This window comes from Syngnathus typhle, linkage group LG7 (genome assembly GCF_033458585.1).
Source record: "Syngnathus typhle isolate RoL2023-S1 ecotype Sweden linkage group LG7, RoL_Styp_1.0, whole genome shotgun sequence".
NCBI classification, from domain to species: domain Eukaryota; kingdom Metazoa; phylum Chordata; class Actinopteri; order Syngnathiformes; family Syngnathidae; genus Syngnathus; species Syngnathus typhle.
Genome location: NC_083744.1, coordinates 1,507,050 through 1,567,997, shown reverse-complemented (window position 1 = coordinate 1,567,997; position 60,948 = coordinate 1,507,050). Strand labels below are relative to the sequence as shown.

General features: G+C 44.5%; 2 protein-coding genes and 1 long non-coding RNA gene across 18 annotated transcripts in view; all 3 read right to left on the bottom strand.

The window, feature by feature from the left end:
* Positions 1-1,049: 1,049 nt before the first annotated feature.
* LOC133157345 (uncharacterized) lies at positions 1,050-13,648 on the bottom strand. 2 transcript variants are annotated; one of them, XR_009714999.1, is made up of 4 exons: positions 10,355-13,648; positions 9,997-10,283; positions 2,544-3,603; positions 1,050-2,075 (listed from the first exon to the last, which is right to left on the bottom strand). It is a non-coding gene; the product is annotated as an uncharacterized LOC133157345 (long non-coding RNA). The 2 variants fall into 2 exon arrangements; XR_009714998.1 differs by having other exon boundaries at positions 9,997-13,648.
* A 59-nt stretch (positions 13,649-13,707) lies between these two features.
* On the bottom strand, positions 13,708-29,892 carry slc10a3 (solute carrier family 10 member 3). Of its 6 annotated transcripts, XM_061283795.1 has the most exons (5): positions 29,542-29,601; positions 29,298-29,375; positions 25,802-25,925; positions 22,190-25,398; positions 13,708-16,281 (listed from the first exon to the last, which is right to left on the bottom strand). In XM_061283795.1, the coding sequence occupies exon 5, from the start codon at positions 16,029-16,031 to the stop codon at positions 14,490-14,492; it is 1,542 nt and encodes a 513-aa protein (XP_061139779.1). In that variant the 5' UTR covers positions 16,032-16,281; positions 22,190-25,398; positions 25,802-25,925; positions 29,298-29,375; positions 29,542-29,601; the 3' UTR covers positions 13,708-14,489. The 6 variants fall into 6 exon arrangements, with proteins under 6 accessions (XP_061139779.1, XP_061139778.1, XP_061139784.1 ...); XM_061283794.1 differs by having other exon boundaries at positions 29,298-29,620; XM_061283800.1 differs by lacking the exons at positions 13,708-16,281; positions 22,190-25,398; positions 25,802-25,925 and adding an exon at positions 27,554-29,207 and having other exon boundaries at positions 29,542-29,579.
* A 21,469-nt stretch (positions 29,893-51,361) lies between these two features.
* znf276 (zinc finger protein 276) overlaps positions 51,362-60,948 on the bottom strand; it is a 130,216-nt gene continuing 120,629 nt past the window's right edge. For 9 of the 10 annotated variants that reach the window (XM_061283788.1, XM_061283786.1, XM_061283787.1 and 6 more), the window contains 2 exons: positions 54,728-54,827; positions 51,362-53,452 (listed from right to left, as the gene is read on the bottom strand). In XM_061283788.1, coding sequence (XP_061139772.1) covers positions 53,224-53,452; positions 54,728-54,827 — 329 coding nt within the window. In that variant the 3' untranslated portion in view covers positions 51,362-53,223. The remainder of the gene's footprint in view (positions 53,453-54,727; positions 54,828-60,948) is intronic. The other variant, XM_061283792.1, reaches the window with a different exon arrangement.

Below are 60,948 nucleotides of genomic sequence, written 5' to 3'. Positions count from 1 at the left end.
GAAACTGTGCCCGCACTTCAGATCCGTGAGGAGGAGGTGTGTCAGATGTTCCGGAGACAGAAGGTCAGGTAGGCACCAGGCCCAGACGCAGGGATGAGAATCTTCCGCCGATTTCCGTGTTTTTTCCGTCGGGAGTATCATTTTCGTGAATCGTGTAGATCCGTTGAGAACATTTTTTATATGGGGGGAGCGGCTGCCAGCAGTATTGCGACAACAGCCGCCTCATTTTCTGCAGCATTTTGGTGCTACTTTCGTCACATCATTTGCCTACTCATTTGCCTAATTAGCAAAAGTTTTAGCCAGCATGGCGAATGTTTTAGAGAAAAAAAGACGAGGATCGTGTCAGGAAAATAGACAAGTCGAACGGGATCAGGAACTGCTTCAGATGGGCATGGCTCGAGAGCAGCGTCATCTTACAACTCGGAACACAGTCCGTAACCACCTGCCTGACGGAACATATCCGTAAATTAGATGTCCCGGGGAAGGTTTTGTGCATTCTTTGTCAAGATGTGATAAGCTATGGAGGTCGCGGCGCTTCGAACATTAAGGGGCACATCAAAACAAAAAAACACAAAGGTACGTTTTTACGTGGGAGGTAGGAGAACCTGGGGACGACCCAGGACGCGCTGGAGAGACTGTCTCTCAGCTGGCCTGGGAACGCCTTGGGATCCCCCGGGATGAGCTGGATGAAGTGGCTGGGGAGAGGTAAGTCTGGGAGTCCCTCCTAAAGCTGCTGCCCCCGCGACCCGACCCCGGATAAGCGGAAGAAGATGGATGGATCGATGGATCGATGGTACGTTTTTACTTTTACAAGCATGTGGGTAACATGATGTTACATAAAGCTAATGTTATGCTAATGTCATGATATCGTTAAAGAATAAATCTTCAAAGACGGACGGACAGCAAAAAAAGGACTTAAACTGTCATCACACTGTCGTGCTTTGTCTTTTAGAATCATCCGAATTGAATGTGGTCGTAGCTTATTGATCAACTCGAAATTTAACGTTTTTTTGAGGACAGACAGACAGACAGACAGACAGGCGTTCTACTACTTTGTTAAGACAGGACACGTTTAGTTAATTATTACAGATTACATTCCAACATAAGCATAGGATGAAACTAATCTGTCAACTCTAACATATCCCTCCTGTTTATCATATGATTGTCACCCCGATTAACAAACATAAGCAAGAAAATATAATGAAGATAGAAAAATAAAAATAAAAACACAGAAACATCATTGTATTCATCACTTGTGAGGCGTTTGACGGTCAAATTGTCAAGTTTCTGTGAAAAACGTTCAGCTAATCAGCATTATTGCAATCTTTTGTCCGCAGCGCATTAAAATCATCACATTCAACATACCTGAGATGTTGTATTCACACTTCAGCTATGGTAGAAGACACAGATCTTGATACAGCTGAATCCAAACATGAGATAACACAGGTCGTAAATGAGCACAACAATCATAGGAGTCACAAGTTTCAACAGCAGTTGCCACCAAGCGCCAGAGAACAGCCATGAAAAGAAATCCCATTGATGTGGGATTTTATCCTCCAACATGGCCTGCTGTAAATTCTTCAGCGAGTTCACGGCATCGTTGATGTGTCATTAACTCCTGGAATGTATGTGCAACAGGAAGTCCCAATGATGTGGCACACGCCAACTTGCTCTCCAGTCATCAAGTCCAGAACCATCCTGTTTTGCAAGACTATTAGTCCAATAGCCTGAATCTCTCTGTTTTGTTCATCATTGACTTGCAGCAAGAGATTCACAAAGGATTGAAAACGATAGTTCAGTGTCTCGATGAAGAGTGATTGTTTCCCAACTCCGATTCAAGGAAAAAGCGCATGAACGACTTTGTCTCCGACGGACCACACTTTGTGGCTGTCAGGGACATTCGTACCCCAGACGGGGTAATGTGGTTCAAAGGCTGCAACAGCCCTACGTTGACGTCCAGAAGAGTTGTGTGTTGTCGTCAGCTGAGGATGTTGCATCCTGTAGGTGTGGTCGGTCACCCACACTGGTGCACAGTCTTGTCCAGTTCGCAGGAAGCATCGGACACAGGGCCGGTTCTAGGAATGCACATAAGAGGGGGCAGTCACAAATGTGAAGGGGGCATGGTCTTCTTTTTTATTTTTTTACACATTTTTAACACTGTTAGTGTTTTCTTCATGGCAGTTGTTAGCTGTGTGTCCAGATCTCAACCTGGAGAAGTGGATTGAACTCTGTCAGGCCTCTGCACTAAGACCTCTCCAGCTTGGGTGTCCCACCTGAAGATTAAAGCTTCTGCTGGTATTGCTCTTAGGGTCACTGAGGCACGCAAACCCCCTGACCACAATAAGGTGGCCATCTCTCAGGGGGGAGGGGGGGGGACATATAATATGAATGTTATTAACTATTATTTGAGTTGTCGTTAATCATTAGTTATATCACGGGTCATTACGACGAGTTTGGTGGAGTTTTTACTGCTTCTTCCAACTCCTACCGCGCTGACTGTAACTTGACACTCTGGCTGTGTCTTGCCTCATTTGCATACTCACAGTGATTGGATGTTTACGGAGGGGCGCAGAGTCCTGACAGCAGGCTGTGTGAGGACACACACTGCACCGACATGAGAGAAGAGAGGGGGCTGATTAACGTGTGTTTCTATCAGCGGATTTTTCACTTCTAAAAGTTTGATTCGAGGGGGCAGGACATCTGTTTGAGGGGGCTCCAGTTTCCTCCTGGAGAGCAGTCGTTAATGCATTTGTGGGTTTAATTTTCTTGGATGAAACACGTGTAGTCCATTTCAGATAGCCTTTTTGTTTAGGCCACTTGTGGCATCTATTGTCCTTCAACAGTCACATTGGGATTAATTCAAAAGAGTTCGATCACAGGTTCCTTTCTGTGAGTCCAGGGCGGTAGGGGTAGCATCACTGACTGTGACAGCACGGTGTTTAAATCCAACTCCTCCCACAGAGGTCATGCATTTCGTTTCAGTGACAGTCATTGTTCTTGGCTCCAGGTGAACTTGCGTGGAGGAAGTGGGGGGTGTTTGGAACACACATAGCATCCCTCCTGTGTGTGGGATCTCACAGTGAACGTCACACCCCGGTACCAAGTGTTGGTTTCGTGTGGGTTTCTGGGGTCCCATCACCAGTCCTCAAAGTTCTCATCATGTGACCATCTTTTTCCTTGGTCGACATTGTCAATTGGTCTCTTCAGATGAGCCATAGACCATAGCACGCTTCAACCACAATGCAGCAGAGGATCCACCTGGCATGTGGAGCCCACTTGCTACTAGGATAGCAGAGACACTGATATTTCCCATTGCCTAGTCGGAGTGGGGATCTTATGGATTCTTCACCAACATTGAGACGCCCCACCCTAAACGATGAGGCCCCTTTGTAGTCAGACTTCGCCCAATCCGAAAATGGGGTCAAGCAATCTCTGTAACGTCCAGTGGCTGAGGTGAATCCAGCTGGGCCTACCAGCAATGTTCAGCGCAGTGGGGGTAGTCAGCAAGACTTGGAATGGTCCCTCCCACCATTGCTGGCCCAGTTTGTCCTTTTTGACAACCTTTATGTCGTCCCAGTCTCCTGGCTTGGAGCGGTTGTTGACCTGTGGGGAAGAAAGATCAGGCGGGAGTAAGTTTGCATTTGACACATCTTTCAGTTTGGGTGCTCTGATCATGCTATATGCCAATGACTGTTCATCTACTTTTTGCAAATGTTGTATATTTGTATATTAGTGTTAGTTGGTTGGTTGGTTGGTTGGTTGGTTGGTTGGTTGGTTGGTTGGTTGGTTGGTTGGTTGGTTGGTTAGTTAGTTAGGCCTTTTCATTCCTTTCGGAACATAGGCCATCGATGAAGAATTTCCACGCTCGTCTGTCTTGTGCCATTTTCTCCAGCTGTTTCCACGACTGTCCCATCTTCTTGACATCCAGCTCTGTGCTCCTTCTCCAGTTGTTTTTGGGTCTCCCTCTGCTTCTTTTGCCTGGTGCGTTCCATGTTAACGCCTGTTTGGTTATAACCGTGTTGTTTTTTCTCAGGGTATGTCCTATCCAGCTACACTTCCTCCTCAAAACCTGTATCTCTGTTGTTTCTTGTTTGGTGCGGTCCCATAGGCTGGTGTTGCTGGTGCGGTTGGGCCAGAAGATCCTGAGGATGCGTCTTAGGCAGTGGTTTGTGAAGGTTTGCAGTTTAGCGGTGATGTGTTTGGTGGTCCTTCATGTTTCTGATCCATATAGCAGCGTTGTTTTGACGTTGGAGTTGAAGATTTTGAGTTTAGTTTGGTTTTCCAGATCTTTTCTAATATGTTGAATGCTGTTCTTGCTTTCCCTATTCTTGATTTCACATCTTCCTCCGTTCCACCGTCCACTGTAATTACACTTCCTAGGTATGTGAATTTGTCTACTTTTCCAGTGGGCAGCCCCTGAGGTTAATGGGGTTTGTGTTTTTGTTGTTTACTCACGTTACTTTGGTTTTTGCTCCGTTTATTTTTAGTCCTAGTCCTGCAAGAGTTTTTTCGAGTAGTTGAGTTTTCTCCTGTATCTGTTGGTGGCTGTGTGAGAGTAGAGCAATATCGTCAGCAAAGTCCAGGTCTTCTAGTTGTTCTGTCAAAGTCTATTGGATGCCTGTCTTTTTATTGTGGGTAGTTTGTTTCATGATGCAGTCAATGCATAGGAGGAATAGAAAAGGGGAAAGTAGACATCCCTGTCCCCTGTTGAATGTTTTCTGTGTTGGTCCCTGGTGCAGCACTTGGCACTGCATGTCCTGATATGAGGTCTTGATGATGTTGATGAACTTATGGGGTATTCCGTAATGTGCCATTAAGCTCCATAATAGCTTCCGGTCTACGCTGACAAACGCCTTTTCGAAGTCTATTAAATTTACGTAAGCCGGGGTGTTCCATTCTCTCGATTGTTCTATAATGATCTTAAGGGTAGCAATTTGGTCGTTACATGACCTTCCACCTCTGAAACCAGCTTGATTTTCTCTGAGCTCCTCGTCAACCCCTTTCCGTACTGTTTCTAAGATGATGCGGCTTAGCACTTTGCTTGGTGATAATAGCATCATGATGCCTCTAGTTTTTTTTTTTTTTAAAGTCCCAATGATCGTCACACACACATCTTCACACATTGTGAAATTTGCGGATGACACAACCGTGGTGGGGCTCATCTCAAAGGGGGATGAGTCTGCCTACAGGGACGAAGTGGTCCAACTATCGGAGTGGTGCGGAGAGAACAATCTGCTCCTAAACACGGCTGAAACCCAAGAACTAGTCATTGATTTTAGGAGGAAAAATAAAACGGACATTCCACCACTTATCATCAACGGGGTCTGTGTGGAATGGGTGTCCTCCTTCCACTACCTGGGTGTCCACATCAAGGAGGACTTCACCTGGGGCGTGAACCTCTGAGCTGCTTAAAAAGGCCCAGCAGAGACTCTACTTCTTAAGGCTGCTGAGGAGGCACAGCATTTCACAAAGACTGCTGGTGTCCTTCTATCCCTGCTCCATAGAAAGCACTTTAACGTACTGTATATGTGTTTGGTACTCCAGCTGCACTGCTGCTCAGAGGAAAAAAATCCAAGGGGTCATCAACACAGCACAGAAGATCATTGGCTGCCCTCTCCCCACACTGGAAGACCTACACAGAACCCGCTGTCTCAAAAAAACACAGAACATTCTGAAGGACACTTCCCACCCTGGCCACTCCCTTTTCAAACTGTTGCCATCAGGCAAACGCTACAGGGCAATTAGGTCAAGGACTAGCAGATTCGCCACCAGTTTTTACCCTACAGCGGTAGTTGCATTGAATGCAGCTAAACGTAAATGATTATGTCTGTTTATGTTCTTCTGTGGGTTTTAGCTTGTATTTATTTTTTTATCTTTTTAGTCTATTTATTCTATTTTTTATCTCATGCGCGGATCGTTTGGCACTTTTTAAATTTCGTTGTACATGTGACAATGATAAATAAAGATCTATTCTATTCTATTCTATTCTATTCTATTCTATTCTTCCCAGCTAGTTTCCTGGTGGTCATGTAGAGTTCCTTGAGGTTGTGCTGCTGCTTCCTGTGCTTCTTTCGCCAGTGCCTCAATGTCGTTTTTCTTGTCCCGTTTGGCACTTTTCCTTACTTCCTTGTTTGCTTCCTCGTAGTCCTTGTGGGCTGCGGCCTTTCTCTTTTTGGGAGGATGTGTTCTTTACTACATATGATTCTATCATCATTTAATTTGACTTTCTTTCCACAACGCTTCTCAATTTCCCGGTTCACACATATTCTGCATGTGTTACTGGTTCTTCAGTTTTTTGTCTCTAGTTAATTATCAATCCAAAAGCAACTTTTTTTTCTTAGCATTTAACTTACTCAAAATCACTCATTCTTCAAAGTTGTTCAACTAATTTTCCATACTAGTCTTCAACAACTTCAACCATTCCATCTGTATTTTTCTTTCATTCAGGCAATCATTCATCAATGCTCATTTGAATCTCACACAGTCTCCAAAAATGAGTCTTTCTATCAGATTGGTCTCAATTTATCCAAGCTCGCCACACAACATACATACCGTATTTTTCGGACTATAAGTCGCATTTTTTTCATAGTTTGGGTGGGGGTGCAACTTTTATGTGAATTTTTTTCATGAATTTTCAAAATTAAAAAAAAAAAAAAAGTGAAACCGCGATAAACGAACCGCAATGTAGCAAGAGATTACTGTAATTTGAATTTCAAGTGACGTCAGCAGCGTGGCGCGGCGGTTGTTTACATAAAGGACAAAGATTCGATCACGGGATGATGAAGATGACGAAGGACTCCACGTACTACCGGCATCATTAGGGGCTTTGTAAGTGACACGGAGGATGAAGACTTTGAAGGATTTAATGATTTGGAGTGACACAGAAGGTTTGAAAAACTATTACGGCTTTTACGCACGCCCGGTCCTACTCTACGTAGGTCTCTTTCACCTCCATGGATGGAAGTCGGGGGCCGGCGCTCGGCCGGGTGGCTGTCCGGGGACGGTGGATGGGGCTCGGACATGGCTTTTACGCACGCCCGGTCCTACTCTACGGAGCTCTCTTTCACCTCCATGGATGGAAGTCGGGGGCCGGTGCTCGGCCGGGTGGCTGTCCGGGGACAGTAGATGGGGCTCGGACATGGCTTTTATGCACGCCCGGTCCTATTCTATGGAGCTCTTGTCCATATCCGTGGCTGGAAGTGCCACCTCCGGGGATTGAAGTCCACGCGGCCACACGCCAGGAAGTCCACCCCGGTGCTTGGGGCTGTGTGGCGGTGAACTATTTGTTATAGTTATTTGATATATTTTATTTCGTGGAGCAACTTGTATATGTTTTTATCGTTACAGTTCAGTAGTTGTCTGCTCGTTGAACCCTTGTTTTGTTAAATAAAGAGCTGTTTAACAAACCCACGTCTTTCCTTGTACTTTGTTAACGCTACAATATAGTTAGTACATACTAGATCTGTGGAATAACGACGAGGCCGACGTCAGGGCGCACACGCGGCGTTGTTGACAAAGGACGAGGAATTTGATCGATGGATTTAATGATTTGGAATGACACAGATGGTTTGATAATATTATTGCTTATATAATAGTTATTTGATATCTAATTTATATATCGTTATATGGGCCTGTGGAATACTTTGAAGTGAAAGCGCCGTCAGCGGTGCGCACCCATTGTTGACATAAAAGACGATTGATGGATTTAATGTATTTGAGTGACATAGATGGTTTCATAAACGTGTTATTTATAGGGGTGTAAATCGCGGGTTTTGTCACGATACGATATATCGATACAAAGAACTACGATACGATATTTGCCGATATCTTAAAGCCTGCTGCGATTCATTCACGATATATCACGATATAGTGCTCTACGATCGATATATTTTTTTTTTAAATAAAAAATATAGAACAATATCCTGATTTATAACAATTCATACGCAAAATCAACAAGGTACTGCAAACTCTTTATTTAGGAAATTACAAGAGTATTGTAGTATACAAAGTGCTTATTTTAACACTAAACTTTGATGTCGTGTTTTTTCTTTAAATGTGCGCCGAGATTTGTGCTCCCTGAATATTTGATCACCGCATGGCAGGATTTACAAACTGCACGTGTCTTGTCCGTTGAGCCATCCTTTCTTTGGAATCCAAAGTGCTTCCAAACGAATGACTTGAAGCCTAAAGGGGAGCCAATTTCCTCGTCTTTTTGGACACTAGCCATAGCACCAGCCCAGGAGCCGCGTACTAGTTGTCGACTCCCCTTTCACGTGCGTGCTCTGCTCACAACACAACACGCGCGCACTGCTCCCGGAAAGAGGAAGCAAGCAACAATGAACTGGATTTCAAAATAAAGTCGCGTCTAATGTCCGAGGTCAAACACGGCGATATAAATCGATGTTTACCTTTAGCATCGATGCCAATAAATCGTCGAGCATTATATCGATTAATCGATGTGTATCGATGAATTGTTACACCCCTAGTTATTTATGTAATAGTTTTTTGAATAACTGAATGTTACGTCAGGCCCGTTCTCAGCTCTTTGTTTGTGGTTATGTCACGTTAGCATACCTATCGTTTAGCCCAGGGGTCCTCAAACTTTTTCCTGTGAGGGCCACATAACCTTTCCCTTCTCTGATGGCGGGCCGGTGTCAGTTTGTAACAGAAAAAGTGTGACGATCGTAGGGGAGCTTAAAATTTTTATTGTTTTACAGAAAGCCACCCATAACCAAATAACGGTTATTTAATAACCCTTTCCAGGTTCTTTACAGAAAAAAAGTCAGGAAACAAATAATAACACTATTAATGAAATAAATAATAACTAAATAACCCTCTCTGAGTTCTTCACAGAAAAAACAGGAAATAAATAATAACTAAATAACTCTCTGGGTTCTTCATAGAAAAAAAAACATGGAACATTAACTTTCTGTTGTGCCATGCACAATCTTAACAGATAAAAGTTCAGCTCAGTTGTCAGAGCAGAACCTCTCTGACACATATGAGCAGTCTCTTAAAGTTCTTGTGTTGATTCCTTATAATCCTTTTGTAGGTTCCAGTAGGCTTGTAGACACCGCTGTCTTTTTTGTTAAAGTTTGATAGTGCGTCATAGTCTGGAGTAAAATTTGTTGTGGCAATTCTTAGGCGAGATCCGAGGTGTTGGTCCGTTTACCTCGATCTTTGAGGGTAGATGTTGACGTTCATGTGGCTGAACGTCACGTCGCGTACGTCGAGCCAAATTGGCCACTCTCTTTTAAACGCTCGGCACTGTGTTCACCTTGCTTTTCCTTGGGCGACATTTTAACGGAAGGATTCCAGGGGAAGGTTTGTGGGTGGCTTTAGCGCAAAACTGCATCTGAAAGCTCAGCGCGCAAATTACAAGAATGCTGTCGTCACAGCCCACGCTCTAAATTCGGGACTGATACAAATAGAGCGCGAGTGCACCATGTCCGTACACGCACTTGTGAGTGTGCACCGAGCTTTCTGACACGGCTTCCGGTAGTAAATGCGCAGGCGAGCGCTTCCCCATCTACTGGGGAAACGCAGTCATTGCAGGCAAAATGAGCAAAAAAAAAAAAAAAAAAGTTTAATAATACAATTTGTTCAGGGTTGGCGGGCCGGATTAAACGGTCCGGTGGGCCGTATCCGGCCCGCGGGCCGTAGTTTGGTGACCCCTGGTTTAGCCAGTTGTTGCTTGTTCATGTCTGTTCTTGGTGTTGGATTTTGTCAAATAAATCTCCCCCAAAATGCGACATTTACTCCGGAGCGACATATATATATGGTTTTTTTTTACGTTATTGTGCATTTTATGGCTAATGCGACCTATATTCCGGAGCGACTTTTAGTCCGAAAAATACGGTACATCATTTTCAACTCAATCTGGAGAGAAGGGACTCGTATGTGAGATTGCTGTTTGTGGACTTCAGTTCTGCATTCAACACCATTGTACCACAGCGACTCATCTGCAAATTCGACAAGTTGGGCCTCAGTACCTACCTCTGCAACTGGCTATTGGACTTCCTCTGTCAGAGGCCTCAGGTGGTACGTGTTGGCGACAAAATCTCCGCCAGCATCACGCTGAGCACGGGGGCCCCCCAAGGCTGCGTGCTCAGTCCGCTGCTCTTCACCCTGCTGACGCATGACTGCACTGCAACTTACAGTAGCAACCGCGTGCTGAAATATGCCGACGACACGACTCTGGTGGGTCTCATCACCGGGGGCGACGAGACTCAATACAGGAGGTCGACCCTCTGGCCACGTGGTGCAGGGACAACAACCTCCCGCTGAACGTCAACAAGACCAAGCAGATTGTTGTTGACTTCCGGAAGGGTCACACCGAACACCTGCTACTGACCATCGACGGTGCTGTGGTGGAGAGAGTGAGCAGCACCAGATTCCTGGGGGTGCACATCAGTGAGGACCTCTCCTGGTCCACCAACACCGCATCACTGGCGAAGAAAGCTCAGCGCCGCCTGTGCTTCCTGCGGGAACTCAGGCGAGAAAGCGCTCCTCCGGCCGTCATGACTACATTTTACCGCGGCACTATTAAGAGCGTCCTCTCCAGCTGTATTGCTGTTTGGGGTGGCGGCTGCACTGACTACAACTTGAAGGCCCTGCAGCGCATAGTGAACACAGCTGGTAAGATTATTGGTACTTCACTCCCCTCCCTGAAGGACATTTACACCTCCCATCTCACCCGCAAGGCGACCACGATTGTGAGTGATGTGAGTCACCCCGCTCACTCTTTATTTATTATTTATTCATTGTTTGTGCCTTCTTGTTTACTTGTATGTATATTGTGTACTGTCTTGTCACCGTGGGATAGTGAGAACGTAATTTCGATCTCTTTGTGTTTCTTCACGTGAAGAAATTGACAATAAAGCAGACTGTGACTTTGACTTTGATTTAACTCGCACATAGAATCTTCTATAATCTTATAACACAACCAATCAATTATTCCTATTAAATTGAGCATTGCAATGTCTCAAATTCACAATTTTGCCTCATCCAATTCCTGAAAGCATGTTCTGTCGTTTTTTTGGTTTTTATTTCTTCGACTTTCCCATGAGGGCTCGACACTAATATGCACTAGTGTGGATCAGTTTCTGCCTGCAAATAGATTTCTCTCTTTTCCTCTCATTTTTATTTTTCAAAATTGTTTCTGTTTCTGCAAATTGGATAGACCAGTGGTCCCCAACCTTTTTTGCGCCACGGACCGGTTACATGTCAGAAATATTTTCGCAGACCGGCCTTTGTATAAATAGTACATTTATATAAATAGTCCCAATGATCGTCACACACGCAGGGAGGCAATGGGTCCCATTTTTATAGTCTTTGGTATGGTCTTAACTAGGATGGATGTATTTTTTTTTTGTTGGCGTTGATTTCTCCAACTGCCCGTAAAGGCACCACCGCGATCAGTGCAGACATGTGAAAAAAGCGGCTCTGTATGGGAGAGAAGTTGAAGAGGAATAAAAACACCCTTGGAAACCAAAACTTGCCCCTCTTCGTGACTCGGAGCCGCAACAAATGTTTCCGATTTGTGTAGGGTACATTGTGACAGCAAACGAGCAGGTGATCGAGCAAGCGTCTGATACGAGAGCATTGCGTTCGTATGGAGCGTGTTTGAAGTGAACAGCAGAGACGAAAGGAACAAGGCAAAGTGTTGTGAAATAAAATATTTCCTGTAATACGCATTTTGTTATTTGCTGATTGAAACTGCTAATTAAACTGTGAATTGAAACTAATAGGAAGAAAACTCAACTCTCGCTCTTTATATAGCTGACGTGTCTTGCGCATCCGTTCTGCGCATACTGTCATGGCGGCCTCCATATGATATCCGGTCTGCGATGGAGATTAAAAAACAAACAATATTTGACAATAACACACCATCAAGCATTGCACCAACGCATCAAACGATGTGTCGTCAATTATAAATTTTACTGACTGTGTTGGGCAGGATGGGTGAATGCAATGCGCGATTGACAACAAACAAGAAGAAAGGTGATTTCAAGTTTTATTTCAAGGGAAATTTGTCATGCCTCGACCCTAGTTTTGCTATGTGTCTAGGTTGCCATAGTTTCTGTTCGCGTCGCCCCTCCCTTCCTGTGTCACCTCAATCAATGTAACGTGTTTCGTATTTAAGTCCTGTCTGCCCCTCGCTCACCGTTGGATCATTGCATGTGTTACTGTCATGATGTCTGTTTGGTTTCTGTTTCTGTCTTTGGTAATGTCACCCTGTCTTTTTGTTCCACGACTTTGTCGGTCAGTCCTGTTGTTGGTTTTGTTGTACCATGATTTTCTTAAAAAGAAAAAAAAAATGTGTACCCATGTATAATGCGCACCCCAGATTTTAGGACAATAAATTAGTTAAATTTTGCGCATTATAAACGAAAAAAAACAGTAATACATTTCTAATAAATATATAAATACGATGAAATAAAAAGTATAAACCACATAAAAGTAAAACTCACCATTATGTTGAATTAGTGGGAGCACTGAGCTTGTTTCTCAGAAACGAGCCGGTCCCATCGAGGCGTAATCGGAGACAATCACACCGGAAGTGGTTAAGATTTATCTTTTAATGCAGGATGCTTGGTCTCCATGTGCCGAAGCAGTTATAAAGGCTTTATTGCCTCGCTAGCTAGCATGTCGCCGCCACATAAGCAGAGTGGGCTTGGCTCGTCAGAGTCACCTGTGGCGATGAATCCATATTTTAAGTAGGACTCCAGAAATTTTCTTTTAAATGTAGCTTTCCTTTTCTTAGAAGTTGTAGCTTCTTCTTCATCAGTCTCTTCATTGGGCTTTTTTCTCTTTCCAAAGAAGCTTTCCAAACATTTCTGTTTCTTGCTTATTTTTGCTAGCTTCGCGGGCTTGACTGGCGGGACATCACGTGTCCGGGATAAGCGTCTTGACTCGAATTAACACAGATGCACCGACGGATGTAATTGGGAGACAAACGCCAATTTTTTAAAATATTTTTCAAAATAAATGTGTACTCATTTTTGCTAGCTTTGCGGGCTCGACTGGGGGAACATCTCTCGTGACCGGGACGAGCGCCTGAATGAAATGATCGATTAAAAAAAAAAAAAAAAATTTTTTTTTTCTGTGCGGTTTGGCGGCCCGGTACCAAGTGACCCACGAACCGGTACCGGTCCGTGGACCCGGGGTTGGGGAGCTCTGCCATAATACATTGATTGAAGGTTTGGGAAGTAAAAGGAAATGTACTTTCGGCAGTTTGCAAACACATTTGATTAAGGCTGCGTTAGACACATATAATCATATCAATATCATTTCTAGTAGTAGTGTGGTGATTAATAAGTGGAAAGGAATGTGCAGGCTACATTAATTGGTTTTCTTCAAAGTATTGTGGAACAGGATGTCCAGACAGGAACGACATCTCAAGGCCGATGGGGAACGCGAATAACAACTCGTCTTTGTGGTCCAGACACCTGTGCTGAGCAGGGAAAAACCCAAACGAGGAGGAGATGACCATCGACCAATCACCACACAATATTTTGCATGCTTGAATATTCATATTGTGTTTCTTTAAAACTGGGCAACCCGGAAGAATGTGTTGTCTTCGATGGTCACGAAGGCACACGAGTTTTTGTGTTAAGGACCCGAGACCCAGGCGCCTGTATTAGCTTGTGTTAGGGTGGTGCTCACTCTAACTTATTTTGCAAGAACCACTCGGAGACAAGTTAGTCGTTTTGGGCACCTGCAGGCGGAGAGTTCACTCGTCGCTGTTGTCACAGCGATAGTCGAATGAAGTCTAACTCTCGCTTCCCACAAGACCATCTTTATTAAGAGAAAAAGGGTGGGGGTGACAGTAGACTGAATAAACAAGTTAAAGCTCTTGACATCTAGGAAAACAGAGCAGGGGATGTTTTACGACATTGTTTAGGATGGGACAGACTTAAGTGGTTTATTACCGGTTACATACCAACGTAAGCATAAAACTAATCTACCTAAGTTATTTATTACCGGTTATATACATTCCACCATAATCATAGATCAAGATAGTTTGGAAAACCCTGACATCTCCCTCCTGTTTTATCATATGATTATGTGAACCCGATCAATCAAACATAAGTAAGTAAGTAAATATAAAGAAGAATAGCAAAAATAAAAAAACAATAATAAAAAAGATCAATAAAAAGCTGAGATCACAGCGGACGGCTTGGGGAGCGTGTAGGGTGAAACACGACAAAAACAACAAACACTGATAGCAACAACCTCCAGTGAAGATGAGGACATTCCTCAATACTCCAGATTAAACTTATTGTGTGGTCTAAAAACCTGCTGGCCGATGTTAATATGCAGGAAAAGTCACACACGGTCCCTCTGCCTTAGGCGACCAGAATGCTATCAACAAAAAAATAAAAAGAAAAACACAGAAACAGTACATCATTGTATCCATCACTTGCGAAGCATTTTCGATGGTCAAATCATCAAGTTTCTGTAAAACACGTCCAGTATAATAGCACCTACGCAATCCGCGTTTCATCATGGTCATCACATCCGTCACGACTAAGAAGTTGTATATTTACGTGTGCTACGGTAGAAGAGACGACTCTCGTCACAGCAGACTTCAAACATGGGATAACACAGGTTGTAAACAAGCACAACAACACCAGCACAACAAGCACAGGAGACACTAGTTTCAAAAGCAGTTGCCACCAGTTGCCAGAGAATAGCCATGAAAAGAAACCCCACTGTTGTGGAACTTTGTCATTTGACATGGCCTGCTGTAAGTTCTTCAGCGAAGCCATGGCGTCATAGATGTGTGTATCATTTTCTCCAGGAATGTATGTGCAACAGGAAGTCCCAATGATGTGGCACACACCACCTTGTGCTGCTGTCAACAAGTCCAGAACCATCCTGTTTTGCAAGACCATCAGCCTAATAGCCTGAATCTCTCTATTTTGTCCATCGTTGACTTGTAGTGAGAGATTCGCAAAGGATTGAAAACGATAGTTCAGTGTCTCGATGAAGAGTGATTGTTTTCCAATTCCGACCCAGGGAAAAAGCGCATGAACAACTTTGTCTCCAACGGACCATACTTTATGGTCGCCTGGAACATTCGCACCCCAGATAGGGTCATGAGGGTCAAAGGTTGCAACCGCTCTGCGTTGACGTCCAGAAGAGTTGCGTGCTGTCGTCAGCTGTCGATGTCGTATCCTGTAGGTGTGGTCTGTCACCCACACTGGTGCACACACTCCTGTCCAGTTGGCGGGCAGCATTGGATAAACCTTGTGACCGCACAGCCACCAGCCATTCTGTATGAAGTATGTTCCGTTCGATGGTGCAGACATGTTAGTCGGAGAGCCCTCCCCAACTGAAATGGCTCTCCTATCTTGACACTCAGTGACGATGTCCAAAGCTCCCATCCAGTTTCCTCCTGGAGAGCAGTCACTGTCAATGCATTTGTGGGTCTCACTTCCTTGGATGTAACACGTATAGTCCACTCCAGGCCGCCGCTCTGTGTAGGCCACCTGCGGTAATGTTCGTCCTTTAACAGTCACATTGAGATTTGTCCAGAAAAGCTTATCACAGGTGCCTTCCACAAGTCCAGGGCGGAAAGGGTCGTCATCACTCACTTTGACGGCAGGGTGTTGATATCCAACTCCTCCCATGGATGCCATGCATTTCGCTTCAGTGACATTCATTGCTCTGGCCTCCAAGTGAACTTGCGTGGAGGAAGGGGGGAGCTTTGAACACACATAGCATCCCTCCTGTGTGTGGGCTCTCACAGTGAACTTAACGTACCGGTACCACGTGTTGGTTTCGTATGGGTTTTTGGGGTCCCATGACCAGTCCTCAAAGTTCTCATCGTGTGACCATCGTTTTCCACGGTCAACATTGTCACTTGGTCTGTTCAAATGAGTCCATAGACCATAGCACGCTCCAACCACAACGCAGCAGAGGATCCATCTGGCATATGGAGCCCCGTTGCTACTAGGATGGCAGAGACACCGGGACATCCCCTCGCCTAGCGGAGTGGGGATCGTTGTTTTCTTCACCAACATTGAGACGTCCCACCCTAAACGATAGGACTCCTTTGAAGTTAGTCTTCCCCACCACTCCGAATTAGGGGTCCAGCACTCTCTGCAACTTGCAGTGGCTGAGGTGAATCCAGCTGGGCCGTTCAGCAATCTTCACTGCGGTGGGGGTAGTCAGCAAGACTTGGAATGGTCCCTCCCACCGTGGGCTGAGCCAGTTCTTTCTTTTTACGACCTTGATGTAGACCCAGTCTCCTGGATCGATGGGTTTGTCGACCTGTGAGGAGGAAAGATCAGGCGGCAGTAAATTTGCATTTGACACATCTTTCAGTTTGAGCGTCCTTATCATATAGTCTGCCAAGGACTGCTCTTCATCTGCTTTTTGCAAATCTGCAGGGAACACAGGTAGTCTATATGGTCTCCCATGGATGATTTCAAAAGGTGTTAGCCCTTCTGAAGTGGGAGTAATTCTCATATAGAGCTTCACTAAGTCTAGGCACTCTGGCCAAGATCTGCCTGTTGTTTCCATGCATTTTTTCAACCTGCTTTTGATAGTGGAGTTTGCTCGTTCAACCAGACCAGCGCTCGCAGGATGCCAAGCGCAGTGGTTTTTTAATGTCATCCCAAGGTGTACAGCCATGTTCTGTACAACTTGGTTCACAAAGTGTGGACCATTGTCACTGTAAATGGTTTGGGGGATGCCATGAGTCGGTATGATGGCTTTGCAGATGGCTTTTGCCACTGTTAAGGCATCTGCTCGTTTAGATGGAACTATTTCCACCCATTTGGAAAATGCATCAATCATCACTAAGCAGTATTTGTGAGGTCCACTTTGTGTGAGCTCAATAAAATCCATGTGCATGATTTGAAATGGGTAAGACGGTTTTGGAAATGAGCCTCTCTTAGGTCTCATATTTCCTTGTGGATTATGTTTCACACAAACAGGACATGCTTTACAAAAATTTTTTAAGTAAGCATCTAAACCAAAGGTAGTGAATTGTTGATGTATGATAGACTTCATCCCTCCTGTCGACACATGGCAAGGCCCATGGGTCGCAATTGCTGCTGCCTTAAAAAGTGATTTTGGTAAAACAGGTTTGTCATCGATGCGGTGGATATTATCTGTATCCATCATTGCACCTTTCGTCGTCCACATTCGTTTTTCCACCATTGGAGCATTGCCCTGCATATCTGTCAGTATAGTTTTATCTATGAGTTGTGTGTCCTCTGAATCTATTAAAAAGAATTCATGGCCATGTTTCCCTGCTGCTGCTTCTTTAGCAATTTTGTCTGCTAATCTGTTTCCATTTGAGACTTCATCTGTGCCAGTGGTGTGAGCAGCACATTTACACACAGCTAGTTTAGCAGGTAAATGAATAGCCTGCAACAAGTCTTTTAACAAGGAGGCATGGGTAACCGGCTTACCGGTCGATGTTGTCATCCCTCTGCGCTCCCATTGTTTCGCAAAATAGAACAGAGTAGAAAACGCATACTGACTGTCCGTGTATACAGTGACTTCCTTATCTTCTGCTAATTGACAAGCTCTTGTTAGCGCAATTAGCTCAGCAGCCTGCGCTGACCTGTTGTATGGAAGCTTCTCTGCTTCAACAATCTGGTTTGGCAATCCCACAATTGCATAGCCACTTTGATTGTTCCCTCTAGGATCCTTTGAACATGATCCATCCACAAACCACTTTTCTCCTTTGTCAAGTGGCGTGTCACTTAAATCTTCTCTGGGCAGCTGTAGATGTTCTGTGGCATCCAAACAGTTATGTGGTGTACCATCCCCCGGCAACGGAATCAACGTTGCTGGGTTAAGGACTGTGCACCTCTTTATCACAATGTGTGGTTGTGACAGAAGTGTAGCAGTGTAAGATAGGTGTCTGGCTGGTGACAAAAAGCTCATTTTACTTTGCAGTAGCAACACGTCTACAGCATGTGGAACTAGCAGCTCCATTTTGTGAAAAAGCACCACATCTGCAGCCTGTCTTACTGCAAGCGCTGCCGCGCACACTGCTTAGACACAGTCTGGCAAAGATTGAGCCACTGGATCCAATTTTTTGGAATAAAATGCAATTGGTCTTAGTTTGCTGCCATGACTCTGCAGCAACACTGAGGTCATAAAACCATTCCTGCAGTCTGCTGTTTGCACAAAGGTTTTATTGTAGTCTGGCAAGATAAGAGTTGTAGTTTCTATCAGAGCCTGTTTCAGCACCACAAAAGCATCATCTGCCACTGTTGTCCACATAATTTTTTCTGTCATTGCCATGGGGACTCCATGCACAATGTTCAGCAGCGGTTGTGTCTTTTCCGCATAATGTGGGATCCATGCTCTACAGTAATTGCAGAGTCCCAAAAATGACATCATTTGTTTTTTTGTTTCAGGTTTCGGTGCATCTGCAATGATCTGCTTTCTGGTTCTCTGTATCTGTCTTCCAGAAGCTGACAAAGTGTGACCTAAATAGTTCACCTCCTGTCTGACCCATTGTAGCTTGTTCTTGCTCACTTTATTCCCTGTTTTGCAGAGAAAGTGTAACAACGCTAAGGAGTCTTCCTTGCAAGCAGCTTCAGTTTCAGAGGCTATCAGGAGATCATCTACATAAACTAGAAGTTGGCTTTTGTTTGACATCTGAAAATCAGCCAGACAGGCCATGATAGCTTGAATGAAAATAGTTGGACTATCAGCAAATCCCTGTGGCAATCTGGTGTACGTATAGCTTTGTCCTTTAAAGGTAAACGCAAACCAAAACTGTGAGTCTGGGTGAATTGGCACTGAGAAAAATGCATTGCTAAGATCAATTACTGTGAAAAACTTCTGGTTAGGTTTCAAAGTGTTCAGAAGTGTGTGTGGGTCAGGCACATTAGGCGCTCTTGTCTGCACTGCATCATTCACTGCTCGTAAATCTTGTATCATTCGCCAATCAATTTTATTGGCCTTTTGGACTGGAAAAATAGGAGTGTTGCAAGGAGAATCCGAGCACTTCCTAATGATTCCTCCTGTCAAAAGATCATTTATAACAGGGGCAATCCCGTTTATTGCCTCCTGTTTTAAAGGATATTGCTTAACTCTTGGGCGCCAATCTGATCTTGGTTTGATCTGTACCGGTGGAATGGATGTTAAAAGTCCTACATCAGATGGCCCCTTTGTCCACAGTTTTTCAGGAAGCCCAGCCAATTCCCCCTCCTCCTTCTCATTCAAACAAATGTCAACTAGTCAGGTTAGCGCACAAGCGCATGCCCTACCAACAGCTACTTCACACACTGTTTGCTTCCACATGTCACAACTGGTACTGTAGCTCCACCCATCACCTTTGTCCTCATAATCAGTGACAGATCTAGCAAGTTTAATTCGGCAACCCACATCTGCCCATGTTATACTGTGAGGTTTGAACAATGAAATGTGGGGTACAGCTGACAACTTGTATTTGTCTTTCTGAGGAGCGGGTAGGAGCACAGCAGCAGCTGCAAATGACCCGCGATCTGTGTACAGAGCAGTGATTGTTAAAGTTACTTCTGTGTCACTGAGAAAACTTTCAATATACTCATCATGTGGATCAGTGAGGATATTCATGGTGACATGTAATTGATTACAAGTCATTTCTGATTCAGGTCGGGACAATTGTTTTCGAGCTTCACTCAGCAATCTGCTTGGTAGCTTGGGATTCCGTTCGGGAGTGATGTCATAGGAGCAGGAAATCTGTTCACCTGCTTGTGCAGCATATGAGTCTACATCTCTCACTCTACATGCTCGCATGCCATCCTTTACTGGAATTATTGCAATTCCCAACCGAGTCATCAGATCTCGTCCCAGCAGGTTTATGGGACATTTTGGGGATAGAACAATCGAGACTGAAGCTATGACTCCTGTTTCATCATCTCTCACTACAACTGGATTGGAGATACTCTCCTTGTGTACCTGCCCATCAGCAGATTTCACCCAAATTGTATTTTGGGAGGCCTTCAGATTAGGGACTTTAGTTTTTATTACGGTTTTACAAGCTCCGGTATCACACAAAAACTCAACTTCACTTCCTCCAATGTTTAAGGTAACATATGGTTTTTCTTTTAATGCACTCAGAATGTCCCATGCTGTATGGACATCTACTATTTCTTCCTCTGTAGGAGCACAAGAGGTCATAGGGGGGCAATCTAGTCATGCTGAGAATTTGGCTTTCCCTCTGCCCCTTCCTCCACCCCTTGATTGGTTTTGTTTTTTTCTAAAACACTCTTTTGACCAGTGTCCACGTTTCCCACAGTTCCAACAGTTGTCAGAATCTTGTAGGAGTTTTGAATTGTATGGTGGCCTTCGACCTTGTTGGCCTCTACCTCCTCTGCCCCTCTGGGACCCTTGGAAGAAGACTGTTGTATCTTCATCTAGGTCATTAACGTCTAGATGAAATACATCAGAACTTTTGCCTCTTTTTATCACTTTTTCAGCATGTCTGGCCCATTGCATAGTTGTTGTCACACTTGCAATATCTACTTCCACCAAATGTTTCCTCACCCAGTTGCCTATTTCAGGGCGGAAATTAGTAAGGAGCGCATTTTTAAGCTGTTGCTGATAAGCACTCTCAGCTGCATCATTGAATGGGATGCCACTATGCACCCTGAATTCTTTTTCAAATCTCAAGCGAAAATCATCAGTATCTTCCCCAGGCTTCTGTTTTATTCCTGCCAAATGACCATAATTCGCTCGTCTTTGAAATATTGTTCGCACTCTTTGCACAAGATCATTCCATTGTGCTGCATACTCCCCTCCCAATTGATTTCCCTCAACGGGATAGGGAAAAGGCCCTTGATTATTTCTACCTGTGTAATTTCCTCTAACCTTTGCCCAGTCTTTTCCCAAGGAAGACATTGCAGCTTCTCCTGCCTCATGTCCATTCAGTCTATAGGAATGTATGATGCCAGCCATGTCTTCTGCCCATTTTTCTGGGTCTTCAGCAACAGGGGTAACCCCTTCAACTGCTTTCCTTGCCTCTTCCAAAGTCCATGGCCGAAAAACATATGTATGTGGAGGTTGGCCTTCCCCTACAATAGGGTTTGGCACTTGGATCATTGGGCACACATCAACATTGTCTAAATTTTGGGAAAATCTAGCAGCAGTGGTCAAACTTCTTGTTTGTACAGGGCTTCTAATCATTTGACCCTGACCTTTTTTGCTGTTATATGGGGGAGGGCGCAGGTCTGTTAAGCTTGGATACAAGTTTTGCGCACAAGCGGACAACCCCTCTTGCTCCTCTGCTTGCGCTGTATCCGGGACAGTGCGCCTGCGCACTGTGGCCTCATTGTCTTCCGGCCTGACAAACATGGTCGCAGCCTCATCACTTTTCATCTTTCTATCTTTTGTCTTTTGGAGTTGTTCTCTTCTCTCTTGTGAAGCATTCAACCATATTTTAGCACAAATCAATTCTTTCTCTTTTCTTTTCTTTTTCAATCCCTCTGACTTTCTATTCACACTCTCCTCCAGAACATCCACCACTATCTTCCACACTTCAACTTTCAACTTCCCTTCTACTCCATACTTTTTCTTCCACTTCGGCATGTATTGCATACAATTAACAAATTTACTCGCCATGTACTTCTCATCTCCGTCAAGAGCTAGGGATTTACAGTTTTTATTTCCCATCTTAATTTGGTATTTTAGGTTTATACAATTTTTTCTTAAAAATTTATTCTTTTTCTTTGAGGATCCTCAATGCAAGTTTAAATTGACCTTTGAACAATTACTAGCCTGTATTATTTTCGTGGATCAATGCTAGAACTGCTATTTAGTCAATTTATCCTACCAGTCACACTTTCTCAACCACACAAATTTCTTATCCCTGCCAACGCGAAGTCCTCTTTTAAAAATAAAAGAGCTGCTTCATCCGGATAGGGGACTCTACAACACCCCTTCCTTCCCTGGGAACTAAAGACAACCGTCCAGTTACCCAGCCCTGCCAACGCGAAGTTGTCCCCTTAGAACAGCGGTTGTCAAATCAGGGTACACGGAGGTACGTGAGATTTGACAAAAATATTTTGAAAACCACTGCTCCAGAAGAGCCACTTCATCCAGAGGGGGACTCTACAACACCCCCTCCTTCCACAAGACTTCTTATCTTCTGTCTTGCCTATTTCTATTCCTGTGCACTTTTACGCGTTTCACAACAACACAATCCCACAACTTTAGGGCTTTAACTTACTTGTCTCCTTGGTTCGCTGTTCAGCCGGATCCCGTCAATCCACATCTGTCAGACGAAGGCAGACTTAAGATGCTGGCCCAGCGAAGAATTTCCTTCCTAGGTCTTTCTGTACCAGGTCCGGCTAAATGGACGCTGGCCCGTCGACGGTGTGCAGCGTGTCGTCCTCCGTCAGCCAGATGGCGGGTATGAGGGATCCCGGGTTTCGGCACCAAAATGTTAGGGTGGTGCTCACTCTAACTTATTTTGCAAGAACCACTCGGAGACAAGTTAGTCGTTTTGGGCACCTGCAGGCGGAGAGTTCACTCGTCGCTGTTGTCACAGCGATAGTCGAATGAAGTCTAACTCTCGCTTCCCACAAGACCATCTTTATTAAGAGAAAAAGGGTGGGGGTGACAGTAGACTGAATAAACAAGTTAAAGCTCTTGACATCTAGGAAAACAGAGCAGGGGATGTTTTACGACATTGTTTAGGATGGGACAGACTTAAGTGGTTTATTACCGGTTACATACCAACGTAAGCATAAAACTAATCTACCTAAGTTATTTATTACCGGTTATATACATTCCACCATAATCATAGATCAAGATAGTTTGGAAAACCCTGACATCTTGCTTTGTCAGGATTAAACAATTGGTAAATTCGGCCTAATTGATCTACTGGTTTTCTCTTTGACAGAACGAACTCGCAAAATTGTTAGGTGCGACAGTGTGTGGATTTGGACATAATTCTTGTGTTAAGTGTTGATCGCAATTTGGAGTCAGATCAATAGCTAAAATCCGTATCCTAACAGAAGGCATGATAGGCTAAAACATGCAAAGCACAGAAGGGTGCATACAGTTCTAAACATTGTGTGGGGTATGGGCACGCACGCACACACACACGCGCACACACACGCACATACCTTTATGTTTGACAGCAATGCTGACATGGGTTTCTTGCAGATATTGCAAGATGGCGGCGCGCACAGACGCAGCGGCCCGGCGCTCCTGAGTTGTTGGCAGTTTTGCAAAGCAGGAAGCATGGACAAACCTGCGGAGGGGCATCAAGAAGGCCAAGCACAGCTACCAAAAGCGTATAGACACACTTTACAAAAAATAACTCCAGAGGTATGTGGCAAGTGATTAAGGCCCTGACTGGGTACAACACCACAGCCACAGTACCATCAGATAGCACCCTCCCAGATGCACTGAACCAGTTCTTCGCCCGCTTCGACCATCACAGCAGGGAAAACCCAATCCTTGCTCCACCAGCGGATGAGAGCCGACTACAGCTCCAGCCACAACAGGTCAGAAAGATCCTGAGGAAAGTCGACGCAAGGAAGGCACCTAGCCCAGATGGTGTCCCGGGATGGGTACTTAAAGCCTGCGTAGACCAGCTCGCGGAGGTATTCACGACCATCTTTAACCTCCCGCTCCAGCAGGCCGTGGTTCCCACCTGTCTTAAATCTGCCATCATTGTCCCTATACCCAAGAATAACCCTTACCCCTATTATCACTAAATGCTTTGAGAGACTCATCCTTCCCTCCATCAAGTCCGCCATCCCAGCCAACATCGGCCAGTACCAGTTTGCCTACCGAGCAAACAGGTCAACAAAGGATGCAGTCATGATGGCGCTCCACACAGCCCTCACTCACCTGGATCAGAGAAACACTTATGTGAGAAGGCTAATTGTGGACTTCAGCTCAGCATTTAACATGGTCCTTCCCCAGAAGCTGGTCACAAAGCTGCACAACCTGGGCTTAGACATTTTACTGTGTGCATGGATATGGGACTTTCTCAGGAACAGACCACAGCGCGTCAGGATGCGAGACCACTTTTCCTCCACACTCATACTGAACACTGGAACACCACAGGGGTGTGTCATCAGCCCGCTTCTCTTCTCTTTGTTCACGCATGACTGTTTCCCCATCCATCCCACAAACACCATCGTTAAGTTCGCTGATGACACCACTATTGTAGGACTGATTAAGAACAATGAGTCAGCCTACAGGGAGGAGGTCAAACATTTGATCGACTGGTCCTCTTAGAACAACCTGGAACTTAACTCAACTAACCACTAAGACAAAAGAAATAATTGTGGATTTTAGGAAAGCCAAAAGGACTGTGCCACCCACCCTCTCTATTAGAGGTGAGGAGGTTGAGAGAGTGGAGAGCTTTAAGTTCCTGGGAATTCACATCTTCACCTGGTCCATCCACACCTTGAAACAGGTGAAGAAGGCACACCAGAGGCTTTACTTCCTCAGGAAGCTGAAACAGCATCAAATTCCACGCCCCCTGCTGGTTAACTTTTATAGAGCATCCATCAAATCCATCCTGACCTACTGCTATACAGTGTGGTTCACCAGCTGCACTGCAAAGGACAGGAAGGACCTGCAGCGGGTGGTGAGGACGGCAGAGAAGATAATCGGGACTACATTGCCCTCCCTTGAAGAGATCAACACAGGTCGACTCAATAAAAAAGACAAAAACATCAGTATTGATTCCACACACCCTGGTCATGCCCTGTTCTTCCCACTCCCCTCTGGTAAAAGGTACTGCTTCTTAACATTGAGAACTTCACGATTGAGCAACGGTTTTGTTTCATCAGGCTGTTAAAACCATCACTCCACCACTGCTCATCCCATGCAAAGACTGACACAGATTCCCCCATCACACACACACACAGCAACAAGTGCAATATCCAGCCCCCTCGCCTTGTGCACTTTGATCGCTCAAACGCAGATTTGATTCTTGTTTATTATTTTTTTGTATTGCATTTTATCTGTACTTTATACTGTTATATATACGTATGTATGTGCATGATCTGCCACTCAGCATTAAGGGTTGGAATTGGGGGGTTAGATCACCAAATGATCCCCGAGCGCGGCACCGCTGCTGCTCACTGCTCCCCTCTCCCCCAGGGGATGGATCAAAATCACATGGGAATGGGTTAAATGCAGAGGACAAATTTCACCACACCCAAATGTGTGTGTGACGATCATTGGGACTTTAACTTGACTTTAATGTGGAGCTGCCAAACAGATTTTCACAGTTAACACTGCGTTAACGTGACAATAAAGGAATTCAATTCAATTCATGGTACCTGACCTTGTAAAAATCAGAAGATATAGTTTTACAAAAGGGTGCAGTGAAAACTGCTGCAACACCCTGTGCATCTTCTCAAAGACTGAAGGGGGATCCTGCACTCTTTGTAGTATTGTCTGATGAATCTGTTCAGGTCAAACAGACACACAAGCACATTATTTTAATATGGAAAAAGGTTACTAGAATGTATCAAAAAACACACACTGAACACATTTTTATTTTTTTCGTGCTAATTAAGTGCACTGGGAATGTCTACCACCCTAGCTTCGTTAACATGTATGTACTGTAATGACCGAGTGTATTTACAGCCGAGTTTACCACACATTGCACGATAAACATTTTAAAAATAACTTAATGCTGATGTTGACCTACTGATTTGGGTGTAGGAACACATTTTAAGCACTTAATTATGTTTATGCTATGTTACCTACAGCCATTAAGTTGAAGTCAGCGAGCAGCCTCTTAAGTCACATTACTTCAGTCAATCAAATCAGTCGCTGACTTTCCAATCCAGTGATTACCACTAACCTCCACCTGGGGACCGGCTGGCTGTGGAAGACTGCAAAGGAGGGATTGATTCTAGTGGGCTGAACTGTTTCTGGGGCAACTCCATCCTTGTGGTTGTACAGCAAGCTGTACTTCCAAGCAGGTGCTGCACAAGCAAACACACCAAATAAAAAATAAAATTAAAATAAAAACAACAGACGCATACACGTGGGACACGTCATTGTCTTCTGTGGCACCAAAAGGTATACAACTGTTTAATTTTTTCTATATTTGGCTGCATGCCACCAGTGCAGCAATTTCGTGTGACCTTGTACCACTAAGTCCGTTATTTGCAGCGTTTGGCTGATTCGGACCGACTGAGTGAAGCTGAAATAGAAAAGAACTAAGAGAAAGAAGACGATGCCCATCTCTGTTACTTTGCTTTGAGATGATGTGCACACTTGTGCAACAACATAACTTTAGTTGTTTATTCTTACTGTTTATATGTTTTAAGTGTGTAGTAGATTCATGGTGTAAAGCAGGGGTCACCAAATTTTCTTAAACCGAAAGCTACTTCCTGGGTACTGATTAAGGCAAAGGGCTACCAGTTTGACACACACTTCTGAGATAGCCAATTTGCTCAATTTGGCTTTTACTATGTGTTATTGTCATTTCCAGTTCACATGTAAGTGTGATTTTAACAAGAATAGCAAAAATTCAGTCAAACCTTGGTTTTTGACCACAATCCGTTCCAGAAGGCGGTTCGAGAAGCGAATTGGTCGAATTCCAAATCTGCTTTTCCCATTACAAATACTGGAATTTTTTAAAATCCGTTTCAAGACAAATAAAACCCGCCTTTTTAAGCAATTTTTCATTCGTGCATATTTGTCCGATCGCGCAACTGCGCGTCGCCCACCGTGCAACTGCACCGCGCTGGTCGCATTATTTAAATATTTTTAAAGTCCTGATGTACTTTCCAAAATTTAAGTGGACCTCAGTGCGCAGGGAGCTTAATTTTGTCCGATCACGCAACCGCAGCGCACCGCCGAACGCGCAACAGTAGCGCGTCGCCGACCGCGCAACTGCACCGCGTTGGTCGCATTATTGTGACAGAGCCGTCGTTAAAATTTACAAAATATTTTTCCAAAATTTATGTGGACCCCATTGCGCAGGAAGCTTATTTTGGTCCGATCGCACAACCGCAGCGCGCTGGGCGCTCACTGTAGCATAGCTTTAAAAGTGTCTTTGTGTTTTAGGATGGCTTTACTGCTCCCACTTGCTTTCTTTGGAGGCATGATTAGGGGTTAATACAATCCTCAAAGTAACAAAAATACAATAAAAACGGAGTCAGTCGGCATCTGGGCCGCGCGGTCGGGTTTTCTCGGGTCCTCCTGGCTCATCTCGCGAGGTTCGACCTCCGAATTTTGTTCGACAACCGAAGCAAAAAAATCTCGAATTTTTTGTTCGAATTCCAATTATTTCGAGAACCGGGACGTCCGAAAACCGAGGTTTGACTGTAAAATAAATAGATGCAGCTCACTGACATGTGCCGCTATTTGAGCTAATTTTAGAACAGTTCTGCGGGCGACTCATGCGGTTCTCTCGGGCAACCTGGTGCCCGCGGGCACCATGTTGGTGACCCCTGGTGTAAAGTTTTTAAATGATATAGCTTTTCATTTTTTTACTCCACAAAAGCATTCCAGGGGTGTGTAAGACTACTCCACGCAGTATGCATTTTTCTGCTACATCTATCATATACTAAGCCACATTTTTTAATTGCACACGCTGTAAAACTTTGTTTTGTCATGTTTTTTATTCATTTTGTCTCTATATTCAAGTGTGTGGATACATAGATCCACCAAACACAATCAATAGCAAATAATTAACCACACCCCCCACCCATTTTACACCATTCTCCCACCACTGGCAAAGACACATTGAACTGCTTGTAAACATGATGAAAATGAATCTGAGTTTTGTTTCAAAAAGTAATTTAGTAGAAAAATAGATTGTCTTTTTTGGGTATTTCTATTTTGTGAATTGTTACACCATGTAGCGCATGGTGTAATATACACAGAAATGAGACAAATATAGTTCTGGAGGTTATAAGGCCATTGGTTTTCATTAAAAATCTGAAAAGGGTGATATAAGAAAAGTCAGCCAACTGTCCTGTTCATGATGGGGAAAAAAGGAAAATGGTATAAGGTGTGTTTTCTTTTTCTTCCCAAGGTCACAAAATTGCATTAACAATCAGGTGTCACTTCTAGGGACAGTGGGCCCACACAACCAGTGCTGGGTGTAATAGGCCAGAACTGCAAGAAGCATCTCAGAGGTGCTCGTCAGGGCCACAATGAACGGAGCTTGTGACGCAAAGTCGGCCTCCATCCGGCGGAAGGACAGCTGCATGACAGCAAGGGCTAGCAAGCTGTTCTGGACACCCACTTCAATGCTCACTGTCTTTCTCTCCGAAGGTGCCAGTCCCACTAATTTAGCCAGAACTGACCCAACTAACAACCCGAGCAAAGGCACAGTCACGCCAACAGCCACAATCGAAGGGCTGACATTGGCCAGTATAGATGCGCCCATTTGGTAGGCCATGAAGATGCCACCAACAATAAGCACAAAGCTAAAGGGCCGTATGAGTCCTAGCAAGACACGAGTGAGGGCAGGCAGGCGTAGCTTGACCAGCATTCCAAGCGAAATGGGGATGGCAATGAAGAGGAGGGTGCCAAGAATCTTTATGAACGGCACATGCAGTGCCGCATGCACCCCCAGCAGACGTCCATACAGAGTTGATGACAGGGGCATGGCTGCCATCGCCACCACTGTTGACACCAGGGTCATGGAGATAGCAAGGGTGACGTCTCCTCCGAGCAGCAGACTGTAAAGGTATCCGCCTCCGCCACCTGGGGTGGAGCATGTGATCACTAGGCCCAGTGAGAGCGCTTTGGGCAGCAAGGCCAGTCGAGACACGCTGTAAGCATACAACGGCATCACCAGGAACTGACCAAGCACCCCGAGTACCAGTGGCACGGGGCTCTTCACTAGAGCCTTCAGTACCTCCACCTCCACCTTGCACCCAAAGGCACACTTGTTGATAACAATGAGGGGAAGCAAAGCAAATAGCACAGGGTTCTCTGAAAAATGGGATAGTCCTCCTGACTGGATGAGTTGTGTGGCTGGGTCATCATTCCCAGGGGCCACCACAATGCAGTAATCCGTCCTCTCCTCGATCAAAATGGGCACAGAATTCTGGTCTAGTCCCAGCAGCTGGATCTCAAGCTGGGCTCTTCCTGGAAAACCGGAGAGGATACTGATAATGTAGCTCCTTCCAGGTCCTGCATGGCCACTATCTGTCACATTCAAGATGGAGAGGACCTCTGGATCGAAGGAGCGCACCGTCACAGTCTGTTTCCAGCTCTGGCGGCCTTTCCTGCCGGCTGCTTGGCTTTGAAATTGGGTGGATATTACAATCACACCCTTAGTGTTTTCAGGGAACTCAAATTCCTGTGACGAACCATCCCCAATGGTGAGATACCTGCTGCTATCTGCCGTCAAATCGGAGAGGTTGCTGCGGTTGATGTGACTTGCAGTGGCCCACGCACCGTCCGCTTCGCTGATAAAAAGGAACAAACAACACAATGTAAATAGCGTCCTCATTGTATTCTTCGACAGGCGCTGCAGACACTTTTCTCCCCTGCCACGCTTTTACTCCGCGACGTCAAACACTGTCATTGTTGTCTCCGGTGTAAACAAGAGCGTTAGGGATCGACATCGCGTACATTTCTTGTTTCATTGCAGCCATTGTACCGGAACCAAGACGTCACCCCGCCCTGTCCACGGACATATATAGAATTGACTTTACGCTACACCTCGCTCGCCGCCTGGAGGAGTGAAGCCACTAGCGGCCATCTTACGTTGCCAATTTCTGACGCTGCCTAATTTGATTATATTTCTCCGTGATATTTTCACGTTATTTCCTGTCTCTGCTGCGAAAATCCCACCGTATATGGCATACAGTTTTATCTTTACGTTTGGGAAAAGCGCTACATGTACATTTTATCTGTAAGAATTTTATTTTCTTCTTTAAGATATACATCTGAGCGGTACCTAAACATTCGTCCATGTTGTGTTGTCAGAACCGTCGACAAAGCAATAATCCACGATATAAAGGTAATGTACTCTAATATATTCGTCAATACAAAGAAAAAAGTTGTTTGTTTGAGAAGCGCTCATTGAGCTCCGCGGGTATCCAAGCCTGGTAACGGTGGCAACGTAATACGGCTGCCGTCTTGCTTCAATCACGAGGGGCCTACAATGACGGGAAGCTTGACGCCAAAACGTCATTTACGTGTCGAAAGCGATACAAATGTGGGAAGTCGAACTCTTCGGACTTCCAAAGAGAAAATGTGCACTCGAACACTAGGGTTGTAACCTCTGTCATTCAGAAATACTGTTAAGTTTGACCATTGAATCAGCATTTTTGTTTGTAAGCAACGGGGCCCTTCGCTCATCTAACCCAAGTTAAAAATCACCCTTACACGCTGCAATTGTATAGCTCTAATTAGTAAAAATTACACATACCGTATTGGCCCGAATATAAGACGACCCTGATTATAGGACGACCCCTCTTTTTCAAGACTCAAGTTTGAAAAAATACTTTTTGAACACCAAATTAAATTTTTATAATTACAGTACATCTGAAACAAATGATTATAACAATATATTCGAGACAAATAGCCAGTTATTTTGCCTCATTCAAATCATGCAAAAACTGTATATCACATCTTAATATCAGAACATTTAAATATGTAAACTAAAGTGCAATCACATTTTTAAATGAACGGCTTCTAGTTTTTTAAATGTAAATAAACCAATCTACTGTGATAGAACAACAAAATTGCAATAACTGCATTAACCATTAAAGTAAAGTCTAACTGTAACTGTAGTCTTGAAACAAATCTGAGTAAGGAAAAACATTGCAATAAAATAATGCAAACTGCTACCGCTATTGTTGGGGAGCCTGAGGACTGTTGACTCGGACGGTTATGCTCTTTTCGCCCCCGGGTGTCGGTCAGAACACGGGAGGGAAGACATGGTTCAGTTATAATTGCTTTACTGAATTATTGGCAAAAAAATAAATAAATAAATAAATATAGATGAAACACTCTCGGCAACACACCAAACATAAGTCATTGATCGAGACAACAAAATAAATTTGCTGGCGACCGTTAGTCGCCGTGCTGCTACGTAACGGCTACTCGTACGATGCGAGGCAAACTTAAAGGAGCGCGCCGGACTACAGTGCCGGCTCTACGCAGGGTCAAGAGGGGGGCAACGCCCCCTCAAACAGATGTCCTTCCCCATCGAATCAAACTTTTAGAAGTGAAAAATCCACTGATAGAAATACACGTTAATCAGCCCCCTCTCTTTTCTCATGTCCGTGCAATGTCAGGACTCCGCGCCCCTCCGTAAACATCCAATCACTGTGAGTACCTACCTCTGCAACTGGCTACTGGACTTCCTCTGTCAGAGGCCACAGGTAGTACGTGTTGGCGACAAAATCTCCGCCAGCATCACGCTGAGCACGGGGGCCCCCCAAGGCTGCATGCTCAGTCCGCTGCTCTTCACCCTCCTGACGCATGACTGCACTGCAACCTACAGCGACAACCGTATAGTGAAGTTTGCTGACGACACGACTCTGGTGGGTCTCATCACCAAGGGAGACGAGACTCAATACAGGCTGGAGGTTGACCTTCTGACCACGTGGTGCAGGGACAACAACCTCCTGCTGAACGTCGACAAGACCTGCCGCTGACCATCGACGGTGCTGTGGTGGAGAGAGTGAGCAGCGCCAAGTTCCTGGGGGTGCACATCAGTGAGGATCTCTCCTGGTCCACCAACACCGCTTCACTGGCAAAGAAAGCCCAGCGCCGCCTGTACTTCCTGCGGAAACTCAGGCGAGCGAGCGCTCCTCCGGCCGTCATGACTACATTTTACCGCGGCACCATTGAGAGCGTCCTCTCCAGCTGTATTGCTGTTTGGGGTGGCGGCTGCACTGACTACAACTTGAAGGCCCTGCAGCGCATAGTGAACACGGCTGGAAAGATTATTGGTCCTTCGCTCCCCTCCTTGAAGGACATCTACACCTCCCATCTCACCCGCAAGGCGACCACGATTGTGAGTGATGTGAGTCACCCCGCTCACTCTTTGTTCGAGCTTCTGCCCTCTGGGAAGAGGTACAGAAGCCTGCGCTCCCGCACCACCAGACTCTCAAACAGCTTCTTACTCCAGGCTGTTAGGACTCTGAACTCGCTTCCCCGTTCTGCGTAGCGTCCTGTACTTGTACTGTCTGTATGCACACTGGCTCTTATTTGTTGTGTTATCTGGTTATTTATTATTACTCTTATTATTTATTGTTTGTGTCTTCTTGTTTTTTTACATTGCGTCGTTTACTTGTATGTCTATCGTGTACTATGTCTTGTCACCGTGGGATAGAGAAAACCTACCGTTTTTTTCCGTGTATAGTGCGCAAAATTTAACTAATTTATTGTCCTAAAATCTGGGGTGCGCATTATACATGGGTACAAAAAATTTTGAATTTTTTTTTATTTCTATTTTTTTTTTTTTTATTTTTTAAGTCCCAATGATCGTCACACACGCAGGGAGGCAATGGGTCCCATTTTTATAGTCTTTGGTATGGTCTTAACTAGGCTGTATGTAATTTTTTTTGTTGGCGTTGATTTCTCCGACTGCCCGTAAACGCACCACCGCGCTCCGTGCGCGCACGGGAAAGAGGCGGCTCTGTATGGGAGAGACGTTGAAGAGGAATAAAAACACCCTTGGAAACCAAAACTTGCCCCTCGTCGCTGAAATTTAGAAGATATTTTTAAAGTCCTGATGTACTTTCTAAAATTTAAGTGGACCTCAGTGCGCACTGCGCAGGGAGCTTAATTTGGTGCGGTCGCGCAACCGCAGCGCGCCGGGCGCTCACTGTCGCATTGCTTAAAGAGCGCCTTTGTGTTTTAGGATGAACAGCAGAGACCAAAGGAACAAGGCAAAGTGTTGTGAAATAAAATATTACCTGTAATACGCATTTTGTTATTTGCTGATTGAAACTGCTAATTAAACTGTGAATTGAAACTAATAGGAAGAAAACAACTCTCGCTCTTTATATAGCTGACGTGTCTTGCGCATCCGTTCTGTGCATTTTATTTTACAACACTTTGCCTTGTTCCTTTCTTCTCTGCTGTTCACTTCAAACACGCTCCATGCGACCGCAATGCTCTCGTATCAGACGCTTGCTCGATCACCTGCTCGTTTGCTGTCTGTCACAATGTACCCTACACAAATCCGAAACATTTGTTGCGGCTCCGAGTCACGACGAGGGGCAAGTTTTGGTTTCCAAGGGTGTTTTTATTCCTCTTCAACGTCTCTCCCATACAGAGCCGCCTCTTTCCCGTGCGCGCACGGAGCGCGGTGGTGCGTTTACGGGCAGTCGGAGAAATCAACGCCAACAAAAAAAATTACATCCAGCCTAGTTAAGACCATACCAAAGACTATAAAAATGGGACCCATTGCCTCCCTGCGTGTGTGACGATCATTGGGACTTAAAAAAAAAAAATAATTAAATAAATAAAAAAAAAATCATAAAAATTGGGTGCGTATTATACATGGGTACAAGCTTTTTTCCAGCATCAGCATGCCATTTTTAGGGTGCGTATTATACATGGGGGCGCACTATACACGGAGAAAAACGGTAATTTCGATCTCTTTGTGTGTCTTGGCATGTGAAGAAGTTGACAATATGTAAAGCAGACTTTGACTTTGACTTTGAGTATGCAAATGAGGCAAGACGCAGCCAGAGAGTGTCAGGTTACAGTCAGCGTGGTAGGAGTTGGAAGAAGCAGTAAAAACTCCACCAAACTCGTCGTAATGACCCGTGATATAACTAATGATTAACGACAACTCAAATAATAGTTAATATAACATTCATATTATATGTTCCCCCCCCCCTGAGAGATTGCCACATTATTGTGGTCAGGGGGTTTGCGTGCCTTAGTGACCCTAAGAGCAATACCAGCAGAACCTTTAATCTTCAGGTGGGACACCCAAGCTGGAGAGGTCTTAGTGTAGAGGCCTGACAGAGTGCAATCCACTTCTCCAGGTTGAGATCTGGACACACAGCTACTAACAACTGCCGTGAAGAAAACAATAACAGTGTTAAAAATGTGTAAAAAAAAAAAAGAACATGCCCCCTTCACATTTCTGACTGCTCCCTCTAATGTGCATTCCTAGAACCGGCCCTGGCGCCGGAGCAGTCAATCAAATGGCGCGCACACGAAGCAAACCGCGATCGGACAAACGGCACAACAGTGGATAGTAGCAACAATGAAATGTATATACCAGGGGTGGGCAAACTACGGCCCGCGGGCACATCCGGCCCACGGGACCGTTTAATCCGGCCCGCCAACCCTGAATAAAATGTATTATTAAACATTTTTTTTGGTCATATTGCCTGTAATGACTGCGTTTCCCCAGTAGATGGGGAAGCACTCGCCTGCGCATTTACTACCGGAAGCCGTGTCAGAAAGTTCGGTGCACACTCACAAGTCCGTGTACGTACTCAGTAGTACGGACATAGCGCACTTGCGCTCTATTTGTATCAGTCCCGACTTTAGAGCGTGGGCTGTGACGACAGCATTCTTGTAATTCGCGCGCTGAGCTTTCAAATACAGTTTTACGCTAAAGCCACCCACAAACCTTCCCCTGGAATCCTTCTATTAAAATGAGTCGCCCAAGGAAAAGCAAGGTGGACACAGTGCCGAGTGTTTGAAAAAAAGTGGCCAATTTGTCTCGACGTATGCGACGTGACGTTCAGCCACATCAACATCAACCCGTCACAGATAGAGGTAAACAGACCAACACCTCGGATCTCTCCTAAGAATTGCCACAACAAATTTTACTCCAGACTATGACGCACTAGCAAAAAAGGGAGACCAACAACAAGAGTTCAAGAGTTCAAGAGTTTTTTTATTCGCCATGTTTGAGCGTGCCAAACAAGGAATTTGACTTCGGTAGAAACACACCCTCTGTTCAACATTTAGGTGACTAACAACATTCAGGACATGTGAATAATGCAAAAACAGTGTAGACAAATTCAAGAAGGTGTGAGGAGCAGGATGTTATTGCACAGTAATGTCTCTGAGACTCTATGAGTGGTGTGAGTTCATCAGAGCAACAGCCTGGGGGAAGAAGCTGTCTCTGTGTCTGCTGGTTTTGGCGTACCGAGCTCTATAACGCCGTCCGGAGGGGAGTAGTTCAAACAGACTGCAACCCGGGTGAGAAGGGTCTGTAGAGATGTTCCTTGCCCGATTCCTGGTCCTGGACAGGTACAAGTCTTGGATAGATGGGAGGTTGATTCCAATGATCTTTTCTGCAGTTCTGATTGTCCGTTGTAGTCTGTGCTTGTCTTGTTTGGAGGCCGATCCAAACCAGACAGTGATGGAGGTGCAGAGGACAGACTGGATGATGGCAGTGTAGAAGGTCTTCAGAAGCTCTCGCGGCAGGTTGAACTTCTTGAGCTGTCTCAGGAAGTACAGCCTCTGCTGGGCCTTCTTCCGGACAGAGTCTATGTGGCCGGTCCATTTCAGGTCCCGAGAGATTGTGGTTCCCAGGAACTTGAAGGTGTCTGTGGAAAGAATAGTATTACTGCGGATAGTGAGGGGTAAAAGTGGTGAAGGGTCTCGCCTGAAATCCACTGTCATCTCCACGGTCTTGAGCGGGTTCAGCTCCAGATGGTTTTGACTGCACCAGTGGACCAGCCGCTCCACCTCCTGTCTGTACGCAGTCTCATCACCGTCCTGGATCAGTCCGATGAGAGTGGTGTCGTCTGCATACTTCAGGAGCTTCACACGAGAGTCACCTGAGGAGAAATCATTGGTGTAGAGGGAGAAGAGCAGTGGGGAGAGGACGCACCCCTGAGGGGCTCCAGTGTTGGTGGTCCGGGTGTCAGATGTGATGCCCCCCAGCCTCACACGCTGTCTCCTGTTGGTCAGGAAGCTGGTGATCCACTGACAGGTGGAGGCAGGCACCGCAAGCTGGATGAGCTTCTGTTGGAGGATGTCAGGGGCGATGGTGTTGAACGCCGAGCTGAAGTCCACGAACAGGATCCTGGCGTACGTTCCTGGGGTGTCCAGGTGGTGCAGGATGTAGTGCAGTCCCATGTTGACCGCATCATCCACTGACCTGTTTGCCCGGTAGGCAAACTGGAGGGGGTCAAGCAGGGGGCCCGTGACCTCCTTCAGGTGGTTCAGCACTAGCCTCTCGAACGATTTCATGACCACAGATGTCAGTGCGACGGGTCTATAGTCATTCAGACCTGTGATGGCGGGCTTCTTGGCTACTGGAACGATGGTGGAGCTCTTGAAGCACGAGGGCACCTCACACAGCTCCAGAGAACGGTTGAAGATCCGTGCAAAGGTGGGCGCCAGCTGCTCAGCGCAGACTTTCAAGCAGGAAGGTGACACGCCGTCTGGGCCCGGTGCCTTCCTGGTCTTTTGTCTCCGGAACATCTGGCGCACTTCCTCCTCGCGGACCTGGAGTGCGGGCGCGGCCTCTGCAAGAGAGTGAGTGGGTGACAACGATGATAGAGGTGTGGAGAGAGCAGTTGTGGGGAGAGGTGAGTATGTAGATTGTGTTGCAGGAGGTCCCGTTGTGTGGGAGGACCGATCAAACCTGCAGTAGAACTTGTTTAGCTGGTTAGCAAGTCTTGGGCTCTCTAAAGGACGGGTGGTTCGTTTCTTGTAGCCCGTGATGCTCTGCAGACCTTTCCACACCGTTGAGGGATCAGGATTGGCAGAGAGGTGTCTCTTCAGGTTCTCCCCGTAACACCTCCTGGCTTTCCTGACCTCTTGGTTCAGCGCGTTTCTGGTCTGCCTGAACAGCTCGCGGTCGCCACTCCTGTAGGCCTCCTCCTTGACTTTGCGCAGCCTCCTGAGGTTCGGTGTAAACCAAGGTTTGTCGTTGTTGTACGTGCAGAAGGTCTTAGTCTGCACACACAGATCCTCACAAAAACTGATGTATGATGTGACAGTGTCAGTGAGTTCATGCAAGTCTGAAGTTGCAGCTTCGAAAGCTCCCCAATCGGTGCAGTCAAAGCAGGCTTGGAGGTCCTGCCTTGACTCCACTGTCCACTTCCTCACAGTCCTCACCACAGGCTTAGAAGTTTTTAGTTTCTGCCTGTAGGCCGGGATCAGATGAATTAGACAGTGGTCCGATAGTCCTAAAGCTGCACGAGCCGCAGAGTGGTATGCATCCTTGATCACGGTGTAGCAGTGGTCCAGAGTCTGTGCCCCTCTGGTGGGACACGTTACGTGCTGTCTGTATCTGGGGAGTTCGTGTGCGAGGTTCGCCCTGTTGAGATCACCTAGAACAATGATTAGTGAATTTGGTAGAAGTTTCTCCATGTCTGTTACCTGGTCAGCCAGCATCTGCGTGGCTTCACTCGGACGTGCGTGTGGTGGAATGTAAACAGCCGCCATGACAATCGAGGAGAACTCCCGTGGTGAATAGAACGGCCGGCAGTTTATGAAAAGTGTTTCTAGGAGAGGGCTGCAAAACTCTTTCAACACCGTGACTTCAGTACACCAACGTTCATTAATGTAGAAACAGACACCACCTCCCTTTGATTTTCCGGAGAGCTCCGCGCTGCGATCTGCTCGCACTAGCTTGAACCCGGCTAGCTCCACGGCGTGGTGGGGGGTTCGTTCGCTAAGCCACGTTTCCACAAAGCACAGCGCGGCGGATCCGCTGAAGTCCGTGTTCCTTGAAGTGAGGAGCAGCAGTTCATCCATCTTGTTCGCCAGGGAGCGGACATTCGCCAGATGAATTGACGGTAGGGCAGAACGGAACCCTTTCTGCCTCAGCCTTACGAGTGCGCCGGCTCGCTTACCGCGCCGCCGTCGTCGCGCTAGCTTGTACGCTAGCTTGTACAGCACCGCCGCTCCGGCTAGAATCTCCGACAAACAGTCTGAATCGGAGAGAACAGGAGAGAAAGTACCAGAAGAAGTCTGTCCGATGTTTAACAGAGCTTCTCTGGTAAAAGTGATCCGGGATGGGCAGCAAAGGACACAGAAAACACACAAAATAAGACAAATAAACAGAGAGCGACTCACCGTGGCTGCCATCCGCGGCGCCATCATGAACACTGTTCCCACTGAAAATGAAGGGGAGGCTCTCAAGTTTGCTGAAAAAGTTGCATTTTAAATATGATTTGTACACCTAGCAGGGATTGAAACTAGCAACCATTCTCATTTTCAAACAATGCAGGATGCTCAAGGACATTTATGCACCACCTGCTTGCAATCTTAACCTGTAAAGTTCTTAAGGCTTACTTTAAGGAAGTGTTTCCCGTTTCCTCACCTCTGTTACCAGGTGTTTGTGAGTTAAAACTCTGCTCTGATTTTCAGATACCCCTCACCGTGTTGCTGTTTTGATTACTTTATTTGGATGTATGCTTTCACCGATTCTTCAAGATGATATATTTGGTCAGAATGTTTGCCGTTTGATGTGATCTCATAAGATAAACATCTTTCATTAATCTGACCTGCAGGCACTGAAGTGATGGAGATTGTTATTCATAATAACAGTGTCGTATTTTATGAGAATCACTGATAGCAGTTTTTTAGTGAATTATTATTTTTTTAATGCTGTTAATAAATGCATTTGTTTTCAAAAAAATTGTTTGGAATATCCATGCTTTACTACCTACTAAAGGCCAAGATCTTTTATGCAATCACCTTTACAGGTCGCTTATATGACTTCACACAACGCCTACGTCCATCTGCTCCTGGTCCGGCCCTCCGGTCCAAATTTAGAACCCAGTTCGGCCCGCGAGTCAAAAAGTTTGCCCACCCCTGGGCTAGTGGGTGCATACCGCAACCCTTGTCAACCTCAGTTTGTTGCAGTAAAGCTTCTATTTTATGCGCCTTATAGTCCGGTGCGCCTTATATATGGACAAAGTTTTAAAATGGGCCGTTCATTGAAGGTGCGCCTTATACCCTGGTGCGCCTAATAGGGCGCAAAATACGGTAAATAATTTTGATTCGTATTAAGTAAAATATTATTTTGTTGAAATCGATCGAGTTGGTGGAAGCACTCTGACGGTTAAGTGTTTATATATATATAATGTTAGAATTAGTGATTTAATGCATTAAATTCATTCTCAAATACTATCATTGCCATACTTCTGCTAATTTGATTTTCTTCCGAAAAAAGGGAAGTAGGCTTGCTACTTCCCCAACCCAGTAGAGCGGGGCCATATCAAAAGGTACTCCAGCAAAACTAGTGCTAGGGTGCGCTAGACCAACGAATCCCTGAGGCCTTAACAACGGCATCTGAAAAATATCCGGAACGTAATACCAGCATCAAACAACCGAAGGGAGCCATCATTATGGCGCGGTCATTTCGACGACTCGCCTCGAATTGAGTTACTCGGCTCGCGCGTCAGATGACTTGAGAGGGATTGGCGTCGTATAGAAATTAGATTGATTCTAGTAGAATTAATTTAACTCGGGTGGTCAGCTACGGACTAGGCCCTTCACCCCCGGCTTATTGAATGCCCCTAAGAATGAGTACGAGTGCAGATGGTTGTTCGTCTCTGTGTGCCCTGCGATTGGCTGCAACCAGTTCAGGGTGTCCCCTGCCTACTGCCCAATGACGCCTAAAGCACGCCCGCAGAAGATGGATGGATGACTCAACGGCACATTTGAATAACATGCTGTTCGGTTATTTGAAATGCACCAAAAACAGGTGTGTGAATGGGTTAATATGAGACATTTTAAAGCGCTTTGATGAAAGCACTCTTCAAATGCAGTCCATTTGCCGTTTACCATTCCTACATTGTAAAATAACCAAGTAAATAAAATCTGGATATGCTCACACCCCTAAAAACTATGTAATAGCGAGGCGACAGAAGTTGCTCCGAATATAGCGCGGGAAGAATATACAATGAAAATAAGTGTTTGGCAACAACGTTGAACTATGTTCACAATTTCATATGAACTGATGTCCATTAATGATTAATAGTAAAACAAAGGCCTTGTTCGCTTTGTCTCATTCACTTGAATGAGAGGTCTGTCCAACCGATTGTGGCTCCCGCCTCAGGGATGGTGTCTTTGGGTGGCAGCTGAAGGGCATCAGGATGATGAGCCGTTGACTCATAGAGGCGACCAAATGAATGAGATTGAGCAGAATTAATGAGCACTGGCAGTGAGGTTTGCATGCGCTCATATCATAAATGCACTATTTGACCCACAATACAGACGACATTAAACATGGTTTAATGTTGTCTTAAAACAAAATCTAGCTTGTCTTGATGGCGGGAATTGATTTTTTGACTATGGATATAAGAAGCTACTGCACCTTTAATGGGCTGTAAACTGACGTTGGCTATTAATATTTTGAATTGCGTAAATGGTGCAGTGCAATTCCCAGTACAATCCCGTCCCTATCTCGCCGCATCTGTTGTCATGGAAAAGCAAAGGAGGCCGTGTGGTGTGGGGTTGTTCTTGGACTATGGAAAAGTGGCGTTCTCAAATCCGGCCCTGAGTTTGTCCTTTTGTCTCTTGATATGTACAGGTCCGGCTGGGTGTCCTTCCTACTGGAGTCTACCAGAGAACTACTCGCTCATGGTGCCATCTGCCCCAAGGGGCTCTGGCAGGACTACAGGAAGTATGAGGTGTGTTGAAAGTTTAGTGTAGCATAGATAGGATTACCGTCTTTTTCCATGTATAATGCGCAAAATTGAACTAATTTATTGTCCTAAAATCTGGGGTGCGCATTATACATGGGTACAACAATTTTTGAAGAAAATCTCCCTCGAAATAAAACTTGAAATCACTTTTCTTATTGTTTGTTGTCAATCGCGCATCGCATTCAGCCATCCTGCCCAACACACTTAGTCAGTAAACTTCATAATTGACGACACATCGTTTGATGCGATGGCCTTCACACATATGTTATTCTACACCAGGGGTCACCAACACGTTGCCCGCGGGCACCAGGTCGCCCGTGAGGACCGCATGAGTCGCCCGCAGGACTGTTCTGAAATTAGCTCAAATAGCGTGTCAAACGCACACTTTTTATTAAAGTGCCTCCGGCTCCCCAGTAACGGGTTCAATAAGCCGGGGCGAAGGGACTCGTCCGTAGCTGACCGCCCGAGTTAAATTAATTCTACCAGAATCAATCTAATTTCTATACGACGCCAACCCATTTCAAGTCATCCGACGCGCAAGCCGAGTAACTCAATTCGAGGCGAGTCGTGGAAATGACCGCGCCGTGATGATGGCTCCCTTCGGTTGTTTGATGCTTGTGTTATGTTACGGATATTTTTAGATGTCTTTGGTAAGACCTCAAGGATTAGTTAATTTACTAGAGCGCCCTCGCTCTAGCTGAGTTCAAGATAACTACTTCGAACCAGATCTGACAATTCCTGATGTTAAGAATTAAAGGATTTTACTCCGGGCAGCGTCACGGCCATCGCCCTGACCAGGAAGAAGCGCGCCCGCTCTGTGTCCGGGCAACATATTTATAGGCTTCTGTCATTACCTCATCGTAATATGTGGTGCAACACTGGTTGTCTGGGCAACCTTGCTTCAAGCAGCAATCACCTGATGCAGATGTTTCCTGTTTTGCTCGTTCTTTCTTTTAGTATTAGCCCTTAATATCTCCTCTCAACTTAATACATTCAGGTATGGATGGAACACCAATGTTAAATACAGGTTGGACAAAACATTGCAACATGAATCACATATATCTTGTCTAACAAAGATCAATCTCAACACATAATAGTACTTAACACAATAATGGGTTCCTCCAACTTAAACACATATATTGATATTGCTCAAGCTGTTGCATCTTAAAATTATGGCATAGCAAACTCATATTCCAAAATTGTGCGTTGCTACGTGTTTGAACAGGTCGTGTCCTCCCAATTGCTAACTATTTAATTAATTGGATTTGTTAATTTCCATCAGGTCACCCCTTTGTCAAGCTTTAACACCATCTCCTGGTGAAATCTTGAACTACAACATGTTTTGGGATAGCCAATGTGCCTGGGCCAAATTCAATACCTAATTTTACACCATCTCGTAGCACCATGCCACTTGCCATCCCCTCCTTGAATTTCGGGACAGGCAACATAACCCCCCACCACAGTTGGGAGCCACTTTGGCATCTCGTCCTCGGAAAAGAAATATATATATATGTCCACAACTTCTCCCGTAGAGGAATCTGGGAGTAGTTCGTCGGGCGGGCTGAGACAGCCCTATCCCGCAAGCCACTCCAGGGTTCGAAGCAAGCGCTCCACGCGGTCCTGAAAGAACACACCGTCGTGACGGACGCTGATGTCGTCGTCGCTGCCGTTGCCATTGCTGTCGATGTTGTCATTGACGTTGTCGTTGACGTCGTCGTTGACGTCCCCCTCAGTGATGGGTTGAAGAAGAAGCCGTCACCGGACCAATGTCCAAGGCAAGGTCCTCCGCGCCGAGGGGAGGGTCACAGCCACGACAGGAGCACCATCAGGTCCCTCTACTCGGGTGTAGAAGTCTTTGGACACAGGATGATGAGTCAGGCTAACAGCCACACACCGGCCACACTGCCAGTGGGACGTGAAGCATCGTGAACTCCTACAACTATAATTATCCGCCCTAAGCCATGTGAACTAGAGGCCATATGGTGCGACAGGATATCACCCTGTCTCAAAACGAGGACAACCCATGGTCTCGGTGGGCCGTGGGACGTCTCGAGTTGCTTTGCTGAAGTCATCAGGTCAGAGTAGCCACCCCATCTGAGGCGCTCCACTCAGCCTGCTCTCCTTGCTTGACATTAGGGGCAAGCCATTTAAGGACGGCGGGGATGTGGGAAAGCCACAGCTCACAACAACCGCCCTTCCGACCGTCCAGGCAAATTTCGACAGATTCAATCTACTAAGAATGCACCTGGGTGCATTCAAAACATGTACTTGTTGGTCTCCTATTTATCTTGCAAAACATCTGGAGACCCGAGGCCGCAGAGGCTCCGGGAGTCGCCAAAGGTCAGTCCATGTCACGTGTCTTGCCTCCGAAGCACCGATGTCGTCTTCCTCCTGGAGGCCTGGGTCTTTACTTCAGACTTCTTCCACTTGACAACGATGCTCACAAATGCTCACACGGTGTTTCGTCGTCCCTGTTCCAATAAAAAGAGTCACGTCGCCTAGGGACACAGCCCCGTGTGGCTCTTCTCAGCAGGTCCAGGGCCCGACCGGCCAATTCTCCGTTCGGTTTTCTTCGTATGATAACCGCACCTTTGCATGCGGCCAAACACACCAAGGCAGGGACAGCTAAGTCGTCGGCTGTAATCTGGTTATTTTGGTTACATTTTAGCTCGAATCGGGTCAGCTGGCAATGGTTTCAACTGCTCACCTTCTGGATTTTATTCTTCTAGCGTCTTGATCACGATTCCTGTTAGTGTCGGCTCTTCTCACAGCTTCCAGCCTTCCATGTCTTGACAAGGAGTCCACAAGCACACCTCTTGTGCTGTCAACTCACATGGGTCCAGCGAGATACTGGCCCCCATGGCACAGTGCTTGAAAGTCAATCCGTCTGTTCGCTGTCCTCTGCGACCTGTGCTGTAGTTGTCACACAGTTCACGCAGGGCAGCACGAATTGCACATTCGGAAATCCAGAGCTCCAGCTTGTCCAACTCCTCCCGTGTAGGCACGGCTCCTCCGTGCCCTTTGGCTTCATGTACGGCCGTTACCACATTCTTCACGGACTCACATATGGGACCACTTTCCGCGAGGGGTCTTGTCCCATTTCTCAACTCCTGCAACTGAACCTTCATTCTTCCAGCAGGCCCCCTCCTAGGGCCCATCCGGTCTTCCTTTCACACCCCCGTAGTGATGTTCTTCCCAAATGGCCAGAACGTCAATGAGGGCTTCTTCACCATAACGGCTGTTGGTTATGACTCTCACGCTCCCTGCGTGTCTGTTCACAACCTCCAACAGTCTTTCCAGCACTGTGGGAGCAACTTCTCCTGCCTGTGCGTCACCGGGCGTTCTTCCCCAACGTCGGTAACCCCTCTTAGGGATGAAGCCCCAATGAGCTTTCAGGTCTCCATCCTTTCTTGATCCGTCTCTTTTCGCAGTGTCTGCTTCTGCGGGTCTGTCTGCAACTCGTTTCCTTTTGACATCTCATCAGTCTTTTGTGTGTGTGTTTGTGTGCTGACACATGCATATAGCTTTCTCTTTGTGGCAATTGGACTGCCTCCACAACTTTTTTTGCTGGCAAATCTTCTTCAGTCACTTTTCAGTAATCTCCTGATTGTTTACCGCAAAAATGTTTACAATTTTGAAGAAAGAAAAAAAAAAGAACAATTTCCAAAATGTTCAGCTTCTTCTTAGTCAGCCGGCCTCAGAGGTCTCACTCAAGGCTGTCGACAGTTCCCTTTTTTCGAGACAGCTGTTTCCTCTTTTTCCTCTCTCAAAGATTCTGATAACCCACTCAAAAAAAGGATAAAAATAAAAAATAGATAAAAAAAACAGCTGCCAATAGATTAATCAAAAATCTTGTTGTCTCAACTTTACATAACCTAATCTCTCTTATTTTCCTGTGCAAATACTTGTATAGTCTTGACACAGCTAATCAACTAGTTCTCCTGACTTTAGGATTGAAATGTCTTTATTTCATAATTTTCCTTCATCCAATTTCAGACAGAATGCTCTCTGTCTTAAAAAAAGGGGAAAAAAAATCCTATTAGGGCTAGACCAGTTCCTGTAAACAACTAATCCCCCCACTTTTTTTTTTCTTCCATTTTGCGGTGCAGACCAGACAAACTACAGTCTAGCACAGGGGTGGGCAAACTACGGCCCGCGGGCCACATCCGGCCCACGGGACCGTTTAATCCGGCCCGCCAACCCTGAACAAATTGTATTATTAAACCTTTTTTTTTTGGCCATTTTGCCTGCAATGACTGCGTTTTTCCAGTAGATGGCGAAGCGCTCGCCTGCGCATTTACTACCGGAAGCCGTGTCAGAAAGCTCGGTGCACACTCACAAGTGCGTGTACGTACTCAGTAGTACGGACTTGGCGCACTCTCGCTCTATTCGTATCAGTCCCGAATTTAGAGCGTGGGCTTTGACGACAGCATTCTTATAATTCGCGCGCTGAGCTTTCAGATGCAGTTTTGCGCTAAAGCCACCCACAAACCTTCCCCTGGAATCCTTCCATTAAAATGAGTGGCCCGAAAAAAAGGAGTGCCGAATGTTAAAAAAGAGTGGACAATTTGGCTCGACGTACGCGACGTGACGTTCAGCCACATCAACATCAACCCGTCACAGATCAAGGTAAACGGACCAACACCTCGGATCTCGCCTAAGAATTGCCACAACAAATTTTACTCCAGACTATGACGCACTAGCAAAAAAGGGAGACCAACAACACTGTTCCCACTGAAAATGAACGGGAGGCTCTCAAGTTTATTGTAAAAAAATGCATTTTGAATATGATTTGTACACATAGCAGGGATTGAAACTAGCGACCATTCTCATTTTCAAACAATGCAGGATGCTCAAGGACATTGATGCACCACCTATTTGCGACTAATCTTAACCTGTAAAGTTCTTAAGGCTTACTTTAAGGAGGTGTTTCCCGTTTCCTCACCTCTGTTACCAGGTGTTTGCGAGTTAAAACTCTGCTCTGATTTTCAGATACCCCTCACCGTGTTGCTGTTTTGATTACTTTATTTGGATGTATGCTTTCACCGATTCTTCAAGATGATATATTTGGTCAGAATGTTTGCCGTTTGATGTGATCTAATAAGATAAACATCTTTCATTAATCTGACCTGCAGGCACTGAAGTGATGGAGATTGTTATTCATAATAACAGTGTCGTATTTTATGAGAATCACTGATAGCAGTTTTTTAGTGAATTATTATTTTTTTAATGCTGTTAATAAATGCATTTGTTTTCAAAAAAATTGTTTGGAATATCCATGCTTTACTACCTACTAAAGGCCAAGATCTTTTATGCAATGACCTTTACAGGTCGCTTATATGACTTCACACAACGCCTACGTCCATCTGCTCCTTGTCCGGCCCTCCGGTCCAAATTTAGAACCTAGTTCGGCCCGCGAGTCAAAAAGTTTGCCCACCCCTGGTCTAGCAAATTCTTCAGTGCACCATTATAGCCAATGTTGTCTTACAACACATAACACCGACAGACAACATACAAACACACAAGCAACGCAGCACAAATGTCATTTCTCCCCGCTTCGAACACCCTGTGGGAACCACAGACTGTCCCTTTAACATTCTCCCCGAGCACACTCAGCCCCCACCGGGCAAACGGCCTGCACTGCTCTTCCTATTTAGCTTTTTTCTTTTTTTCTTCATTCTCTAATAGTCCTTCCTCAAAAAGCGCACACACTATACAGCGAGGCGCCGCTCCCACGCGAACTCTACTATGCATTTAGCAAACTCTGGAGGCCAGCTTCGCTTCACAAGCCGCCTCTAAAAAATAGTTGTAGGTTCGAGCTGTCTCCTTTCGAAACCTTTCCGTGTGCACTCGGAATAGGGACGATATAGCCCTTAGTTACTCAACGGCGCCTTTTGCGTCGCCTCTACTCAGAACACCAATTTGAGAACTCCCGCCTCGCTAATTGATGCTCTCAACGGCGGGATGCACTTTCTGCGTTTCACTGTACCGCCACGCAAGAAACGTGCCCATGTACCGGCCCCTCTAGCTTTCGCAAGTTCTGCCGAACACTCTGCGAACAACATTAACGTCACTTTTAGTACTCCACACAAGTACAAGTTAAGAAGGAGATCATCCTTACTCATCCTTATAGCAACGTGCTAAGGGGTAGCGGTCACCGTTTACTATGACACAAAACAGTTCTAATCCTCCCGTGCTACTAAAGGTTCTTTTCTAGGAAACTCTATTCCTTAAAGAGACTGTTCTTATGTCACTCAAGGCCGTTCTGACATTTGTTTGTATCAGTAAGCGGGATTATGACAGTTCCTGGGAAGAAAAAAACTGAAAAAACTCCACAGAGGTTCGTTTTAGGGCTGCGAGCAAACATTTATTAATAAATCCCAACTCACTACCCCCCTCAACTCGTTGGGCGCCAAAATGTCAAACGGGCACTTGTTTTTAAAGTGCCTCCGGCTCCCCGGTAACGGGTTCAATAAGCCGGGGCGAAAGGACTCGTCCGTAGCTGACCACCCGAGTTAAATTAATTCTACCAGAATCAATCTAATGTCTTTACGACGCCAACCCCTTTCAAGTCATCCGACGCGCGAGCCGAGTAACTCAATTCGAGGCGAGTCGTCGAAATGATCCTACTCTTATTTCCTATGGTTTAGCCCAGGGGTGGGCAAACTTTTTGACTTGGGGGCCAAACTGGGTTCTAAATTTGGACCGGAGGGCCGGACCAGGCGCAGCAGATGGATGTAGTGTTTGTGTGAAGTAATATAAACGACCTGTAAAGGTCATTGCATAAAAGGTTTTGGGCTTTAGTAGGTAGTAAAGCATGGATATTCCAAAAACGTTTTTTGAAAACAAATGCATTTATTAACAGCATTAAAAAAAAAAAAAAAATCACTAAAAAACTGCTATCAGTGATTCTCATAAAATACGACACTGTTATTATGAAGAACAGTCTCCATCACTTCAGTGCCTGCAGGTCAGATTAATGAAAGATGTTTATCTTATGAGATCACATCAAACGGCAAACATTCTGACCAAATACACTACCGTTCAAAAGTTTGGGGTCACAAAATTTGGGTGACCCCAAACTTTTGAACGGTAGTGTAAATATTATCATAATAAAATATTATGAATTAAATATTATAAATTATATTTTATATTTGTATAAAATTATATATAATCTATGAAAGTATAGTATAAGTAATAAGTATACATATATATTATAAGATTTTTTACACAGAAGATTATATATATAATCTATAAATAATTATCTGAATAAATATATACACTACCGTTCAAAAGTTTGGGGTCACTCAAACAATTTTGTGACCCCAAACTTTTGAACGGTAGTGTATATCATCTTGAAGACTCGGTGAAAGCATACATCCAAATAAAGTACCGTAATTTTCGGACTATAAATTGCGTTTTTTTTGGGTTGGGGGGGGCCGACTTATACTCAGGAGCGACTTGTATATGTTTTTTTTCACACATTTTTACTTGATCATTCACACATCACTTACTTACAAGTATAGTTGACCACTTCACATGTTATTTTTCGTATAGTTGATCACTTCACATGCTTTGATATCTTTATCTTGAAAATATTCAAAACATGAAAAATAGAGAGAAAAAATCAAATAAACTAATTAACACTTTAAAGCGCCATATCCTCTGGACATGTCCTCTGTCACCAGGATGACATAAAGGACGAGAAATTTGATCGATGGATTTAATGATTTGGAGTGACACAAATGGTTTGATAATATTGTTGTTTATGTGATAGTTATTTAAAATATAGTTTATATATCGTTGTATGGGCCTGTGGAATAATTTGAACTGCGGCGCGGCACACGGCATTGTTGACAAAGGAAGATCGATAAAAGACGAGAAATTTGATCGATGGATTTAATGATTTGGAGTGACACAAATGGTTTTATAAACGTGTTATTTATGTAATAGTTTTTTTAAATAACTGAATGTTACGTCAGGCCCGTTCTCAGCTCCTCGTTTGTGTTTGTCACGTTAGCATACCGTATCGTTTAGCCTGTTGTTGCTCGTTCATGTCTGTTCTTGGTGTTGGATTTTGTCGAATAAATTGCCCCCCAAAATGCGACTTATAATCCGGAGCGATTTATATATGTTTTTTTCACATTTTTGGGCATTTTATGGCTGGTGCGATTTATACTCCGGAGCGATTTATAGTCCGAAAATTACGGTAATCAAAACGGCAACACGGTGAGGGGTATCTGAAAATCAGAGCAGAGTTTTAACTCACAAACACCTGGTAACAGAGGTGAGGAAATGGGAAACACTTCCTTAAAGTAAGCTTTAAGAACTTTACAGGTTAAGATTAGTCCCAAACAGGTGGTGCATCGATGTCCTTGAGCCTCCTGCATTGTTTAAAAAGGAGAATGGTCGCTAGTTTCAATCCCTGCTATTTGTACAAATCATTTTCAAAATGCCTTTTTTTTTTACAACAAACTTGAGAGCCTCCCCTTCATTTTCAGTGGGAACAGTGTTGTTGGTCTCCCTTATTTGCTAGTGCGTCATAGTCTGGAGTAAAATTTGTTGTGGCAATTATTAGGAGAGATCCGAGGTGTTGGTCCGTTTACCTAGATCTGTGACGGGTTGATGTTGATGTTCATGTTTAATAATACAATTTATTCAGGGTTGGCGGGCCGGATTAAATGGTCCCGTTTGCCCATACCTGCTCTAGCACAATGCACTTTTTCTCTCATTTCTTTCCTTTCTCAATCCCTTTGGCTTCCCAGCCACACTCTCCTCCAAAACTTCTACCACTATCTTCCACATTTCAACTTTCAACTTTCCTTGTACTCCAGACTTTTTCTTCCACTTCGGCATGTATTGCATACAGTTAAGAAATCTACTCGCCATGTACTTCTCATCTCCTTCAAAAGTGAGAGATTTACCGTTTTTATTTCCCATTTTAATTTGGTATTTTTTAGGTTTATACAATTTTTTTCAAAAATGTTCTTTCTTTCTTTGAGGATCCTGAATGCAGGTTTAAATTGAGCTTTCAACAAATTACTAGCCTGTGTTATTGCCGTGGATCAATGCTAGAACTGCTATCTAGTCAATTTATCCTACCAGTCACACTCTCAACCACACAGACTCCAGCGGTTTTTATTTTTAGGCCTATCCAGGATGGGTGTAAAACCCTCCCAAACAGCTTGGAAAAATCGGACAAAAAAAAAAAAAGAATCTACGCCCTTCTTCAATTAGGAAAAAGAAGCTCTGTTTTTTCTTAGCCCGTTCCTTCCATTGGGACTGGAATCCTAGCTGTTTCTTGGCTTGGAAAAACGAAAGCCGTATTTCATAGCCCGGACAAACCAAAGCCTTATCTCATAGCTCGGACAAACCAAAGCCGTATCTCATAGCTCGGACAAACCAAAGCCGTATCTCATAGCTCAGATAAACCAAAGCCGTATATCTCGTAGCTCGGACAAACCAAAGCCGTATATCTTGTGCACCTTTAACTTTTTACGTGTTTCACAACAACACAATCACACAACTTTGGGGCTTTAACTTACTTGTCCCCTGGTTCGTTGCACTGCCGGATCCCGTCAATCCACCTCTGTCAGACGAAGGCAGACCTAAAATGTTGGCCCAGTGAAGAATTCTCTTCCCAGGACTTTCTTTTCCAGGTCCTCCTAATGGACGCCGGCTTGTCGACAATGCAGCACGTCCTCCTCCGTCAGCCAGATGGCGGGTATGAGGGATCCCGGGTTTCGGCACCAAAATGTTAGTGGTGCTCACTCTAACTTATTTTTGGAAGAACCACACGGGAGACAGTATGCCCTTTTAAACACCTGCAGGTGGAGAGTCATTCGTCGCTGTGCGTACAGCGATGATCGAATGAGGTCTGACTCAGGCCTCTTGCAGGAGCATTTGTATTGAGAGAAACAGGGTGGGGGTGGGAGTGGACAGGATGGGGTTGAAGCCCCTGGCCTGCTGATCAAAGCATAGCAGGGGGTCTTTTACGACGTTGTGTAAACCAAACAACTTTGATTGCTTCCTCTGCAGCTGGTCAATCAGTTCAAAAGATCTTAGCACTTTGTTCTGCTACCGTTTTTTTTCCATGTATAATGCGCAAAATTTAACTACCGTTTTTTTCCGTGTATAGTGCGCAATATTTTACTAATTTATTGTCCTAAAATCTGGGGTGCGTATTATACATGGGTACAAAGAAAACAATTTTTAATTTTTTTTTTTTAAATTTTTTTTTTTTTTTTTTTTTTAAATAAAGTCATGGTACAACAAAACCAACAACAGGACTGACCGACAAAGTCGTGGAACAAAAAGACAGGGTGACATTACCAAAGACAGGAACAGAATGACAGTAACACATGCAATGATCCAACGGTGAGCGAGGGGCAGACAGGACTTAAATACAAAACACGTTACATCGATTGAGGTGACACAGGAAGAGCGGGGTGACACGAACAGAAACTATGGCAACCTAGACACATAGCAAAACTGGGGACGGGACATGACAAATCTCCCCCCGAAATAAAACTCACCTTTCTTCTTGTTTGTTGTCAATCGCGCATCGCATTCAGCCATCCTGCCCAACACACTTAGTAAAATTCATAATTGACGACACATCGTTTGATGCGATGGTGCAATCCTCGATGGTGTGTTATTGTCAAATATTGTTTGTTTTTTAATCTCCATCGCGGACCGGACGTCATACGGAGGCCGCCATTACAGATGCGCAGAACGGTTGCGCAAGACACGTCAGCTATATAAAGAGCGAGAGTTCAGTTCTCCACCTATTAGTTTCAATTCACAGTTTAATTAGCAGTTTCAATCAGCAAATAACAAAATGCGTATTACAGGTAATATTTTATTTCACAACACTTTGCCTTGTTCCTTTCGTCTCTGCTGTTCATTTCAAACACGCTCCATACGACCGCAATGCTCTTGTATCAGACGCTCGCTCGATCACCTGCTAGTTTGCCGTCTGTCACAATGTACCCTACACAAATCCGAAACATTTATTGCGGCTCCGAGTCACGACGAGGGGCAAGTTTTGGTTTCCAAGGTTGTTTTTATTCCTCTTCAACGTATCTCCCATACAGAGCCGCCTCATTCCCCTGCGCACGGAGCGCGGTGGTGCGTTTAGGGGCAGTCGGAGAAATCAACGCCAACAAAAAAAATGACATCCAGCCTAGTTAAGACCATACCAAAGACTTTAAAAATGGGACCCATTGCCTCCCTGCGTGTGTGACGATCTTTGGGACTTAAAAAAAAAAAAAAAAAAAAAAAAAAAAAAATTAAAAAAATTCATAAAAATTGGGTGCGTATTATACATGGGTACAAGCTTTTTTCCAGCATCAGCATGCCATTGTTAGGGGTGCGTACTATACATGGGGGCGCACTATACACGGAGAAAAACTCCGAAGAAAAACTTATTCTCCTAAAATCTGGGGTGCGCATTATACATGGGTACTTTTTTTTTTTTTTTGAAGAAAATCATGGTACAACAGTTTTTGAAGAAAATCTTGTCGCGGATGGAGTGTGGAAAAGACCGGGTGCAACTCAAATATTGGTGATCCCGTTGAGAGTCTCATATTTCTTCGCTATCGAGTTTGCTACTGCATGCGCAGTGATACTGACCGGCAGAATAACATCCGGTTGTTCCCAAAGATGATCTTTTTTCTGAAATAATTTTACGTTTACGGACTTAAGTAACCCGGCCGGGTCATGCCAAAGACTATAAAAATGGGACCAATTGCCTCCCTGCTTGGCACTCAGCATTAAGGGTTGGAATTGGGGGGTTAGATCACCAAATGATTCCTGAGTGCGGCGCCGCTGCTGCTCACTGCTCCCCTCTCCCCCAACGGATGGATCAAAATCACACGGGGATGGGTCAAATGCAGCCAGATGCGTGTGTGACGATAAAAAAAAAAAAAAAAAGTCAAAATTTGGATGCGTATCATACATGGGTACAGGCTTTTTTCCAGCATCGACATGCTATTTTTAGGGTGCGTATTATACATGGGGGCGCATTATACATGGAAAAAAACTGTACTTTTGTTGAGACAGGACATGCTAGGTTATTTATTACAGGTTACATTCCAACATAATCATACGATCAAGATAATCTGTGAACCCTAACACACACCATAAACTTTCTTCGTCCTCTTCTGGTTCTAATGTCTCTACTGTTGTGTTTACTGGTGCAGCTGAAGTCTTTGTGTAAGGACGTTGACCCAGAGGTGGCAGCAGCTTTGTCTACATACTTGGACCTGCACAGCGACATTCCAGAGCTTCCTTTCTTTTGAAGGCAACTTTGGCCCAACGAAACCTCACCAAACTGCAAGACATCAGATGTTTTTCTATCATGTTCTCAGAAACATTACAAAATAACTGTCTAATGACTTGTCTAATTAAAGCACTATAACAGGAGGAAATCTGCATTTTACTTGCGCATATTTTATTACAGATCATACAGATAAATCTGATGTCAGTCAACACAACTACGTCTATGAATAGCTTGCTTCCTATCTGATAACAAGCTTAAAAAGTAAAACAAGTAGTTGGAAAATTACGGTAAAGGCAAATATACATAAGGTTTTGTGCAGCACCATCAGTCAAAGCAAAAACCTCCATAGTCCACCACAAGCTGTGAGTCTTCATGACATCATCTGTCTTGTTCTTGTGGCATTGTCTCCCTGTTCATTGAGTTGTTTTACAGGCTGCAAAATGCAGAGTGTGGCTTCTGCTGGTTGCCTTTCTTCTGCACCTCGGTTTGAGTCAGCGGGTGGACCATGGACATGTGAACATTGAGATTATGGGCTTTCTCAAAACGCTTGCTGCATATTAAACAGGCAAATTCCAAGTCAGCCTCTGCCTTGTGTTTAGTCATGTGATATTTCAATGACGCCCGCTGACGACATTGGAAGCCACAAACTTCACATCTGTAAGAAAAACACATTATCCATGAAATATTTGTATCTCTAAAATGAGCAAGTCTTAAAATAAAATTCTGGAATTTCTATACAAATGTATCTCACAAAATTAAAACATCAAGAATAACTGAAGCTGAAATATTTCAATATTTATTTCTTATAATATAGACAAGGGTGAGTAGGTGGGTTGGATTTATGTATGGACGAACAGAGGGATGGACGAATGGATGTGCGCCTCACATGTACAAGCAAACATAATACATGGCCAGCTTGACTCGTGAGATATTTTGTATGCCATGCGCAGAGCACTCTGCCTCTCATATGGCCGCAACCATGTTGCGTGTGTTGTCGATCACAACAGCAATTCAATGATTTGGCCAAGGAATTTCCAAATTGATGATATGATGATAAGAATGTCAATTTTCGCACATGTCCTGAATGTTCTTAGTCACCTAAATGTTGAACAAAGGCTGTGATCTACCGGAGTCAAATTCCTTGTTTGGCATGCCCAACTTCTTGAATTTTGAATATCTCCCTTTGGAGCATCTGCTATAGTCACCCTAGTGTGAATCTCGTCTGAAGTTTGCAAGAGAGCATTTGGATGATCCAGAAGAGAATGGGGATAATGTCATATGGAATGTCAAACTTCAGACGGGCCTAGTCATGCACTGGCTTAAGCAGGGGGACACGTCTGGCACTGCAGGATTTGAGTCCCTGGCGACATAGTGTGTTACTGATGGCAGTCTTTGTTACTTTGGTGCCAGCTCTCTGCAGGTCATTCATTAGGTCTCCCCGTGTGGTTCTGGGATTTTTGTTCACCATTTTGTGATCATTTTGACCCCACGGGGTGAGATCTTGCATGGAGCCCCCGATTGAGGCCATTATTGACCAAATACTTATTTTCTACTATAATTTGCAAATAAAGTCTTGTAAATTCTTCTTCAATGTGATTTTCTGGATTTTTTTTCATTATGTTTTTCATAGTTGAAGTGTACCTATGATGAAAATTACAGCCATCTCTCATCTTGTAAGTGGGAGAACTTGCACGATTGATGGCTGACTAAATACTTTTTTGCCCCACTGTAGGAAAAATGAATACATATAGAACTGCAGTAAGAAAAGTTTTATAATCACCTGAATTATTATCAATCAATTGTTAATGTCTTGAGATGCAAGTGTTTATTCCTAGGACTATATTTAAAGCTTTATGTTTAATATAGTATTTACTACAGAGGTTCATGTCCAAGACTATATTTAAAGCTATATTTTTAATATAGTACTTACTGCAGAGGTTTTACACCTGAATGTCTCATTTGGTGAACTGAGAGATGTTTCCTCTGTTTAAAGGTTTGTCCGCACTGGTCACAGATGTAGTTCCTCTCATCTGAAAAACAGACAAGATACGGTAAACACCATTTCATTTACAGCCTAGTTTAGCATTTCAGGAACGGAATAACAGAATCGCTTGAAAGGCCTAAACCAAGCGTGTGAAACTCAGTGTCGTTCACGGGCTACATAAAGGCAAATTTGATGTCAGTTAGCCAGAGCTGCAAAAATACAACATAATGACATTAATATAAACCAAAGAGAGAACTAGGGATGCACCAGAAATTTGGTTATTAAATAAAATTGGTATAAAATTGTCCAAAAGCAGGGATCCAACATTTTCCACAGGTTGCAGGTTTTTGACACTCGCATACCCTACCCACATTGCTGACGGTGTTGTTTTGAAGCGTGACTAATGGTGCAAGCAGGGATAATGGCAAGATACTGGGGGTGGGGGGGGGGGGGGAATCATGTCCGTTTCAACTTTGAAATATAAATTAGACAATTAAAACCATTGATTCACGACGAATATTTTTTGCCTGGTTACTTGATAAGAAAATTTGATCCAATCGCCCTGGACTCGCCAAGTAATTGGCCAGGAAGATGTAATTAAAATCTTGTAAAAGGGCTGACACACTATGCATCATCTGAATATCTGTAAGACCACCATAATTTTTCATTCTAGAAAGATTTTGATTGCATGTGCATTACTATTTCTTGATTTTTTTAAAATAAAAGACGCCTTGGAAATGGGTCCAACATTTGACAATATATATTGATCAAGGCCAGGGGACTTGGTAGAGCCTAGCTGTACCAACCTTATCAATGAAAAACAGGAATTTATTGCACATTTCAGAGTGAGAGGTTGAGTGGGTTTATATACCGTAATTTTCGGACTATAAATTGCGTTTTATTTCATAGTTTGGGTGGGGGGGACGACTTATAATAAGGAGCGACTTATGTGTTTTTTTTTCAAAAATTCCCCCCCCCCCCAAAAAAAAGTGAAACCGCGATAAACGAACCGCGATGTAGCAAGGGATTATTTGAATTTTAAGTGACGTCAGCAGCGCGACGCGGCGTGGCGGTTGTTTACAAAAAGGACAAAGATTGATCATGGGATGATGAAGATGACGAAGGGCCCCACGTACTACCGGCATCATTAGCGGCTTTGTTTCTAAGTGACACGGAGGACGAAGAGTTTGACGGATTTAAGGATTTGGAGTGACACAGAAGGTTACGCCCGGTCCTACTCTACGGAGCTCTCATTCACCTCTGTGGACAGAAGTCGGGGTCGGCGCTCGGCCGGGTGGCTGTCCGGGGACGGTGGATGGGGCTGGGACATGGCTTTTACGCACACCCGATCCTACTCTACGGAGCTGTCTTTCACCTGCGTGGATGGAAGTCGAGGGCCGGCGCTTGGCCGGGTGGCTGTCCGGGGACAGTGGATGGGGCTCGGTCATGGCTTTTACGCACGCCCGGTCCTATTCTATGTATCTCTCTTCCACCTCCGTGGCTGGAAGTCTATGCCGCCACACGCCTGGAAGTTTGTTTTGTGAAATAAAGAGCCGTTTACCAAACCCCCGTCTTTCCTTGTACTTTGTTAGCGCTACAATCTAGTTATATACTAGATCTGTGGAATAACGACGAGGCTGACGTGGCGTTGTTGACAAAGGACAAGGAATTTGATCTATGGATTTAATGATTTAGAGTGCACAGATGGTTTGATAATATTATCGCTTATATAATAGTTATTTGATATCTAATTTATATATCGTGATATGGGCCCGTGGAATATTTTCACAGTCAGCGGCGCGCACCCATTGTTGACAAAGGACGATCGAAGGATTTAATGAATTGGAGTGACACAGATGGTTTTATAAACGTATTATTTATGTAATAGTTTTTTTTAATAACTCTGAATGTTACGTCAGGCCCGTTCTCAGCTCTTTGTTTGTGTTTATGTCACGTTAGTATACCCATCGTTTTGCCCAGGGGTGGGCAAACCTTTTGACTCGCGGGCCGAACTGGGTTCTAAATTTGGACCAGAGGGCCGAACCAGGAGCAGATGGATGTAGTGTTTGTGTGAAGTAATATAAGCGACCTGTAAAGGTCATTGCATAAAAGATTTTGGCCTTTAGTAGGGAGTAAAGCACGGATATTCCAAACAAGTTTTTTCAAAACAAATGCATTTATTAACAGCATTAAAAAAAAAAAATCACTAAAAAACTGCTATCAGTGATTCTCATAAAATACGACACTGTTATTATGAATAACAGTCTCCATCACTTCAGTGCCTGCAGGTCAGATTAATGAAAGATGTTTATCTTTTGAGATCACATCAAACGGCAAACATTCTGACCAAATATATCATCTTGAAGAATCGGTGAAAGCATACACCCAAATAAAGTAATCAAAACGGCAACACGGTGAGGGGTATCTGAAAATCAGAGCAGAGGTTTAACTCGCAAACACCTGGTAACAGAGGTGAGGAAACGGGAAACACTTCCTTAAAGTAAGCCTTAAGAACTTTACAGGTTAAGATTAGTCGCAAACAGGTGGTGCATCAATGTCCTTGAGCATCCTGCATTGTTTGAAAATGAGAATGGTCGCTAGTTTCAATCCCTGCTATGTGTACAAATCATATTCAAAATGCCTCCACTTCATTTTCAGTGGGAACAGTGTTGTTGGTCTCCCTTTTTTGCTAGTGCGTCATAGACTGGAGTAAAATTTGTTGTGGCAATTCTTAGGAAAGATCCGAGGTGTTGGTCCGTTTACCTCGATCTGTGACGGGGTGATGTTGACGTTCATGTGGCTGAACGTCACGTCGCGTACGTCGAGCCAAATTGGCCACTCTCTTTTAAACACTCGGCACTGTGTCCACCTTGCTTTTCCTTGGGCGACTCATTTTAATGGAAGGATTCCAGGGGAAGATTTGTGGGTGGCTTTAGCGCAAAACTGCATCTGAAAGCTCAGCGCGCGAATTACAAGAATGCTGTCGTCACAGCCCACGCGCTAAATTCGGGACTGATACAAATAGAGCGCGAGTGCGCCATGTCCGTACTACTGAGTACGTACACGCACTTGTGAGTGTGCACCGAGCGTTCTGACACGGCTTCCGGTAGTAAATGCGCAGGCGAGCGCTTCATGTAAATTTAAGGTATGTCGTACAGTTTGTTCAATGTTATCTGACTCTTCAGACATGAATGAAAGGCAGAATTTTTGTTTTTAGAGTTGTTCACATCTGCCTGAGTGGCTTATATTTAGTTATTTTGTCATTCATAAAATAAAGACACTTGGGACAATGGAATTTGTATTATAACAGTGTGTATTTGCATGAAATTTTTGTAGCTAAAAAATGTCAAAAAAAACTATTGGCCCCCGGGCCCCTTCACTTTATCAAATCTTGCCCTCCTTGCAAAAGGTTTGGACACCCGTGACATACACAATCAATAGTTTCAAATAGTAGACATTGGTTGTAATATCGAATTGGCCCTAATAAGGTTTGATAAATGTTATCTTTTGGCCTCTCTGTGATATGGTAGTTACACCAGTCTTTCCAGATTTGATAAGACCTGGTTGAGCCACTCCTGTTCTTGAAAATACAAAGGCTCGCTTTTGACTGCACAGTTTTTAATGGAGCCACCAAATCCAACTTAGCACGACAGTATGAGTGGAGGTAAATTGCTCTGTGTTTGAAGAGGCAACACAAAGTTCATCATTTAGAGCAGTGGTCCCCAACCACCGGGCCATGGACCGGCACCGCTCCGTGGGTCACTTGGTACCGAGCCGCCAAGCCGTACAGGAAAAAAATATATATATACGGTATTGGCCCGAATATATGGCCCTGATTGTACGACGACCCCCTCTTTTTCGAGACTCAAGTTTGAAAAAAGACTTTGACTCAAGTTTAAAAAAAATACTTTTTGAACACCAAATTAAATTTTTATACAGAAAATAATTACAGTACATCTGAAACAAATGATTGTAACAATATATTCGAGAGAAAAAACATGTTATTTTGCCTCATTCAAATCATGCAAAAACTGTCTATCGCATCTTAATATCTGAACATTTAAATATGTAAACTAAAGTGCAATCACATTTGTAAATGAATGGCTTCTGTTTTTTGAAATGTACAATCTACTGTGATAAAACAAAAAAAATGCAATAACTGCATTAACCATCAAAGTGAAGTCTAACTGTAACTGTAGTCTTGAAACAAATCTGAATAAGGAAAAACATTGCAATAAAATAATGCAAACTGCTACCGCTATTGTTGGGACGCCTGAGGACTGTATAGGGCAGGGGTGGCCAACCCGCGGCTCACGAGCACGCGGCTCTTTGCCGGGTTTCATCCGGCTCCTTTACGTTGGCTTCGGTTTTCCGTGCATTTCTATAAATAAATAGGACGTGGTCCATTTTTCATTGAAAAATCTACACGCCCTATCTACTTTTCTCCGTTTGGATAATGACATTTTGGCTAATGAAGGTGTAGGGGAGGCGTAGAGACCAAGGTAGAAACAACACCCCTGGTCTAGACCCCGAATGTAAGCCGACTTTTTCAGTCTTATTTCAATGCAAAAAACATCGTCTTATATTCGGGCCAATACGGTATACTGTATATGTTTTTTTATCGATGCTCAGTTAATTCAGGTCAAGACGCTCGTGACATGTTTCTCCAGTCGAGCCCGCAAAGCTAACAAAAATTAGTAAGAATTTATTTTGAAAAATGTAAAAAAATTGGGGCGGCTTGGCCCTCGCTGTGTGGAGTTTGCATGTTCTCCCCCCGTGTCCGTGTGGGTTTTCTCCGGGAACTTCGGTTTCCGCCCACATCCCAAAAAACATGCTTGGTAGGCCAATTGAGCACTCCAAATTGCCCCTACGTGTGAGTGCGAGTGCGGATGGTTGTTTGTCTCTGTGTCCCCTGCGATTGGCTGGCAACCATTTCAGGGTGTCCCCCGCCTACTGCCCGATGACGGGCTGGGATAGGCTCCTGCACTCCCGCGACCCCCGTGGGGACTAAGCGGTTCAGAAAATGAATGGATGGATAAAAAATTTGGCGATTCTCTCCCAATTGTACATCCGTCGGTGTGTCTTGACACAGGTCGATTCAGGTCAAGACGCTCGTCCCGATCACGTGACATGTCACCCCAGTCGAGCCCGCGAAGCAAGCAAAAATGAGCAAGAAACAGAGATTCTTCGGAAAGGGAAAAAAAAACCAATAAGGAAACGGAAAAAGAAGAGGCTACGACTTCTCAGAAAAGGAAAGCTGCATTTAAAAGAAAATTTCAGGAGTCCTACTTAAAATATGGATTATTCGCCACAGGTGACTCTGACGCGCCAAGACCACTCTGCATAGTATGTGGCGACAGGCTCGCTCGAGGCAATGAAGCCTTCAAAGCTGCCTCGGCACATGGAGACCAAGCATCCTGCATTAAAAGACAAACCTTTGAAAGAAAAAAACGTGAACAAGGATATTGTCTCCGTTTACACCTAGATGGGACCGGCTCGTTTCTAAGAAACAAGCTCAGTGCTCCCACTAATTCAACGTAATGGTGAGTTTTATTTTTTTGTGATTTATGATTGTTTTTATGCCAGTCGTGTCATTTTATTTCATCGTATTTATATATTTATTATAAAGGTATTATTTATTTATATGAATGTATTATTTATTTACATAAAGGCCGGTCCGCAAAACTATTTCTGACCCGGTCCGTGGTGCAAAAAAAGGTTGGAGACCACTGATTTAGAGAACCGACCAGTAGTGACCAGGGTTTCAGTTCTCGTTTTAGCTTTATTTATGGGTATTTATTTACCGTTTTTTTCCATGTATATTGCGCCCACATGTATAATACGCACCCTAAAAATGGCATGTCGATGCTGGAAAAAAGCCTGTACGCACCCAAATTTTGACATTTTTTTTTTTTTTTAAAGTCCCAATGATCGTCACACACGCATCTGGGTGTGGTGAAATTTGTCCTCTGCATTTGACCCATCCCCGTGTGATTTTGATCCATCCCCTGGGGGAGAGGGGAGCAGTGAGCAGCAGCGGCGCCGCGCTCGGGAATCATTTGGTGATCTCCCCAATTCCAACCCTTAATGCTGAGTGCCAAGCAGGGAGGCAATGGGTCCCATTTCTATAGTCTTTGGTATGACCTGGCCGGGTTACTTAAGTCCGT

Coding starts and splice junctions, on each gene's coding strand:
- slc10a3 (XM_061283794.1), bottom strand. CDS start 16,031: ATGTTGGTGAAGAAAACAACGATCCCCACTCCGCTAGGCGAGGGGATG.